The following is a 72,089-nucleotide window of genomic DNA, read 5'->3' as shown; positions in this document are numbered from 1 at the left end:
GTGATTCCCGCAGATGTTTTCTTGTTGTTGAAGATGGATTTTGCCATTCTGGGTCTTTTGTTATTCCAGATGAAATTGCACATTGATCATTCCAACTCAATGAAGAACTTGGTTGGAAATTTGATGAGGATTGCATTGAATCTGTAGATTGCTTTTGGTAGGATGGCCATTTTTAAAATGTTGATCTTTCCAATCCATGATCATGGGAGATCTTTCCATTTTCTGAGATCTTCCTCAATTTCCTTTTTTAGAGGTTTGAAGTTCTTGTCATAGAGGTTCTTCACTTGCTTAGTTAGAGTCATACCAAGGTATTTCATAGTTTTTGTGACTATTGTGAAGGGTATATTTTCCATAATTTCTTTCTCCACATGTTTGTCCTTTGAATATAGAAAGCATACTGATTTGTTTGAGTTAATTTTTTATCCAGCCACTTTGCTGAAGTTGTTTATCAGTTGTAGGAGTTCTCTGGTGAAATTTGTGGGGTCACTTAAGTACACTATCATGTCTTCTGCAAAGAGTGATGTTTTTAACTCTTCCTTTCCTATTTATATCCTCTTGATCTCCTTTTGCTGTATAATTGCTCCAGCCAGGACTTCTAGTACTATGTTGAATAGGTAGGGGGAGAGTGGGTAGCCTTGTCGAGTACCTGATTTTAGTGGGATCCCTTCAAGTTTCCCACCATTAAGTTTGATGTTGGCTGTTGGTTTGCTGTATATTGCTTTTATTATGTTTAGGTATAGACCTGTTCTTTCCAGGAATTTTAACATGAAGGGTTGTTGAATTTAGTCAAATGCTTTCTCACCATTCAGTGAGATGACCATGTGCTTTTGTTCTTTGAATTTGTTTATATGGTGGATTACATTGATGGATTTCCTTATATTAAAGTATCCCTGCATCCCAGGGATGAAGCCTATTTGTTCATGGTGAATGATCGTTTTGATGTGTTCTTAGATTCAGTTTGCAAGGATTTTGTTGAGTATTTTTACATCATTGTTCATAAGTGATATTGGTCTGAAGTTCTCTTTTGTAGGGTCTTTGTGTAGTTTAGGAAGGAGGGTTATTGTCGTCTCAAAAAATGATTTAGGTAGTATTGCATCTGATTATGTTGTCTTCTGCCGCCGAGATTCTCTCTTCCATCTCTTGTAGTCCATTGGAAATGCTTGCTTCTGTGAATCCTGATTTCTTTTTTAGGTGTTCTAACTCTAAGGTTATCTCTTTTAGTGTTTTCTTTATTGTGTCAATTTCCATTTTAAATTCCTTCTTCCATTCCTTCATCTCTTTGGTTCTATTTTCCTCTAGTTCTTTGAGTTCTTTTAGTGTTTTTCTTGTTTCCTCTTTAAAAGCTTCTGATTCTTTTTGCTTTTCCTCCCGTTCTTGTTTAAGGATCTCTAACAGCATCTTGAGGTATGATTTTAGGTCTGTGTCTTCTTTTTCTGGAGTGTTTGGCATTCCAATGTTTGCTGTGATGGGAGAGCTGGATACTGGTGTTGCCAGGTTGTCTTGGTTTCCTTGGGATATACTCTGTTTTCCTCCTTCCTTCTTGTTGTCAGTGATATGTTCTTGCCTTTCCCTTGTACCTGGTCTGTGTCCCGGGATCTCCACTGGTGCAGGTGGCGGATGGTCCGAGCCCTGTTCTGTGTCCCAAAGCCATAGGGTGGGAACAGATGTCCCAATGCTCGGTTCCTGGTCCCTGGATCAGGCAGGGCTGGGGCGCGCTTTTCTTGCGCACTCGGCAGAGATCTCTCTGCTCCCTCTCTGCTCAGATCCCCTTCTCACCAGTCTTTAAACCTTTGGGAACTGCTGTGATTTCCCTTTTCATTTATTCACTTAAATCTATTGACAGTGTCCTACAAATACTAATAATGAAATATCCTCTAAATTCTTCATTTCTCTGTATTTCTATACTCTCGGTTAACCGTTTCTTATCTGTTATCTACATTATTGTGAGAATTTTTTTATATTATGTTTTGAGTTTAAGAGGGGTAGGAGTGATAGGTGGATATATTGAGGGCAGAGAGAGAGAGTGACAGAGAGACAGAGAGAGAGACATAGAGGCAGAGTGAAAGAGAGAGAGAGAGAGAGAGAGAGAGAGAGAGAGAGAGAGAGAGAGAGAGAGAGAAAGAGAAAGAGAGAAACAGACAGAGACAGAGACTGACAGGGTATGTGTTCCACTTTGTATTATTGAGGTTTTGATGCAGAGGCTCTATTACTTCTCTTGTACATAATGTTCTAGGCTAGTTAGTTTGTACACTTCCACTCATTAGGTTCTGTTGTGTCCACTTCCTATCCTGTTACAGAATTCTTGGAAAAGAAAATTACAAGCTAGTACGATAAGGTGTTGTTGTTGTTGTTGTTGTTGTTTAATGTTGGTTTTCTGAAACAAATTTTGTTTCCCATGCTTAAATGGAAAGACATCTTTCCAGCCTTCATTCTGAAATGTTTTAACTAAATTTTCTGCCATACTTGCTTCTCTCTCCTAATGGAATCTGTGTTTCATTTCCTCCCTTGATTCCTCAAACCAAGCAGGAAATGTTTGAAATCAAATCTAATACTTTCTTGGAGTCCTTCAAAGAACCTCTCTTTACTCATTTCAAGGTACAGCTCTTAAGAAACCATAGCTGTATTCCACTTCTGGGCATATACCCCAGAGACACTTTAATACACAACAAAGATATAAAAACCACAATGTTCATAGCGGCTCTATTTATAATAGCCAGAAGCTGGAAAGAACCCAGATGTCCTTCAGAAGATGAATGGATACAAAAATTGTGGTACATTTACACAATGGAATACTACTCAGCCACCAGAAACAATGACTAAACCAAATTCTTAAGAAAATGGCTGCATCTAGAGAATATCATCCTGAGTGAGATAACCCAGTCACAAAAGAACAGACATAATATGCAGTCACTGAGAGTGGGATGCTAACCCCAGAGGCTTGCACTCCCCCAGAAACAACTCACAGATTGTATGAAGTCCAAGAAATAAAGAAAACAAAACAAAACAAAGAAAAATTTACAAAACAAGAAAACTTTGACTATTTCCACGTTACATTTTGTTTTACATGTACTTTACGCTCATTGTAACTATTAAGTTTTCAATGCATACTATCAAACCTATAAAAAAATCAAGTACTGACTAAAAATATATTCATATAGTTTTATGTAAAAATCATTTTAAAATCTGAAAGAAAGTACTGACAAAAATGTATAATTTTAAGCAAAAAGTGTTTAAAATCTGTACATTTATCTTTGTTTTGTAAAATAAAGTTGTCTAAAATAAAAAAAAATTAAATTTGTATGTATACATATTTAGGTACATATATACATATATAATAAAATTTTAAATTAATTTTTATATGCAAAAAAGAACCATAGCTGGGGGAGGGGTTCTGATGAGATGGCTCAGTGGGTAAGAGGTCTGACTATGCTTCCAGAGGTCCTGAGTTTAATTCCCAGCAACTACATGGTGGCTCACAAGCATCTATAATGGGATCTAATGCCCTCTTCTGGTGTGTCTAAAGACAACTGCAGTGTACTCATATACATTAAATAAATAATATTTTAAAAAAGAAACTATAGCTGGAGTATAATTAAGCAACACACTTAACCTCTTGGCTAAATCACATGATATTGAAAACCATACAACTCATTTATTATCATCTTCTTAGAGTATATTATATTACCCTCTGTTTCCCATGTCTTATTTGATCATCATTCACACAGTTAAAGCAATAACAACTGTGGATCATTTATGTGGATAACAGCAACTTAATACATGAATAGAGACCACAACATTTAGAACACACAGTAATCTTGCTGATGTTTTATTTTCCCTCTTTTTTTACAGTGAAACCCAGCCTTGTCACTACCATTGCAATTTGTATTCTTTACATGGCGATGCTTTTGTGAAAGGCATGGTTTGAATGACAAATGTTCCCTATTAACTTTATCCACGATGCTCCATTACCTCACAAATTAAGAACTCATTTTCTAATGTAGCATTCAAGGTCTTCCACAAGTCATCAAGCTTGTCATTACTCACACACTCTGTATTTGCTCCAGACAGAATGCACTTCATTTAGTTCTAAAAAAAGATATCTGTACCTTCTGAACTGTACACACTTATTAATATCCATTATCCCCTCTTTAATGCCTCCTCAATATTCACAAGTAAAGATTAACCTTAGATAAAACTGCTTTTAAAGTTCTTTCTTACTTTTAAAAATGCAATTAATTATGTTGAACGTCATTAAAACATGTTTTGTACATCGGTGACATTAGTTCATAGGATTAGTAGTTTTGGAATCAAACATGAAGACTTCACAAACACTCAGCTTGTGCAAAGGTTCACTCATGATCTTCATTCAGAAGTAAAATTGAGGTAGCTCTTGGGATTTCTCTGAAGTTTCCACTATCAGTGAAAAGTAACTATATTATGCCCAAGCATTGTCCAGATATAATTCAGTATTTTATAAGTTGTTAAAGATGTTAAAGTACATTTACAGAATGTTTTCTATAAGTATTTATATTTTTATTTGGCGATATATTAAGCGATATGCTAAAGATTTTGAATTCTAGGTGAAGAATATGTAGATTACACTTTTTGTCTGCAATGTGTTCAAAATGCAAGCAAAGTCTTAGAAATATTTAGCAGTGAAAAGGTAATATGAAGAAGAAATGGAAAGAAACAGATTGGTTAGTGTCCTCAGAACTCAAGGGATGAAGCAATGTTTCAATTGTAATTTTTATCATTTTTATTCCACTGGACTAAGTGATAGAGATACCTCCAGCCCCCTCATACCCCCAAACATACAAAACAATGTCCGGTTTCTTCAAATAAAACAAGAAAAGATGAAATTCCACCTTTATTATTATTTTTTTACAGTTCAGTCATTGTCCCAGTCTCAGTACACCCTCCCAGAGTTCCTTATCCCATTCCTCCTCCCTCTGTCTACAACAGAATGCCCCTGCCAGGCCTACTCACTCCATGAGGCCTAAAGTTTCTCCAGGACTGGTTTTCTTTCACTGAGGCAAGACCAGACAATCCTCTGCTGTTTATGTGTCAGTGGTCTCAAAAAAACTAATGTAGACTGCCTGGTTAGGGGCTCAGTGTCTGAGATATCTCAGGGGTCCATGTTGAGACCATTAGTCTTCCTATGAAAAGACCTATGGGGTTGCCTAGGAAGGTTAGATGTAAGTATCTGCTTCTGTCTCAGTAATCTGCCTTTGGGACTTCTAGGACAGTCCAGCTTGTCTCCAGTCTGTAAGCACCTCACAGCATCAGTAATAGTGGCAGGTCTTGGAGCCTTCCCTTCAGACGGTTCTCAATTTGAGCCTTTCACTGGACCTCCTCTCCCTCAATCTCAACTCCATTTTTGTCATTCCAGTACTTTTTGACATAAACAATTCTGGGTCATAATTTTTGATGGATGGGATGGCAACCCCATTTCTAACCTTGTTACTCTTTCTTTATACTGGAAGTGAACTTTATATAAATTTCCTTTCCCTGCTGTTGGGCATTTCATCTAAGATTCCTCCCATTGAGTCCTGAGAGTCTCTCACCTCCAAGGTCTCTGATGCTTTCTAGAGGTTGCCCCTAACTTCCATTACCGCCCACAAGATTGCATATTCCCATTCATTATGCTGGCTCTTAGTCAGGGCTTCACTCTTGTCTCCCTTACTCATACCTAATCCTGTTCCCCTTTTCCCCTCTCTGTCTGCTATCCCACCTATGTTCCTCCCTCCGTCTGACTCCCATGATTGCTTTTTTTTTTTTCTCCATCACAAGTGGGATCAAACATCTCACTTGGGTCATTCTACTTGTTAACCTTCTTGAGTTCTGTGGATTCTGTGAGTTCCAAGTATTCTGTACTTTTTTGGCCAATATCAACTTATTAGTGAGTGCATACCATGCATATCCTTTTGATTCTGAGGTTCCTCACTCAGGCTGTTTTCTATTCCATCCATTTGCCTGTAAAACTCATGACGTTCTTGTTCTTAATAACTGAATAAGTGAACCACATCTGATGCATCCATTCTTACATTGTGGAACATATATGTTATTTCTAGATTCTTGCTATCACAGATAAGGTCACTGTGAACATAGTGGAGCATGTACCCTGTGATCTGGTGGAGCATCATTTGGGTATAAGCCCAAGAATAGAATTGCTGCGTCTTCAGATAGATCTATTTCCAATTTCCTGTGGAAATTTCAGATTGATTTGCAGAGTGGTTGTACCAGTTGGCAATTCAATCATGAATGAAGGAGTTATTCTCTTTGTTCACATCCTCACCAACACGTGCTGTTACCTCAGTTTTTTATTCTAGCCATTCTGATTGATGTAAGGTCATTTTGATCTGCATTTCCCTGCGGACTAGGGACTTTAGACATTTCTTCATGTGCTTCTTGGCCACTTGAGATTACTCTGTTGTTAATTCTCTGTTTAGATCTATACCCCTTTTTAAATTTGGTTGTCAGTGTTTTTGGAGATTAACTTTTTAAGATATTTACATATTTTGAATATTAGCCTTCTATCGGAAGTGGGGTTAGTAAAGTTTTCTCAATCTTTAGGTTGCTAATTTGTCCTATTCACAATGTCCTTTGTCTTATAAAAACTTTTCATTTTCATGAGGTCCCAATTATCAATACTTGATCTTCAATTCTGAGTCCTAGATGTTCTTCTTAGAAAAAATTTCCACCATGCAAATATGTTCAAAGCTCTTTCTTTTATTTATCTTTCTTTTATTATTAAGTTCTTTTATTGTTAAGAATTATTTTCACTATCCTAGGATTTTTTGTTTTCCCACATAAAATTGAGAATTTCTCTTTCCATGTTTATGAGGAATGCTGTTAGAATTTTGATGGGGATTGCATTGAATATGTAGATTGCTTTTGGAAAAATGGTCATTTTTATTATGGTAATCCTATAAATCCATGGGAATGGGATATAACTCCATTTCAGGAGGACTTCTCAATTTCTTTCTTTTTTTTTTTAAACGACTTTATTTTGCAAAACAAAGATAAATGTAAAGATTTTAAACATTTTTTGCTTAAAATTATACATTTTTGTCAGTACTGTTTTATCAGACATTAAAATAAATTTTACATGAAACCATGTGAATATGTTTTTTAGTCAGTACTTGATTTTTTTCAAGGGCTTGACAGTATGCATTGAAAACGTACTAGTTGCAATAAGCGTAAAGTACATGCAAAACAAAATGCAACATGGAAATAGTCAAAGTCTTCTTGTTTTGTGAGTATATGTATATTTTTTGTTTTCTTTATTTCTTGTACTTCATACAGTCTGTGAGTTGTTTCTGGGGGAGTGCAAGTCTCTGGGGTTAGCATCCCACTATCAGTGACTGCATATTATGTCTGTTCTTTTGTGACTCGGTTGTTATCTCACTCAGGATAATCTTCTCTAGATGCAGCCATTTTCTTAAGAATTTGGTTAAGTCATTGTTTCTGGTGGCTGAGTAGTATTCCATTGTGTATATGTACCACAATTTTTGTATCCATTTGTCTTCTGAAGGACATCTGGGTTCCTTCCAGCTTCTGGCTATTATAAATAGAGCCGCTATGAACATTGTGGTGCATATATCTTTGTTGTGTATTAAAGTGTCTCTGGGGTATATGCCCAGAAGTGGAATAGCTGGGTCTTCAGGTAGTACTATATCCAATTTTCTGAGGTATCGCCAGACAGATTTCCAGAGTGGTTGTATTAGCTTGCAACCCCACCAACAGTGGAGAAGTGTTCCTATTTCTCCGCAGCCTCGCCAGCATCTGCTCTCATCTGAGTTTTGGATCTTGGCCAATCTGACTGGTGTGAGGTGGAATCTTAGGGTTCTTTTGATTTGCATTTCCCTGATGGCTAAGGATGTCAAGCACTTCCTCAGATGTTTCTCGGCCATTCGGTGTTCCTCAACTGAAAAAGATTTGTTTAGCTCTGTACCCCAATTTTTAATAGGGTTATTTGATTCTCTGGTGTCTAGCTTTTTGAGTTCCTTGTACACCTTGGATATTAGGCCTCTATCTGATGTGGTGTTGGTAAAGATCTTTTCCCATTCTGTTGGTTGCCGTTTTGTTTTCTTGACGATGTCCTTAGCCTTACAGAAACTTTGCAATCTCATTAAGTCCCATTTGTTAATCTTTGACCTTAGAGCATGAGCCATTGGTGTTTTGTTCAGGAAATTTTCTCCTGTGCCTATGTGTTCTAAGGTTTTCCCTACTTTCTCATCTAATAGTTCCAGTGTATCTGGTTTAATGTGGAAATCTTTAATGCACTTACACTTGAGCTTTGTACAAGGAGATAAGAACTGGTCTATTATCATTCTTTTGCATGTTGAGTGCCAGTTGGACCAGCACCATTTGTTGAATAGGCTGTCCTTTTTCCACTGAATGTTTACTGCTCCTTTGTCAAAAATCAGGTGACCATATACATGAGGGCTCATTTCTGGATCTTCTATTCTATTCCATTGATCCACTTGCCTATTTCTGTACCAGTACCATGCAGTTTTCAGCACAATTGCCTTGTAATATAGCTTGAGGTCAGGGATAGTGATTCCCGCAGATGTTTTTTTGTTGTTGAGGATGGATTTCGCTATTCTAGGTCTTTAGTTATTCCATATGAAAATGCACATTGATCTTTCCAATTCCATGAAGAACTGGGTTGGAATTTTGATGGGGATGGCATTGAATCTGTAGATTACTTTTGGTAGGATGGCCATTTTTAAGATGTTGATCTTTCCAATCCATGAGCATGGGAGATCTTTCCATTTTCTGAGATCCTCCTCAATTTCTTTCTTTAGAGGTTTGAAGTTCTTGTCATACAGGTCCTTCACTTCCTTAGTTAGAGTCACACCAAGGTATTTCATAGTTTTTGTAACTATTGTGAAGGGTATGTTTTCCCTAATTTCTTTCTCCACATGTTTGTCCTTTGAGTATAGGAAGGCTACTGATTTGTTTGAGTTAATTTTGTATCGGGCCACTTTGCTGAACTTGTTTATCAGCTGTAGGAGTTCTCTGGTAGAATTTTTGGGGTCACTCAAGTACACTATCATGTCATCGGCAAAGAGTGATGTTTTTATCTGTTCCTCTCCGAATTGTATCCCCTTGATCTCCTTTTGCTATCTAATTGCTCCAGCCAGGACGTCCAGTACTATGTTGAATAGGTAGGGAGAGAGTGGGCAGCCTTGTCGAGTCCCTGATTTTAGTGGGATTGCTTCAATTTTCTCGCCATTAAGTTTGATGTTGGCTGTTGGTTTGCTGTATATTGCTTTTATTATGTTTAAATATAGGCCTTGGATTCCTGTTCTTTCCAGGACTTTTAACATGAAGGGGTCTTGGATTTTGTCGAATGCTTTCTCAGGGTCTAGTGAGATGACCATGTGATTTTGGTCTTTAAGTTTGTTTATATGGTGGATTACATTGATGGATTTCCTTATGTTAAACCATCCCTGCATCCCAGGAATGAAGCCTACTTGGTCATGATGAATGATGGTTTGGATGTGTTCTTGGATTCGGTTTGCAAGAATTTTGTTGAGTATTTTTGCATCAATGTTCATAAGTGAGATTGGTCTGAAGTTCTCTTTCCTTGTAGGGTCTTTGTGTGGCTTAGGTACGAGGGTTATTGTAGCCTCAAAAAATGAGTTGGGTAATATTCCATCTGATTCTATCTTTTGGAATAGTTTGGTGAATATTGTTGTTATATCCCCAATAAATGTCTGATAAAATTCTGCACTGAACCCGTCTGGACCTGGGCTTTTTTTGGTTGGGAGGCATTTGATGACTTCTTCTATTTCTTTAGGTGTTATAGGGTTATTTAGATGGTTTATTTGGTCCTGGTTAAACTTTGGGACCTTGTATCTGTCTAGGAATTCGTCCATTTCCTCCAGATTTTCCAATTTTGTGGAGTATAAGTTTTTGTAGTAGGATCTGATGATTTCTTGAATATCCTTAGTTTCAGTTGTTATGTCACCACTATCCTTTCTGATTTTGTTAATTTGGATACTCTCTCTTTGCCCTTTAGTTAGTCTGGCTAGGGGTTTATCAATCTTGTTGATTTTCTCAAAGAACCAACTCTTTGTTTTGTTGATTTTTTCAATGGTTTTTTTTTTGTTTGTTTGTTTCTATTTGGTCTATTTCTGCCCTAATTTTGATTATTTCTTGACGTCTACTCTTTTTGGGTATATCTGCTTCCTTTTGTTCTAGGGCTTTTAGCTGTGCTGTCAGGTTGCTGATGTGAGCTCTCCCCAGTTTCTTCTTGGAAGCACTTAGGGCTATGAGTTTTCCTCTCAATACTGCTTTCATTGCATCCCATAGGTTTGGGTATGTTGTGTTATCATTTTCGTTGAAATCTAGAAAGTCCTTAATTTCTTTCTTTATTTCTTCTTTGACCCTGCTATCCTTTAACAGAGCGTTGTTTAGTTTCCATGTGTATGTGGGCATTTTGTTGTCTTTGTTGTTGTTAAAGACCAGCCGTAGACCATGGTGATCTTAGAGGATGCATGGGAGTATTTCAATCTTCTTATATCGATGAAGGCTCATTCTATGTCCAATTATGTGGTCAATTTTCGAGAAGGTGCCATGGGGTGGTGAGAAGAAGGTGTATTCTTTTACTTTAGGATAGTATGTTCTGTATATATCTATTAATTCTAGTTGGTTCAAAGTCTCTGCTAGTTTTGCAGTGTGCTTGTTCAGTTTCTGTTTCCCTGATCTGTCCATTGGTGAGAGTGGGGTGTTAAAGTCTCCCACTATTATTGTGTGGGGTGAAATGTATTTTTTGAGCTTTAGTAGAGTTTCTTTTATGAATGTGGGTGATTTTTTATTTGGAGCATATATGTTAAGGATTGAGAGTTCCTCCTGACAGATTTCCCCGGTAATGAGTAAAAAGTGTCCTTCTTTATCTTTTTTGATAACTTTTGTATGGAAATTTACTTTATTCGATATTAGAATAGCCACTCCAGCTTGCTTCTTGGAGCTGTTTGCTTGGAAGTTTTTTTCCCACCCTTTTACTCTGAGATAGTGTCTGTCTCTGTCTCTGAGATGAGTTTCCTGTATGCAGCAAAAGGCTGGATTTTGTTTATGTATCCAGTCTGATAGGCTATGTATCTTTATTGGGGAGTTGAGACCATTTATGTTAATAGATATCAAGGAATAATTGTTTCTGTTTTCTGCCATTTTTGCTTTTTTGGGCTGAGTTGTGTCTGTGTTTTTTTCTTCTTTTAGTTTTCTTGTTTAGGAGTTTTCTTGTTTTTACTAGGCTGTATTTTCCCTCCTTGTATTGAGTTTTCCACCTATAATTGGTTGTAGTGCTGGGTTTGTGGTCAGATATTGTGTGAATTTTGATTTGTCTTGAAATATCTTTGTCTCTCCATCGATGGTGATTGATAGTTTTGCTGGGTATAGCAGCTTGGGCTGGCACTTGTGCTCTCTTAAGGAGTGCATGATGTTTGTCCAGGCTCTTCTAGCTTTCATAGTCTCTGTTGAGAAATCGGGTGTGAGTCTGATTGGTCTGCCTTTATATGTTACCTGACCTTTTTCCCTTACTGCTTTTAGTATTCTTTCTTTACTTTGGGCACTTGATGTTTTTAGTATTATGTGTCGGGAGGTATTTCTTTTCTGGTCCAACCTATTTGGAGTTCTGAAGGCTTCTTTTATGCTCGTGGTCATCTCATTCTTGAGGGTAGGGAAGTTTTCTTCTATGATTTTGTTGAAGATATTTACTGTGCCTCTTAGTTGATACTCTTCTCCCTTTTCTATTCCTATTATCCTTAGGTTCGGTCTTCTCATTGTGTCTTGTATTTCCTGGACATTTTGGGTTAGGAGCTTTTTGTTTTTTGCATCTTCTCTGGCTATTTTGTCTATGTTTGCAATGTTGTCTTCTGCCCCCGAGATTCTCTCCTCGATCTCTTGTAATCTGTTGGAAATGCTTGCTTCTGTGACTCCTGATTTCTTTTTTTCGTGTTCTGACTCTAGTGTTATCTCTTTTAGTGCTTTCTTTATTGTGTCAATTTCTGTTTTAATTTCCCTCTTCCATTCCTTTATTTCTTTGCTTCTGTTTTCCTCTAGTTCTTTGGGTTCTTTGAGTGTTTTTCTTGTTTCTTCTTTAAAAGCTTCTAAATCTTTTTGCTTTTCCTCCCTTTCTTGTTTAAGTAACTCTATCAGCGTCTTGAGGCATGATTTCAGGTCTGTGTCTTCTTTCTCTGGAGTGTTTGGAATTCCGATGTTTGCTACTATCGGAGAGCTGGGTTCTGGTGTTGCTAGATTGTCTTGGTTTCCTTGGGATATACTCTTTCTCTTTCCTCTTGCCATTTTGTTGTCAGTGATATGTTCTTGCCTTTCTCTTGTATCTGGTCTGTGTCCCTGGTACAATTTCCGTGTGCACTCCGCAGAGATCTCTCTATTCACCGGCAGCCCAGGTTCCGGGTGGCAGTGGGCCAGGCTCTGCTCTGCGTACTTAAGTCGCCTCCGGGTGGGAACAGACGTTCCAAGATCTGTTCCTGGTCACAGATTCTCAGCCTCTCCGAGCCACCTTTCCGGCTGGCAGGTGGGCCAGGCTCTGCTCTGTGTCCTGAAGTCGTCTCCGGGTTGGAACAGAAGTTCCTAAGATCTGTTCCCGGTCACTGGATCGGGGAGGACCGGGCAGGTCAGGGCAGGGGGTGCCCTTTCCGTGTGCACTCCGCAGAGATCCCTCTGCTCCCCCGCAGCCTAGGTCTCCCACTCACCAGTTGCTCAGCCTGTTCGAGCCGCCTTTCCGGCTGGCAGTTGAGCCAGGCTCCGCTCTGCGTCCTGAAGTCGTCTCCGGGTGGGAACAGAAGTTCCTAAGATCTGTTCCAGGTCACAGTTGCTCAGCCTGTACGAGCCGCCTTTCCGGCTGGCTGTTGGGCCAGGCTCTGCTCTCCTCAATTTCTTTCTTAAGAAACTTGAATGTCTCGTATTTTTCATGTGTTGGTAAGAGTTACAACAAGGTATTTTACATTATTTGTGAATATTGTGAAGTCTCCTTTCCCTATTTTTTCTCATCCATTTTATTATTTCTACAAGTGAAGGCTACTGATTTTTTAATTCATAATTATATTTAATTAAATTATACTTAGCCACTTTGCTGAAGTTATTTATCAGCTGTTGACATTTTTTGGTAGATTTTGTTGCGTCGAGTCACTTATGTATTCTATAAAATTATCTGCACATTGTGATCCTTTACTTCTTCTTTTTCAATTCATATCCTCTTGATTTCCTTTTGTTGTCTTCTTGCTCCAGCTAGAATTTCAAATACTGTATTGAATAAATCGAGTATGTACAATTGTGTCTTGTTCCTGATTTTAGTGGAATTACTTAAAGTATTACTCCATTTAATCAAAATTGGCTGTTGGTTTGCTCTATGTTCCTTCTATTGTGATTAGATTGGGCCATAAATTCTTGATCCCTCCAATACCTTTAACATGAAGGGCGTTGTATTTTGCCAAATGCATTTTCAGCATATAATGCGATGATCATGGATAGTTTATTAGACAGATAACATGTGTCAAAGTTAAATCAAGATCAAGTAAAATATCTAAATAGCCCATATCCCCTAAAAAAATAGAAGTCATTAAAAACATCCCAAAAAATAAAGGAACAGGGCCATATGGTTACAGAGCAAAATTTTATCTGACCTTCAAGAAGAGCTAATGCCAATGATCTTCAAACTATCTCATAAAATATAAAGAGAATGAACGCTGCCTAATTAATTCCACGAAGCCACAATTACTCTGATACCTAGACCACACAAAGACCCAACCCCCCCAAAAAAAACTGATGACTTCAGACCAATTTTACCTATAAATATAGATGCAAAAATATTCAATAAAATTCTAGCATCCCTAATCCAAGAACACAATAAAACTGGTATTCACCACAGTCAAGTCAGCTTCATCCCAGGGATGCAAGGTTGGTTCAATACATAAAAATCCATTAATGTATTCCACTATATAAACAAACTCAAAGAAACTAAATCACAGGGTCATCTCATAAGATGCTGAATCTCCACCTTCATAAGCTATTCTGACCACCACTCTTCACCTGTTCTTGCTCTCAATTTTCCCCTTACAGTGGACAAGTCTTAAGACTTCTGTGTCATATGCCATAATCTGATGGCAAGGAATCTTGACTACCAAGAGCAGGGTGACTACCACGACCCTGTGGCAGCTATAATTCACAAACCAGCATAGCAAATGCTGAGTTCAATTTCCAGCCGATGTTCCCCCCACCAAAAGCTTTCACTACAACATACAACTCTGAAAATCATCTTCTGTAGCATAAGGTGAAGTGATCAAGATCCAAGCAGTACTAGAAAAACAACAACAACAAATTCACATCATTGTGCAGGATACAGGTAAATGAAACCTGACCAGAACTAAGGGCCAACATCACACCAAAATTTCCATACTCGGTAAAATCAAGGTAACCTCAAGCTAAAATAAAAGATTATGTATGGTAAGCAGATTTGGGGAGAAGGGAAACTGTCTTAATTCTTATTGTTAGGGAACAGAGTACTGAAAATTTAAGAATTTAGATGAGGCTTCAACCTGTCTACTATCTTGATTATAATCTTGAGGGAGACCATAAATCTTAGCGCTACATTAAATTATGAAGACAATCCTAGTCAGTCAAAACTGAAATAGTAAATAAATTGTTTAAATAATATTTTATTCAATCTCATAAAATTCACATAATGTATTTTAATTATATTAATTCATTTCTACCTCACTCTGCCACCTAAAAATGGCTCACACCATTAGCCATCCCCAGTCATGTCCTCAGCTGTGTTATTGGTCTTTATATACTTTGGATTCACAATAGTACTCCACATCTTTGTAGAAGTGTGCAGCCATCTATTGAAGCATAGGCAACTGACAAACAGTAGAATTTCTAAAAGACAGTGAATCTCCCTTCTTCAGCCGCCATCACCTGTTAGTAGAGTCTCCGTTAGGATTGTTAATTTAAGGGTTGTACTTTATAATCTTTGTCAGCATTGTAAAGGAAATATCTCAATTCTTTTATAGCAGCTTCAATTTCTTTTTTTTTTTTTAACGATTTTATTTTTCAAAACAAAGATAGATGTAAAGATTTTAAACATTTTTTGCTTAAAATTATACATTTTTGTCAGTACTGTTTTTTCAGACATTAAAATAAATTTTACATAAAACCATGTGAATATGTTTTTTAGTCGGTACTTGATTTTTTTCAAGGGCTTGACAGTATGCATTGAAAACGTACTAGTTGCAATAAGCGTAAAGTACATGCAAAACAAAACGCAACATGGAAATAGTCAAAGTCTTCTTGTTTTGTGAATATATGTATAGTTTTTGTTTTCTTTATTTCTTGGACTTCATACACTCTGTGAGTTGTTTCTGGGGGAGTGCAAGCCTCTGGGGTTAGCATCCCACTATCAGTGACTGCATATTATGTCTGTTCTTTTGTGACTGGGTTATCTCACTCAGGATGATCTTCTCTAGATGCAGCCATTTTCTTAAGAATTTGGTTAAGTCATTGTTTCTGGTGGCTGAGTAGTATTCCATTGTGTATATGTACCACAATTTTTGTATCCATTCGTCTTCTGAAGGACATCTGGGTTCCTTCCAGCTTCTGGCTATTATAAATAGAGCCGCTATGAACATTGTGGTGCATATATCTTTGTTGTGTATTAAAGTGTCTCTGGGGTATATGCCCAGAAGTGGAATAGCTGGGTCTTCAGGTAGTACTATATCCAATTTTCTGAGGTATCGCCAGACAGATTTCCAGAGTGGTTGTATTAGCTTGCAACCCCACCAACAGTGGAGAAGTGTTCCTATTTCTCCGCAGCCTCGCCAGCATCTGCTCTCATCTGAGTTTTGGATCTTGGCCAATCTGACTGGTGTGAGGTGGAATCTTAGGGTTCTTTTGATTTGCATTTCCCTGATGGCTAAGGATGTCAAGCACTTCCTCAGATGTTTTTCGGCCATTCGGAGTTCCTCAACTGAAAAAGATTTGTTTAGCTCTGTACCCCAATTTTTAATAGGGTTATTTGATTCTCTGGTGTCGAGCTTTTTGAGTTCCTTGTACACCTTAGATATTAGGCCTCTATCTGATGTGGTGTTGGTAAAGATCTTTTCCCATTCTGTTGGTTGCCGTTTTGTTTTCTTGAAGATGTCCTTAGCCTTACAGAAACTTTGCAATCTCATTAAGTCCCATTTGTTAATCTTTGACCTTAGAGCTTGAGCCATTGGTGTTTTGTTTAGGAAATTTTCTCCTGTGCCTATGTGTTCTAAGGTGTTCCCTACTTTCTCATCTAATAATTCCAGTGTATCAGGTTTAATGTGGAGATCTTTAATCCACTTACACTTGAGCTTTGTACAAGGAGATAAGAACGGGTCTATTTTCATTCTTTTGCATGTTGAGTGCCAGTTGGACCAGCACCATTTGTTGAATAGGTTGTCCTTTTTCCACTGAATGTTTACTGCTCCTTTGTCAAAAATCAGGTGACCATATACATGAGGGCTCATTTCTGAATCTTCTTTCTATTCCATTGATCCACTTGCCTATTTCTGTACCAGTACCATGCAGTTTTCAGCACAATTGCCTTGTAATATAGCTTGAGGTCAGGGATAGTGATTCCTGCTGATGTTTTTTTGTTGTTGAGGATGGTTTTCGCTATTCTAGGTCTTTTGTTATTCCAGATGAAATTGCACATTGATCTTTCCAATTCCATGAAGAACTGGGTTGGAATTTTGATGGGGATTGCATTGAATCTGTAGATTGCTTTTGGTAGGATGGCCATTTTTAAGATGTTGATCTTTCCAATCCATGAGCATGGGAGATCTTTCCATTTTCTGAGATCCTCCTCAATTTCTTTCTTCAGAGGGTTGAAGTTCTTGTCATACAGGTCCTTCACTTCCTTAGTTAGAGTCACACCAAGGTATTTCATAGTTTTTGTAACTATTGTGAAGGGTACCTTTTCCCCAATTTCTTTCTCCACATGTTTGTTTTTTGAGTATAGGAATGCTACTGATTTGTTTGAGTTAATTTTGTATCCGGCCACTTTGCTGAACTTGTTTATCAGCTGTAGGAGTTCTCTGGTGGAATTTTTGGGGTCACTCAAGTACACTATCATGTCACCGGCAAAGAGTGATCTTTTTATCTCTTCCTTTCCGATTTGTATCCCCTTGATCTCCTTTTGCTGTCTAATTGCTCCAGCCAGGACTTCCAGTACTATGTTGAATAGGTAGGGAGAGAGTGGGCAGCCTTGTCGAGTCCCTGATTTTAGTGGGATTGCTTCAAGTTTCTCGCCATTAAGTTTGATGTTGGCTGTTGGTTTGCTGTATATTGCTTTTATTATGTTTAAATATGGGCCTTGGATTCCTGTTCTTTCCAGGACTTTTAACATGAAGGGGTGTTGGATTTTGTCGAATGCTTTCTCAGCGTCTAGTGAGATGACCATGTGATTTTGGTCTTTAAGTTTGTTTATATGGTGGATTACATTGATGGATTTCCTTATGTTAAACCATCCCTGCATCCCAGGGATGAAGCCTAATTGGTCATGATGGATGATGATTTTGATGTGTTCTTGGATTCGGTTTGCAAGGATTTTGTTGAGTATTTTTGCATCAATGTTCATAAGTGAGATTGGTCTGAAGTTCTCTTTCCTTGTAGGGTCTTTGTGTGGCTTAGGTACGAGGGTTATTGTAGCCTCAAAAAATGAGTTGGGTAATATTCCATCTGATTCTATCTTTTGGAATAGCTTGGTGAATATTGGTGTTATATCCCCAATAAATGTCTGATAAAATTCTGCACTGAACCCGTCTGGACCTGGGCTTTTTTTGGTTGGGAGGCTTTTGATGACTTCTTCTATTTCTTTGGGTGTTATAGGGTTATTTAGATGGTTTACTTGGTCCTGGTTCAACTTTGGTACCTTGTATCTGTCTAGGAATTCGTCCATTTCCTCCAGATTTTACAATTTTGTGGAGTATAAGTTTTTGTAGTAGGATCTGATGATTTCTTGAATTTCCTTAGTTTCAGTTGTTATGTCACCACTTTCCTTTCTGATTTTGTTAATTTGGATACTCTCTCTTTGCCCTTTAGTTAGTCTGGCTAGGGGTTTATCAATCTTGTTGATTTTCTCAAAGAACCAACTCTTTGTTTTGTTGATTTTTTCAATGGTTTTTTTTTGTTTCTATTTGGTCTATTTCTGCCCTAATTTTGATTATTTCTTGCCGTCTACTCTTTTTGGGTAAATCTGCTTCCTTTTGTTCTAGGGCTTTTAGCTGTGCTGTCAGGTTGCTGATGTGAGCTCTCTCCAGCTTCTTCTTGGAAGCACTTAGAGCAATGAGTTTTCCTCTCAATACTGCTTTCATTGTATCCCATAGGTTTGGGTATGTTGTGTTTTCGTTTTCGTTGAATTCTAGAAAATCCTTAATTTCTTTCTTTATTTCTTCTTTGACCCTGCTATCCTTTAGCAGAGTGTTGTTTAGTTTCCATGTGTATGTGGGCATTTTGTTGTCTTTGTTGTTGTTAAAGACCAGCCGTAGACCATGGTGATCTGAGAGGATGTCTTTGACCCTGCTATCCTTTAGCAGAGTGTTGTTTAGTTTCCATGTGTATGTGGGCATTTTGTTGTCTTTGTTGTTGTTAAAGACCAGCCGTAGACCATGGTGATCTGAGAGGATGCATGGGAGTATTTCAATCTTCTTATATTGATGAAGGCTCGTTCTGTGTCCAATTATGTGGTCAATTTTCAAGAAGGTGCCATGGGGTGGTGAGAAGAAGGTGTATTCTTTTACTTTAGGATAGTATGTTCTGTATATATCTATTAATTCTAGTTGGTTCAAAGTCTCTGCTAGTTTTGCAGTGTCCTTGTTCAGTTTTTGTTTCCCTGATCTGTCCATTGGTGAGAGTGGGGTGTTAAAGTCTCCCACTATTATTGTGTGGGGTGAAATGTATTTCTTGAGCTTTAGTAGAGTCTCTTTTATGAATGTGGGTGATTTTTTATTTGGAGCATATATGTTAAGGATTGAGAGTTCCTCCTGACAGATTTCCCCGGTAATGAGTAAAAAGTGTCCTTCTTTATCTTTTTTGATAACTTTTGGTTGGAAATTTACTTTATTCGGTATTAGAATAGCCACTCCAGCTTGCTTCTTGGAGCTGTTTGCTTGGAAGTTTTTTTCCCACCCTTTTACTGTGAGATAGTGTCTGTCTCTGTCTCTGAGATGAGTTTCTTGTATGCAGCAAAGGGCTGGATTTTGTTTATGTATCCAGTCTGATATTCTGTGTCTCTTTATTGGGGAGTTGAGCCCATTTATGTTAATAGATATCAAGGAATAATTGTTTCTGTATCCTGCCATTTTTGCTTTTTTGGGTTGAGTTGTGTCCGTGTTTTTTTTCTTTTTTTAGTTTTCTTGTTTAGGAGTTTTCTTGTTTTTACTAGGCTGTATTTTCCCTCCTTGTTTTGGGTTTTCCACCTGTAATTCGTTGTAGTGCTGGGTTTGTGGTCATATATTGTTTGAATTTTGATTTGTCTTGAAATATCTTTGTCTCTCCATCGATGGTGATTGATAGTTTTGCTGGGTATAGCAGCTTGGGCTGGCACTTGTGCTCTCTTAAGGAGTGCATGATGTCTGTCCAGGCTCTTCTAGCTTTCATAGTCTCTGCTGAGAAATCGGGTGTGAGTCTGATTGGTCTGCCTTTATATGTTACCTGACCTTTTTCCCTTACTGCTTTTAGTATTCTTTCTTTATTTTGGGCACTTGATGTTTTTACTATTATGTGTCGGGAGGTATTTCTTTTCTGGTCCAACCTATTTGGAGTTCTGAAGGCTTCTTTTCTGCTCGTGGTCATCTCATTCTTGAGGGTAGGGAAGTTTTCTTCTATGATTTTGTTGAAGATATTTACTGTGCCTCTTAGTTGATACTCTTCTCCCTCTTCTATTCCTATTATCCTTAGGTTCGGTCTTCTCATTGTGTCTTGTATTTCCTGGACATTTTGGGTTAGGAGCTTTTTGTTTTTTGCATCTTCTCTGGCTATTTTGTCTATGTTTGCAATGTTGTCTTCTGCCCCCGAGATTCTCTCCTCGATCTCTTGTAATCTGTTGGAAATGCTTGCTTCTGTGACTCCTGATTTCTTTTTTTGGTGTTCTGACTCTAGGGTTATCTCTTTTAGCGCTTTTTTTATTGTGTCATTTTCTGTTTTAATTTCCCTCTTCCATTCCTTTATTTCCTTGGTTCTGTTTTCGTCTCGTTCTTTGAGTTCTTTGAGTGTTTTTCTTGTTTCTTCTTTAAAAGCTTCTGAATCTTTTTGCTTTTCCTTCCTTTCTTGTTTAAGTAACTCTATCAGCGTCTTGAGGCATGTTTTCAGGTCTGTGTCTTCTTTCTCTGGAGTGTTTGGAATTCCTATGTTTGCTACTATCGGAGAGCTGGGTTCTGGTGTTGCTAGATTGTCTTGGTTTCCTTGGGATATACTCTTTCTCTTTCCTCTTGCCATTTTGTTGTCAGTGATATGTTCTTGCCTTTCCCTATATCTGGTCTGTGTCCCTGGTACACTTTCCGTGTGCACTCCTCAGAGATCTCTCTACTCCCCAGCAGCCCAGGTTCCGGGTGGCAGCTGGGCCAGGCTCTGCTCTGCGTACTGAAGTCACCTCCGGGTGGGAACAGATATTCCTAAGATTTGTTCCTGGTCACAGTAGCTCAGCCTGTACGAGCCGCCTTTCCGGTGTGGTTGGGCCAGGCTCTGCTCTGCGACCTGAAGTTGTCTCCGGGTGGGAACAGAAGTTCCTAAGATCTGTTCACGGTTACAGTTGCTCAGCCTGTACGAGCCGCCTTTCTGGCTGGAGCCGCCTTTCTGGCTGGTGGTTGGGCCAGGCTCTGCTCTGCGACCTGAAGTTCTCTCCGGGTGGGAACAGAAGTTCCTAAGATCTGTTCCAGGTCTCAGTAGCTCAGCCTGTACAAGCCGCCTTTCTGGCTGGAGCCGCCTTTCCGGCTGGTGGTTGGGCCAGGCTCTGCTCTGCGACCTGAAGTCCTCTCCGGGTGGGAACAGAAGTTCCTAAGATCTGTTCCAGGTCTCAGTAGCTCAGCCTGTACGAGCCGCCTTTCTGGCTGGAGCCGCCTTTCCGGCTGGTGGTTGGGCCAGGCTCTGCAGCTTCAATTTCTTTTCATTTTTACTCTGAAATTCATTTTTAGTAATAGTTTAAGTTTTGAAATTATATTATTTTTTCTGGTTTACCTTTCCCTCTCTAATCCTCTTCATGCCAACACTGGCTCTCAAGCCATGGTTTCTTCTTTTTATTTTATGTCATATATAATATATAGAGATACAGATATATTATATATGTATGTAAAATATATATTGTGTGTGTAAATATTAATATATATTTCCAATTCATATATTTAAATGTAAATATATTTATATATAAATTCATATAATTATATTTAATATCTATTTCCCCACAAATACTTGATATAACTTTTGTAGTATATAAAATGTCTATATACTTTTTATGCTTTCTCATGTCTGATCTTTTTATATTAGAGAGCAAATTGGAAGTACTTTCCTGGTAAATAACATTTCTATTCCTCTCAGAATTCCCTAATTGACCATAGTTATTGGTCTAGGGTTGAAATCCTACAAGCTCTCCTCCTTCCATTTTAGCATGCCAATTGGCACCACCATACCACTATCATTTAGTTCTTCATTAGGTAACTGTATTGATAGAACTTTCTACAAGACTCAATCTTGTAGCAAACTCTTTGGTCTTTGACACACATTCTTTCTTATCTCTCTTCTACAATGATCACTGAACATTTGCTGTAGGAGTATATAACCAATAGTAACTGCAGAAATAAAGAAAGCAAAAGGAGACTGTTTGGACAGATAATAGAAAGAGAACTAGCATTGTAAAAGTTATCTTAAAGAAAGAGTTGTAAAATAGGATAACATCAGTTATGGAGCAAAGAAGGAAATTAGTATAAAGGAATAAGATGTTTGAATTGTTGTCAGAATTTTTCAAGAAACTTCCAAAATACCATTATAAGCTATTGGTTTTGCCCTTGGTTGCCTCTCTAGTATCAGCCACATTATTGGTAAGTTCCTTTCACTGAAGACACCTTGCACTTTCCACATAGCAACCAAAAACACTGAGCTTGGTATGACCTGAAAACCTCTGTCAGGGCTCACTGCCCATGGTCCCAGAAACTACATACTATCAAATCTTGTAAGTGAGGGAAGCATTCAAGGTAATACCCAGTTGTGATACCTATAAAACACAATGGCAAACATGTCACAACAACCCTAATAGGGAAGAAGAAATAAGTAGATCTCTAATGAAACCTAATCCTGCTCAACAAGAGTGAAGCCATGCCTGCCTCTGAAAACCTAGCAAACTACTGGAGAATAGGTAGCTACCAATCATGAGTAAGTATAGCTCTCACCTTACTACGTCAACACAAGTACTAACTACAGTCTAAATATTTATTATTATATCTACCAATACATGTAGTTCTTACCCTTTATGAAATCCTTATTTTCAGTTATTGTTTCAGAATGTTATACATGTATTTTAAACAGAATCAGTTCATTTTTCTCATCTATTACTTCTAGATTTCTTCTTCCAAACCTCGTGTCCTCGCTCCCTCCCTCTCTCAATTCTTCTCTTCTTCCTTCTTCTCCTCCTTCTCCCTCCTCTCTCTCTCTCTCTCTCTCTCTCTCTCTCTCTCTCTCTCTCTCTCTCTCTTTTTCTCTCTGATTATGTAACTGAGTTGAGTATAGTGATCCCCAAACTTATGTTCATTTGTTAAAATAATTCTCGTAATTCTCTCCTAGAGCCTATAACCTCATAGCCACATTCCCAGTCAATACTACCAGGAATGAGTTCTTTTCTGTGAAGTAGCCTTTATAATCAATAAGAAAGCTATTGTTTAGCCCCATGTAAATACTTATTCTTTGGGGACAATTTGCCAGGAAAATCAAACTGTAGCTTTCAGAATTCATAAATAGGTAAGACCTCAACTTCTTTTTAAAAATCAGTAGACTATCTTTTTTTGTTGTTGTTTTTCAAAGCAGGGCTTCTCTGTGTAATACGCTCCTTTAAGCCCACCACTTAGGAGGGGCAAAGACAAGATAATCTCAGATTTCAAGGCTAGCTTGGTCTATAGAGTGAGTTCTTAGACACACAGAGCTACACAGAGAATCCCTGTGTCAAAAAAACAAAAGCGTTAACTGGTTAACTAGTTGAAACCCAAATGCTATTGTCACTTTACATTTCTGCCAAATGCCATTTGTAGTATGGATTTAACTTAGGAGTTCCTAGAAACTTTTTCTTCCTTAACCCTCAAGGCAGATGGCTTTGTATATAATAAGATAAAGCATAAAGTATAAGAGTATTAGATGTTATCAAGTTGCTTGGTGATAATGGCTCATGCCTTTAATACCAGCACTCAGGAAACCAGCAGACAGATCTATGTGAGAGCCAGCCTGGTCTATAAAAGAATTCCAGGAATCCCAAGGCTAAACAGAAAAACACTGTCTCAAACGAACAAAAAGTCTTAAAATCTATAGGGTTCCCTGTATTAAATCTGCAAACATTCAGATATTGCATAAATTGTCTTATTAATCTCTGTTTGGAAATCCCCAAATGATACAAAGTTGGTATACCTTAAATTCACATGGTAGAATCCTTTCTTAGCATAATAAATTCTATTTGTTACAAATATTCATTATTGTCTAACATAGAGCTTCCCAGAAGCTAAGAGTATTTTCTGATGCTTTCCTAGAGACAGAAATTCTATTCCTCATGTAACTCTGCTGTACACAACTGACGATGTGTTCACCTACATGTCTGGAAACTTCAAGGGGATTATGTGAGAATTAGTAATTCAAAAATATAGCAGTATCTTGTAGTTTCTGATAGTACAACTATAAAAATTCTATAAAATATAAATAGGTAATATAAAGTAAATCACCATTTTGTATTTATTCAAAAACTTTGCTTCTAACATTTTGTCTGTTATTCCCTTTTTCCTTTCTTTATTTCTTCCTTCCTTCCTTTATTTCTTCTCTTCTATTCTTTCGTTTTAATATTGGAGCTTGATATACAGAGCAATATATAGAGAACCTCAGAATTCATCCTATGCCTGCAGTCTCTCAAGTACTGGGCATAAAGGTAGAGACTACAAAATCAAGATATAACTGTCTCTCTAAAGAGCTATGAAACCTATTTCATAATTGTTTCTGTTAAGTAACATTCTTAAATAGCTGATTCTGTATATAATAACTATAATATCAAATGCTGTATTACCTCAGTTTAAGTGTCCCAAACTTGTTTTACTATACAACATTACTATAATTTTTTTTAAGTTGTGCCTTTTATTCTTTATTGGATATTTTCTTTACTTACATTTCAAATGGAATACCCTCTCCCTGTTTCCCCTCTGGAATTTCCTTATCCCATCTCTTTTCTCCCTGCCTTTATGAGAGTGTTCCTCTACCCACACACTCTCGCCCAGAGAAGAACTGAGACATCCAAATCCTGGCTTTCCTTTGTTTTGAGCTTTATAAGTTTTGTGTATTGTTGTATGTGTATTCCAAGGTCTTTCAGCTAGTATTTGCTTATCAGTGAGTGTATACCACGTGTATTGTTTGATGACTGGGTTACCTCACTCAGGATGATATGTTCTAGTTCCATCTATTTGCCTAAAAATTTTATGAAGTCATTGTTTTTAATAGCTGAGTAATACTCCATTGTGCAAATGTACCATAACTTCTGTGTCCATTTCTCTAGTGAAGGACATCTGGGTTCTATCCAGCTTCAGGCTATTAAAAATAAGGCTGCTATGAACATGGTGGAGCATGTGTCCTTCTTAGGGTTGGAACATCCTTTGGGAATATGCCCATTATATATGGGTATAGCTGGGTCCTCATGTAGTATGTCCAGTTCCCTGAGGAACTACCAGACTGATTTCCAAAGTAGTTGTACTAGCTTGCAATCCCACCAACAATCACAGAGTGTTCCTCTTTCTCCACGTCATTGCCAGCATCTGCTGTTACTTGAGTTTTTTATCTTAGCCATTTTGACTAGTAGGAAGTAGAATCCCAGGATGTTTTGATTTGCATTTCCCTGATAACTAGGGATGTTGAACACTTATTTAAGTGCTTCTCAGGATTTAGTATTCCATGGTTGAGAATTCTTTATTTAGCTCTGTCCCTCATTTTGTCATATGATTATTTGATTCTCTAGAGTCTAACTTCTTGAGTTCTTTGTATATATTGAAGAAGATCTCAGAAGATAAAAAGATCTCCCATGCTCATGGATTAGAAGGATCAACATAGTAAAAATGGCCATCTTACCAAAAGCAATCTACAATCAAAAGTAATCAATGCAATCCCCAACAAATTCCAGTTCAAATCTTCATAGAGTTAGAAAGAGCAATTTTCAAATTTATTTGGAATAATAAAAAGCCCAGGATAGCAAAAACCATTCTCAATAATTAAAGAATTCTGAGAGAATCATCATTTGTGACCTCAAACTGCATTACAGATCAATCATGATAAAAACTGAATGGTATTAGTACAGAGACAGGCAGATGGATCAAGAGAATAGAATTTCAGTCCAAGAAATGAACCAACACACCTATGGTTACTAGATTTTTGACAAAGAAGCTAAAAACATTCAATGGAAAAAGGACATCCTCTTCAACAAATGATGCTGGTTCAACTGGCAATGAGCATGCAGAAGAATGCAAATCTAACTTTTCTTATCTCCTTGTGCAAAGCTTAAGTTCAAATGGATCAAAGATCTCCACATAAAAGCAGGTACACTGAATCTAATAGAAGAGAAAGTAGGGAAGAGCTTAGATCACATAGACACAGGGAAACATGGCTTATGCTCTAAGTTCAAGAATTGAGAAATGGGACTTCATAAAATTTCAAAACTTCTGTCAGGCAAAGGACACTGTCAATATGACAAAATAGCAACCAACAGATAGGGAAAATATCTTTACCAATCCTACATCTGATAGAGGGCTAATATCCAATATGTACAAAGAACTCACTGTGAATTTTTTATGTCCATAAGTAATAGAGGACATATTTGTGCCACTTCAATGCACTAAATCATTGTAATTTTAAGAGTAGCAATCTGAAACAAATTCATGGCATATTAAGTGGAAGAGATGTATGGGTCACATTTTACAGGCAAAGGACATAAGAGTTCACTTCTTTTGTTACATGCAGGTGGTTGTTGTTATTGTTTGTTTGTTTGTTTGTTTCTTATACTCAAAGGGAAAAAAAGAAGAAATAAAATGTCGACTAAGAGTATAAAATATAAACAATGACTGAAATACCCAGTCCCAGCTAGGACCCAGAAAACACCCAGTCACCTGGTCCCCTATGGTTTGTACCTCTACAATGAACAAATATGTAATGGGAATGGGGAAGACACTAAAGCAGAGAGGTAGACCAAGATATTCAAAGGAAACTGTGTTGCTACTGAGGGGAGTGAAGTGAGGTGCAGTCTGGTACCAGTGGTGACATGGGCATGGAAAACCTTGGCTACCCTCATTGTATAGATATAGGAGAACTGCCCTAACTCATAAATAAGCACAGTTCCAAGATTTGACCCTGCACCTCACTAGTTACTGAAAAATAAGAGAATGGCACTGTTTAAGTCCTACTTCTCACCAGGGTAGGATGAAAGAGTTGCTCTTGATGCTGTGAGTGTGGAAGACAGACTTGGCCACCTTAACTTGGAAAGAGAGAGAGAGAGAGAGAGGGAGGGAGAAAGGGAGGGAGGGAGGGAGGAAGAGAGAGAGAGAAAGAGAGAGAGAGAGAGAGAGAGAGAGAGAGAGAGAGAGAGAGATGAAGAAGGAGAGGGAGAAGGAGAAGGGGAGGGAGGCAGGGAAAGAGGAAGAGGCAGAGAAAGAGAGAGACAGAGAACCTGGTTGACCATCTCAGTTAATATCCAGACCCAGATCCAGGTCCTTGACTTGGCCCAACCTGACATCTACCAGCTGCTAGAGCCTATGAAGTGAAACATCCTGCAAACCATAGCAACAGAATCTTCCTGACTCAAAGATGACAACAGGATAACCAAAAGGAGATTTAGTGACAATTCAGTATTGATGGTGTAGCAGACTCCAGGAGCCTTGAACCAGATTAACATCTCTTGCAATATAATGAATTGGCATTCATAGGCAAAGGTATATACTGCCTAACACACCATAGCTTTCAATGTCACTGTCACTAATAAGTATGTGATGCAGAGATGGGAAAGATGGGGGGATAAAATGGTAAAGTATGTTGGAATTGTAGACACAACAGCTGTGGTATGAGAGAAGGAGGCTATTGAGAGATGAGCAGGGGTCGGCAAGATAACTATATTACAAAGATTTATTTTAAAAATGTATTTTTGTTTGGAGGGCAATAAGAATGATGGTTGATAAATATGGGAGGATTTGGAAGAGAGTGAAATATAAAATTCTCAGAATCAATATAATTTATGTTTAAAAATACAAAGACCATCTGAAAGATACTTAGTACATATTTGTAGTTTGTAGGGGGTGAAACAGCAATATTCATAAAGAAAACCTGGAAAAACTATAATGATATTGTTATAATATTATATACAATATTTAATTCAATAATTTATATTAAGTTTAAAGGTCAGATTATATTAGGCATAAATCCACATTATGAGAGTTAAGACAAAGCCTTATACCCTCAATGTACTGAGAAACATTCATTCTCATCTGTCACAACATTTATATAATTTTGCATCTGATTTGATCATATAGTTTGTCTTCAGCCTAGCTGTTATAGATCATGGTAATATATACCTAAGTATCTAACGTACTCTGCATACCTATTTTCTTTGTTGATATCATCTTATTTTTTATGTTAATACATTGCTATTGCCAATATACAAAAATTTTATTCAGGATCTGTTGGCCTATTATAGTTTGTCTCTTTGTGTTTCTGATAAAACTCTGTGGCCAATACCAGCTTGGATAGGAAAACTGTTGTTTGGCTTTCAATACACTGTCTAGAAGACCAGGGAGAAAAACTGAAGCAAATTCCATATAGGTATTTGGTTTACTGGCTTCCTTTCCTGGGATTGCTCCAGTTTTTGTATAAAGTTCAGAACCACCTGTCTGCAGATGGTACTAACAAAAGGGGCTGGACCTTCCTACATAAATAACCAAGCAAGAAGACCCTGAAGACATGGTTACAAGCCAATTTGATCAAGGTGATTTTTTCAGCTAAGTTTCCCTTTATGCTGGCATACCAGATCGACAGTTAAAACTAGTCATCCCCGTGTCCAAGTTTGAGATTTGGAGTTGTATGTTCATGTGTACAATTGTTATTGCTTACTTTTATGGACAATATGATATTAGCACCATAAAATTAGGAAATGTCGTTCTATTTTCTAGCAGTGAGAAATCACTGCTCATTCTTCAAGTGGTTAGTCCACAATAAGCCATCTGTGCTGCAGAATTTTAAAGAGAGTTTTAATTACAGCTTCAACTTCTGTCATAGCTATGAAGCAATTGTGATTACTTGAGATTGTTTTTGTTTTGGTAGCTTTTAAGAAATCAGCTCATAGTTTCTTAGTTAAAGAATCTATAATGGTGAAGCTGTTTATAGCAATCCATGCTCTCCTATTCTCAGACAATATCATTATTTTAAAGGCAGCTTTATTTGGATGTAATTTATATTCTGTGATATTAATTTACTTAAAAGTACAATTCAATTATTTTTATACATGTTCAGAAATTTTAAACTATTAATACAGTCAAATTTTCCTCACTATATAAAGCCCTATCTAAACTCCAGACCAAATAATTATTAATCTATTTCCTATTTAAATATTTGTTTAATATACATATTTCACTCATGTGGAACTTGAGAACATGTGTCTCTAGTCTTTTGTAACAAATTTATCTCATATAACCTGTTTCAAAGATTTACAATGGTATGATATAATACTCAATTGCTCATTTATTTTTAAAAAATATATATTTGTGGTCACTGATTAGAGACTTCAATACATGGATACTTAGCCCAGAACTATTGTGTTGCGGGAAAATTTCACAATAAGAAACTCACAATGGAACAAAGGTGCTATCTTCATGGAGGTCAGAGAGAGCTAGAGAGAAACTTTCCTGGAAAAAAAAATATATCATTATAAAACACCCTCAATGATTTATTTTCGACAAATAAGATCTACTTCTTAATAGTTCACTATATCTTTACTACACAAATTTGAAGGACTATAGATATCTAAACAACACTTGAGCTAATTCCCCATTCAAGTCTAGTTAATAGAATTTCAAAGTTGGCTATGTTCTACTTTGTTTAATCATTTTTTGATAAAATTTTTCTTTCATATTAAATCACCTGATTTCCATAGCATGGGAGGTTTATATCCTGCTTTGTATAGAATATTAAGATATTTATGTAAAAGGAATTTTTCTCTCAATATTTCATTGTGGTGTTATATTTTAAAACTAGTTGTCATTAGATAAATAGGTTCCTTCTGTAATTTCCAATTTTATTGTTAATATATCCAATCTCCTGGTACCACTATCATTGCAAGTGTTTTTAGCAATCCCTAAAACAGAAATTATCTTAAGAATTATTTCTTTTATAAGAGTCTTGGTCTCTTGTAATTTCTTTTGAATTTAATAATATGTTGATTAATCTTTAGAAAGAAATGGCTCTGCTTCTCATACTGATAATAGATAAATTTGAGGGATATTGCTATTTTAGTAACTATATTTTATGATCCATGAATACGGAACATTTCACCCATATATTTAGAAACTCTTATTTCTCTCAGCACTGTTTAGTAGTTTTTAAAGTAAAAATTGTACTCTCTAAATATTTAGAAGAAAGAAAAAAAAGTTTCCAAAATAACCAGAACACAATAAATAACCAAATACAGGGCTGAAATCAATAAAATAAAAACAAAAACACAGTAAGAAAAAGATCACCAATGAGTTGGCTTTTGGAGAGATTAATATCATTAACAAACTTTTAGCCAAATTAACTGGAAGGTAAAATGAGGAGTTCCATATTAACTAAGCAAGAGATGAAAGGTGGAGACTAACAATAGAAATGCTAAGGAAACCGTATGAATCATAAGGATTTACATTAATATCTTGCAGTACACAAAAATTAAAAAAGCTGAAGGAAATGGAGAGTTCACTTAATGTAGACCACTTACCAAACTTAAATCAGTAAGAGATAAATTATTTAAAGAGACTTATGAACCCTAGAAGAACAAACAAACAAAATAAAAGTGAACCTATAAAAAGCCAAGTACAGGAAAGTTTTATAATAGAGAATTCCATGTCACTTTTAAAAAAGATTTAATCCCAATATCTCTCAAATTATTCCACAAAAGTCAAACAAAGAAATAACATTTAACAATTAATCATATAAAGTTACAGTTACTCAGATACCTAAACCATGGTGTGTGTGGGGGGGGTAGTAAGAAGGAGATATAGAGTCCAATGAAACTTATAAACATAGACACAAAAATATCTGGATAAAAATGATTGCAAATGGAATCCAATAATTTATAAATTATCATCAAGTTCAGCTTCATTCAAGAAATGAAGAAATGGTTCAAAATACATAAGTTTATATATGCATTACCCCTTACAAATATATTCAAAACAAACACCACAGTGTTGTCTTCTTCAATGAAAAGGCCTTTGACAATAATCTACTACCTCTTCATGATAAAAGACTACAGGAAACTATGGATATGAGGAATATATCTTAAATAACAGAGACGTTTGACAGCAAGAATATAGGATTTACCAAACTAAATAGAGACAATTTCAAAAATGTTTCACTAAAATCATAAATAACACAATATTGGGGATGGAATGCCTTTCATATCTCTGACAGCAAGATAGGCATATCCTTAGTACATGCCTTTACTTTCAAACAATGATGATAAAGTTAGTTTGTTGAAAGAAGCAGCTATGATTTAAAGTAATGTCTAATTGACAGACAGACAAAGTGTTAATCAGAAAAAGATTTGGCAGAGTATATTATAGACAGGATACATCAAACTCCTTTGTCACACGCCCCACTTCCTGCTGGTAGGAAAAGGCATGCAACCACAGGATTCTTCTGCGAACAACCATCAGGCTATTGTTGGACCTTTAAGCCAAACAGAGGGAGAGGTGCCCATTTCGAGTGCAGCAAGAGCTTGTGCTATGACCACTTTGTCACGTTATTGTTGAGTACGGAGTTTGCATACCATCTAGAGCAGAAACACAGTCTCTCTGCACAAAAGCATGTCAAAAATTACTTGATAAAGCAAGAGTTCTATAATCCCCAAACCCTGCTTATCTCCGTGTTTAAGGGCAAGTACAGTACCTCAAAGGTTTTAATGGTGTCAAACAAACAAGAAAATAGTTTTGCATTAAGGCAAAGGGGCATCGGTTTTGAAAACACCAACAGAATCGCCCATCTCGCCTCTCCTCTGACTCTCTGGTTCCAAAGCATCAGGAGCAGGGCTGTCATCACCCCAAACTATCTAGCCCATCCCCTAATATAGGAATCTGTCCTCACCTTGGACGTGGAGCCCCCTGATTGGTTGAAACTCATCAGGCCCTATGATGCCACGGGAGAGGCAGAGCTCAAGGAGTGGAAAGTTACCCAGCACATGCGCACATGACTTGTTTACTGCTAACTCCAGCCGGATGTCAGCGCCATCTTGTAATGGAGAATGTGCAGGCAGCGCCCCACATCTCCCCCTATCTTTTATTCTTTAAGCAAAGTAGGACACCCATATTAGGAGGGCGGAGATAGAAGTCAAATCCTCATTAAGGTGTATAAAAACTATGTACAGGAGTAACCGCTAGACTTTTTGTAGCCCGTAGTACTCTTGACCTGTCACTCTGCCGTTTTTCTGAGGGAGGGACACTGGGGCAGGCAACCCTCATGCAAAATGACATACCTCCCAGAGATATCCCGAGACAAGGGGCTCTCAGTGCGATGCTTTGCTCGGCATCCCTCATGGGCTGCTCAAACCAGACACTCTAATCCTGTGCAATGAACTGAAGTTCTAGGAGTGCAAGAGCTGTCTGGCCGGCAACCTACTGCTTAAGCATAGACAACCAGATATCGGCTGATGCTCCATGTTCTAGAGCGACAAGCGCTTGGGCAATAACCACCTTGTCTCTTTTTGTTTGGGCCTTGAGCTTACAAACCAGCCAGAGAAGCAACGCAAGTCCGCATCAAAGGATTGCTCCAAGTTGATATCGGTGGTGAAAAACTTAGGGAAGACTGTAGCATCATGTTCCACTGGAATTGGTTTTGGAAACACCGGGTAGCACTCGACCTGTTAGACATTCTGGGATCCAAATCGGGCTTTTTTCTTCCTGTGGAAAAACACAAATAGCTCCCCTGGATCGTATTAAGATAGGATCCGGGCCTTTTCAATTATCAGTGAGGACATCTTTCCATTTTACTAACTCTTTAGGTGGCACAGGCCATTGTCCATGGTGCTCGGCAGCTGAATGGCCATGAGCATCCAAATTTAAAAAATTTAAGGTAAGAAGTATAGTAGAAATTTTGGGTGTGGGGGGCACCTCTTCAATTCCCCCTTTGCTTGTTTAAATAAACCTTTAGGGTGCAATGAGCACGTTCAATGATGCCGTGACCCTGAGGATTATAAGGCAATCCCTGTCAGGATTGAAACTCCCATGTGATAGCAAAATTCAAGCAATTTTGCTGTGGTATATTCAGGACCAATGTCTGTTTTTAACACTTTAGGAATGCCCCATGCACTCCACGCTTTAAGAGAATGAGTAATAACATGAGAAGCCTTTTCTCCTGATAAAGGAGAAGCAAAAATAATTCCTGAGCAAGTATCAATAGACACATGTACATATTTTAATTTTCCGAAGGAGAGAACATGGGTGACATCCATTTGCCAATGCCTCTTTTGGAGATATACCCCATATTAATCATTATCTCTTGTGCAGGCAGGGAATAATTGTTCATAAGTTTAAGACCTAGTTCTGTTAAAATGTCTCTTCCCCATAGATTAACAGGTAGTGGAAGGACATATGGTGTAAAAGTTCGTTTTTGTCCCTCAGGAGCTTTCCATTTTAATAATTTAGAACTAATAGCAGGACTGGCTTCATAGCCAAGGCCTAGTAAAGAATGAGAAGATTGATTAACTGGCCACTTAGCAGGCCACCACCTAGTAGATATGATGCTTTTGTTTGCCCCAGAGTCCAAAAGTCCTTTAAAAAGTTTTCTTTTAATCTTCAAATTAAGGTTGGCCTAGTATTTAAATCTACTAATAGATATGCTAAGTCAGTTCCTGAAGAACTGAAGCCTTGTTCCCTCTTCTCCCTTTGTTCTCCCTTCTCACCCAGTTTGATGCAAATTGGGCAGGACTATTGGGGAGGATGAGCAATTGAGATGGGAAACAAACCCCTAGGGGAGGAGCACATGATCTTTAGTTGGCCTTTATAATTTTGATCAATTACCCCAGGTTGTACTACCAAACCCTTTAAGGGTGGCAAATAACCTTTCCAAAAGCAGCCCTATTGTATTAGCCGATAATGGCCCATTAAAGTCACAAGGGATAGGCTGAACTCCCATTTGTGGGGTCAGGACAATTCTGGTGGTGGCATGGAGGTCCAATCCCGCAGAACCTGGAGTGGCTCTCTGCGGGGGTTCTCCTGCTCCCAGACTACTGGGGAGCTGGTTGCCCCATATATTTGAGGGCCCTTAACTGCCCAACGTACACCTTGAGATTGACAGCCAATCCAATAATACAGGGATGAATCTCTTCTTCCTGTACAGAAAGGTGACCACTTAGGTTGGGCTGGTATAAACAAATTACCCTTTGGCTGGAAAATTGGCCAGCGACTGGCAATCCAGGTGGCATTAGCCTATCCAGGTTTTTTGTATAATTAGCAGTGACTCTATAAGTTTGGACTGACTTTGCCAACTCTTTAACTTGCTTATGTTCGAGGCAGTGATCATCCTCAAACAAGGGAAACATTTGCCTGATGGTATGGCATGTCTCCGGAGTACAAAAGAACTCGCACTTCTTCTCTGGGTAAAGTGGAAGAGCAGAGACGGCAGCTGCTTTAAGAGCTTCCGGTTGTGTTACAGGAGTCCTCTGTCTGGGCTGAAACCGCTCCACCTCACATTCTGCTGCCTCCTCCTCTAAATCTTCCTCCACAGATTCAAATAATTCATCCTCTAATTTTTCTTCTGCCAGCTCTAAGGCCTTTTGTTCCTTTAGCGGATACAAAGCATTGTCTCCGGGAAACTTGTACTTGTACTCTGTTTCCCCGGATGAGATCCTCTCTTTTCCCGGCGGTTTTTCTGCTGCCACCTCTCTGTTTCTGACTTGTTTTGAACATGTCTCTCGGAGACTACCTTTTAAGCTTCTTTCTTGCACGCTCCCTTTTCACCCACCCTCTCGGTGCTGCCTGATAACTTTCTGTCTAGATAACTTCCACAACAGTAATGTTACAACAGTTACCACAAATGCAAGCAATAACCCTTCTACTTCCAGAGAAAGTCCAAGAAGAGTCATGCCTAAGTTTTTGGCACGCTCTTTTGGCACCCCGTAAAATCCAAAGAGAGACATGTCTCTCGGAGCTTACCATTTACTTTTCGCAGTTCTGAATCCACTTCAGCAAACTGAAGGGTACCCTCGGCGCTCCCAGGATTTTTGGCACCACTTGTCGCGCGCCCCACTTCCCGCTGGTAGGAAAAGGCGTGCAACCACAGGATTCTTCTGCGAACAACCTTTATTGTACAATACTCTGAGCAGGGGATCTTCCTGAGCAGGGGACTTCTCCTTTGAGCAGGGGACTTCTCCACGTGGGAGAGAAAAGCATTGCTTATATATGCCCAGGAGACTCGTGTCGCTACCTGATTGGTGCGCCCTCCAGTAACTCAAAAGTATGCCCCGAGAGAGGGCTATGACGTATGTGGCGCATGCGCATTAAGTCTCTTGGCTGGGCAACAGCTCTGTTTGCTGAGTTCTTGGCGGGAAGCCGGCGCCATGTTTGGGTGTGGCACAAACGGCTCCCTACACTCCTTCCTATGAGAACAGACACAAAAAACAAATGACTTGAGAGAGCAGTTCAGAAGGGGGTGGGGGAATAAAGACAGAGAGAGACAGAGACAAATAGAAACAGACTGAAACTGAAGAGAAGAAGGGGGGAGAGAGGAGGAAGTATTACCAAGACAGTTGGTAGAGAAAAATTGCAGGTGAAGACAAAATGAGGCAAAGTATAAGAATGATCCAGAAGATGAGAACAGAGTTAGTTTAATGACAAGTAGAGCAATTTAGACAGAAGCCTAGAAAAGCCAGTTTGATACAGTCATGTTGGAGAGGCGTTTGTGCCAGAATAGCTAAGTTGCACTAGGCAGCCAGAATTCAGAACTAGAAAGGGCTAGTTTATTAAGTAGTAAGCTTCCACCATGATATTTATATCTGATGAATAAAAGTTACACTTACAACTGTCCACTCTGTCTATATCCTTCAGTAGAGTACTAGAAGTCTAAGTTAGGACATTGAGGCACCCAAATGAGATCAAGAAGATGCAAATAGGAAGAGAAATCACAGTATTTGGAGTTGTAGAAGACACAATTCTATACTTAAGTTAAATCTGAAAACTCCATTTATACCTCATAAACTCTTTCATAAAATAGTGGACTACAAAATAAATACTCATATATTAGTAGGTTTTCTATATAAAAACAAAAAATGAACTTAGAAAAATTAGGAAAACAATACTTTTCACAAGATCCTAAAAATGAAATTTAAAAAAATCTAGGTTAACTCTAACCAAGCAAATGGAAGACATGTATATTTAAGGCAATGAAGAAAGAAATTAAAGATGTTATAAGATAATGGAAAGATCTCCAATGCTCATGGGTCAGTAAGATTAATATAGTATAAATGGCTATACTACTGAAAGAAACCCACATATTTAATGTAATTTTCAACAGAATTCCAACACAGTTATCCACAGAATTTGTAAAGACAATTTTCAATTGCTTATGGAAGCAGAAACAAAAGGTACAATAATCTTGAACAATAGAAGAACGTGTCTGATATCAAATTGTACTGCAGAGTCATAGTAATAAAAACTACATGCTATTGACACAAAAGCAGACATACTGAGCAATCAAATAAAATTGACGTTTCAGTTATAAGTCCGCATACCTATGGACACTTGATTTTTTGATAGAGAGGCCAGAAATACAAACTGGAAAAAAAATAGAATCTACAATAAATGGTGCTGGTTAAATTAGATGTCTGTATGAAGAAGAAAGCAAAACATCCATACTGATTATGCTGTCCAGATCTCAACTTTCTGTGGATCAAGAACCTTAGCATAAAGCCACTTACGCTGAATCTGATAGATGAGAAAGTAAAAAATAATCTGAAATGCACTAGCACAGGAAAAACTTTCTGAACAGAACCTTTATAGGAAAAGAAAAAACACTAAGAACAACATTTATTAAATGAGACCTTGTAAAACTGAGACCCTCATTTGGACAAAATTGCAGGATAAAAAAATAGATACTTTTTTCAATTGCATATTAAATATAGGACTAATTTGTGGAGAGCAGGTGTGGTGGCAGTCCCAAAATGATGCTTGGGACTCCGGCCTGGTCTTGTGACTAGCACCTGACTTCCTCCTGCCCCTCTGCGCTCCCCCCTCCCCCCGGAGATTAACCACTCCCACTGTGTGAGCTGCACAGGTGCACCTATGACTAGAGATCAGGACAATAGGACTGCTCTTGGAGGCAGAGAAAATGAGAAAGAGAAACTGAAAGGGAAAGAGAAAGAGAAAGTGAAACTAGGAGGGAGATGGAAAGAGAGACAGAGAGGGGACAGAAAGATTTTCATGAGCATGCTGTAAGGTTCCTGAATAAACCATTTTGAGAAGAATGCTGTGTTGTTGCTCTTTTTCTTCTTGTCATAGACGGAAGCGACACTAATTATAAACTTTATTAAGAACTCAAAAATCTAGATGTTGTGCTGGTGAGATGGCTCAGGGGTTAATGCTCTTTCTGAGTTTAATTTCCAGCAACCACGTGGTCACTCACAACCATCTGTCATGGGGTCTTGTGTCCTCTTCTGGTGTGTCTGAAAACAGCTAGAGTGTATATATATATATACAATTTGTTTTTTTTAACTAGATATAAAGTAAACAACACAATTAAAAAAAGGTAGAGATCTGAACAAAAATTCTCAAAAGAGGAAGCACAAATGTCTGGAATGAACTTAAAAAATATTTAAAAACCTTATTCAACAGGTAAAAACCAAACATATACTGAGATTTCATCCTACAGCAGTCAAAATAGCAACAAACAATAAAACAAATGCAATTCATGCTGGCAATGGTATGGAGTAAAAACAGTCATCTGTTGCTGTTAGAATTGCAAACTTGTGCAGTGGTTCCTTGAAGAACTGGGATAAATGTACCTCAGGATATAGCTAAACTATTCTTGAGGGTATATCCAGCAGTTACTTCATCCTAATCCAAAGGAATTCTCTGAACCATATTCAATATTGCTTTAGTCATAATAGTTATAAATTAGAAACAACATAGATATATCATTATAGGTGGATAGATAAAGAAAATGTGGCATGTTTAAACAATGCAATATTACTAAACTGTATAAGAAATGAAATCTTGAAATGTGAAGATAATTGGTGGAGCTAGAAAGGTCACCCTGAGTGAAGCTAAGAAGACCCAGAAAGGCAAATATAATATATATTTACTTCTTTGTGTAGGATAGGTGTTATGTATAAGAAATCTATAATTTCTATGATTACATGTTAGGTGTACACTAAGGGATTGGAAAGTAGGGGAATCACCCTAGAAAGAAGACATAGAATAAGATATTTATGAACAAATGTGGAAGTGGGGAAAGAAGATGAGAAGGAGGATCAAATGGGGTGGCACAGAGAGAGGGGTAATAGAAGGAACACAGAGAAGCACAGGTAAAACTAAGGTACATTTGAGGGGGGTCATATAAAATTCTTATAAGGTAGAAAGTTCCTTTACATATATGAAGACAATCTGACTGTGCTGTGAGTAACCAAAGCACAGAGAGGGCTAGGCGGAGCATGTGGAAAATGTGACTCTCTGATTCAGCAGAGAAGAGACCTTGGGTGCAGACCAAATGCTTAGGCGCCTTGGCACCTTAAACAGAGGAGATGCAGAAACACAGGCCTAGTGATGCTGCCTTGTGAGTAACCAAAGCGCAGAGAGGGCTAAGGGGAGCACATGGAAAACATGGCCTTCCAGTTCACTGGAGTCGGAACTCTGGCATAGGGACTCAGGAATCGCCCAAAAGCCCTAGCTTAAAGTCTAGACACACAGGCCCACAGTAAGGCACAGGCCCTTGTCAATGGGAGCCTGGGTTTTTCCAGGAAAGGCAATGATTGAAGTTCAACACTATAGCACCTCTTACTCCTGGACAAGAGTGGAGTCTGACACATAGGCCCAGGGAAAGCACAACAGGAGTCCTGAGAGAGCAGAATGTGCCTTGCCATAGAGAAAATTGTGTCCATTGTGACCTAGCAAAAGAGCCAAGTCCCTGCCAGTAGTACTCAGGACCTGTGGGCACAGGGCTGAGTTACCAGAACAGCCTCACAAGAGCTTCCACATCTGAGCCAAAAAATACAGACCTGAGACACTGCTTCCAGAACTCACTGATAGACCACTAAAAGTCAAACACTCAGATGTCGTTTTCTTCTTGAAACCTAAAGTAGAATTTAAACCAAAAGTTATCAAAAAAGATAAGGAAGGACCACAGGAGAAAAGGGTACCAATCACTGACAACAAGACCACATATAATCACAGACAACAAGATGGCAAGAGGAAAACAAAAGAACTTAAGCAATGGAAAGTAAGACATCCCAGCAACATCAGAACCCAGCTCTCCCACAGCAGCAAGCACTGGATTGCCAAACACTCCAGAATAAGAAGACTCAGAACTGAAATCATACCTCAAGATGATGATGGATATCTTTGAGAACAGCATGAATAACTACCTTTAAACAAGTACTGGAGGAAAACCATAAACAGATGGAAGGTTTTAAAGGGGAAAATGAAAAACACTTAAAGAAATCAAAGAACTACAGGAAAACACAAACAAAGACATAAAGGAATTGTAAATGGAAAAAGAAATAATAAAGAAAACACAAAAAGCAACAATTCTGAAGGTGGAAAACTTAAAAAAGAAATCAGGAGTCACAGATGCAAGCATCTCCAACAGACTACAAGAAATGGAAGACAGAATCTCAGGGGCCAAAGACAACATTGAAACCATAAACCAAACATTTAGAGAAGATGCAAAAACTAAAAAATTCCTAACCCAAAATGTCCAGGAGATCCAGGACACAATGAGAATACAAAATATACGGATAATAGAATTAAAGAGAGTGAAGAATATCAACTAAGATGCACAGTAAATATGATCAACAAAATCATAGCAGAAAACTTCCCTACCCTTAAGAATGAGATGACCACGAGCATAAAAGAGGCCTACAGAACTCCAAATGGACTGGACCAGAAAAGAAATTCCTCACAACATTTAATAATCAAAATGCCAAGCATTCAAAACAAAGAAAGAATACTAAAAGCAGTAAGACTAAAAGGTCATGTAATATATTAAGGCAGACTAATCAGAATTACACCCGCTTTGTCAACAGAGACTATGAAAACTAGAAGATTCAGTACAGAAATCATGCAGACCCTAAGAGAACACAATGTCAGCCCAGACTGCTATACCCAGCAAAACTCTCAATCACCATAGATGGAGAGACCAAGATAGTCCATGAGAAAAGTATATTTACACAATATCTGACCACAAATTCAGGCCTACAAAGGATAATAGATGGGAAACCCAACACAAGGAGGGAAATTACATCCTAGAAAAGAAAAAAAAAAAAAAAACATGAAATACCAGGAAACAACAACCACTGTTCCTTAATATCTGTTAACATAAAAGGACTCAATTCCCCAATAAAGAGACATAGGCTATCAGACTGGATACATAAACAGAATCCAGCATTTTGCTGCATACAGGAAACTCATCTCAGAGACAAAGACAGATACTATCTCAGAGTAAAAGGCTGGGAAAAAAAGCTTTCAAGCAATCAGCACTAAGAAACAAGCTGGAATAGTCATGCTAATATTGAATAAAGTAGATTTTTAACCAAAAGTTATCAAAAATGATAAGTAAGGACACTTTTTACTCATCACAGAGAAAATTTATCAGGAGAAACTCTCAATCCTTAAAATATATGTTCCAAATACAAGAGCACCTATATTCATAAAGAAATACTACTAAAGCTCAAAAATATATTGCACCACACAATAATAGTAGGAGACTTTGACACCCCACTGTCATCAATGGACAGATCCGGGAAGCAGAATCTGGACAAGGATGCAGTGAAACTATCAGAGGTTATAAACCTATTGAAATTAATATACATCTACAGGATAAATCAGCCTAAAACAAAAGAATACATCTTCTCAGCACCTTATGGCACCTTCTCCAAAACAGACCATATAGTCAATCACAAAAGAAGCCTCAGTAGATATAAGGTGATTGAAATACTCCCATGCTTCCTATTAGATCACTATAAACTAAGGTTGGTCTTTAGTAACAACAAAGACAACAAAAAGTCCATATACACATGGAAGCTAACCAATGCTCTACTAAAAAATAGCATGGTCAAAGAAGAAATAAAGAAGGGCTTTCTAGAATTTAATGAAAATTAAAGCACAACATACCCAAACCTACAGGATTCAATGAAAGCAGCGCTAAGAGGAAAAACTCGTAGCTCAGAGAGCCTATAAAAAGGAACTGGAGAGAGCATACACTAGCAATTTGACAGCACAGTTGAAAGCTCTAGAACAAAACACAGCAGATACACCCAAGAGGAGTAGACAGCAAGAAATAATCAAACTCAGAGCAGAAATTGACCAAATAGAAACAAAAAGAACCATTCAAAGAATCAACAAAACCAAGAGCTGGTTCTCTAAGAAAAAGAACAAGATTGATAAACTTAGCCAGAATAATGAGAGAGCAAAGAACAGAGTATCCAAATTAACAAAATCAAAAAGGAAAGTGGAGACATAACTACCGAAACTGAGGAAAGTCAAAAAATCATTAAATTCTACTAAAAATAGCCTATACTCAACAAAGCTGGAAAATCTTGAGGAAATGGATGAATTCCTATGCAGATACCAGATAATAATGTCAAACCAGAACCAGGTAAACTATCTAAGTAATACAATAACACCTAAAGAGATAGAAGCAGTCATCAAAAGCCTCCCAACCAAAAAAAAAAAAAAAAAAAAGCCCAGGACCACATGAGTTCAGTACAGAATTCTATCAGACATTTATTGACCACCTGATACCAATACTCTCCAAACTCCACAAAATAGAGCCAAATGGAACACTACTCAAATTATTTTTCTAGGCCACAATTACCCTCATTCCTAAACCACATAAAGATTCTACAAGGAAAGCAACTTCAGAACAATCTCCCTTATGAACACTGATGTAAAAATACGCAACAAAATTCTTGCAAATCGAATCCAAGAACACACCAAAACAATCATTCACCATGATTAAGTAGGCTTAATCTCTGGGATGCAGGGATGGTTTAATATAAGGAAATCCATTGATGTAATCCACCATATAAACAAACTCAAAGAAAAAAACCATATGGTCATCTCACTAGATGCTGAGAAAGCATTTAACAAAATTCAACACTCCTTCATATTAAAAGTCTTGGAAAAAACAGGAATCCAAGTCTTATACCTAAACATAATAAAAGAAATATACAGCAAACCAATAGTCAACATCAAACTTAACGGTGAGAAACTTGAAGCAATCCCACTAAAATCCGGCACAAGGCTGCCCACTCTCCCAATACCAATTCAAGATAGTATTGGAAGTCCTGGCCAGAGCAATTAGAGAGCAAAAGGAAATCAAATGATACAAATCAGAAAGGAAGAAGTAAAAATATCACTATTTGCAGATTACATGATAGTGTATGTAAGTGACTCCAAAAATTCCACCAGAGAACTTTACAGCTGATTGATCTGTCTTTATATGTTACATGACATTTTTTCCTTACTGCTTTTAGTATTTTTTCTTTGGGCACTTGGCATTTTTACTATTATTTGTCTGGAGGAATTTCTTTTCTAGTACACTCTATTTGGAGTTCTGTAGGCTTCTTTTATGCTCATGGTCATCTCATGCTTAAGGGTAGGGTTGTTTTCTTCTACGATTTTGTTGAAAATAATTACTGTGCCTCTTAGTTGATATTCTTCACCCTCTTCTGTTCCTATTATCCTTAGGTTTGGTTTTCATTGTGTCCTGGATCTCCTGAACATTTTGGGTTAGGAGCTTTTTGGCTTTTCCATCTTCTCTGACTGCTTTGTCTATATTTTCAATGTTGCCTTCAGACCCAGAGATTCTCTCTTTCATCTCTTGTAGTCTGTTCGAGATGCTTACACCTGTGACTCCTGATTTCTTTTTTAGGTTTCTACCTCTAACCTTGTCTCTTTTAATGTTTTCTTTATTGTTTCCATTTACATTTTCAATTCCTTCTGCAATTCCTTCATCTCTTTAGCTCTGTTTTCCTCTAGTTCTTTAATATCTTTGAGTGTTTTTCTTTTTTCCTCTTTAAAAGCTTCTATTTCTTTTTTATTCTCCTCCCATTCTTGTTTGTGGATTTCTATCATCATCTTGAGGTATGATTTTGGGTCTGAGTCTTCTTTTTCTGAAGTGTTTGGCATTCTGCTGTTTGCGGTGATGGGAGAGCTGGGTTCTGGTGTTGGCAGGTTGTCTTGGTTTCCCTGGGGTATGTTCTTTTGCTTTCCTCTTGGCATCTTGTTGTCTTTGATTTGTTCTTATCTCTCCTGTATACCTGGCCTATGTCCCTGGATCTCTGCTCTTCCTGGTGGCAGATGCCCTGAGCACTTGTTTGGCAAGCATAGGACCTCTGTTTGTAAAACAAGATCCTAAAGCAGAGTTTCTGCTCCCTTGAACCACTACTGGTGGGTACTTTCCGGGAGCTTGACCCAGACTTCCCTGCACCCAGGCAACTTACAACCCAGTCTCACCAGGCCTGTGTCCAGGGATCTCTGTTGCTCCTGGTGGCAGATGGCCTGAGCGCCTGTTCTGCATGCACTGGCCCACTGGGTGGAAACCGAGACCCTAGAGCAGGATTCCTGCTCCCCTGAAAGAATCAGGGAGGCAAACATTCCAAGCCCTCAGCACAGACCTCTCTGCTCCCTGGCTACTTGCTATGCAGTCTAATCAGGCCTGTGTCCCTCCTATCAGAAATTTATTGATAACCTAATAACAATACTCTTTAAACTATTCCACAAAATAGAGTCAGATGGAAAACTACCCAACTAATTTTTTGAAGTTACAATAACCCTCATTCCTAAACAACAGAAAGACCCTACAAGGAAAAGAAGCTTCAGACCAATCTCACTTGTGAATATTGATGCAAAAATACTCAACAAAACCCATGTAAATTGAACCCAAGAACACATCAAAATGATCATTCACCATGAACAAGTAGGCTTCATCCCTGGCATGCAGAGATGGTTTAATATACAGAAATTCATCAACATAATACACCATATCAACAAAGTCAAAGAAAAAATCCACATGTAAATCTGACTAAATGCTGAGTAAGCATTTGACAATATTCAACACCCCTTCATGTTAAAAGTCTTAAGAAGAACAGGAATCTGAGGTCCATACATAAACATAATAAAAGCAATATACAGGAAAGCAATAGCCAACCTCAAACTTAATGGTGATAAACTTGAAGCAATCACACTAAAATCAGGGACTACGCAAGGCTGCCCACTCTCCCCCTACCTATTCAACATAGTACAGGAAGTCATGACCAGTACAATTAGACAGCAATGAGAAATAAAAGGAATACAAATTACAAAGAAAGAAGTATAAATATCACTATTTGCATACTACATGATAGTATACGTAAGTGACACCAAAAATTCCACCAGAGAACTTCTACAGCTGATAAACAACATAAGCAAAGTGTCTGCATATAAAATTAACTCAAGAAAATCAGTAGCCTTCTTCTACTCAAAGGACAAACATTTGGAAAAAGAAATTAGGGAAAAGATACCCTTCACAATAGTCACAAACAATATGAAATACATTAGTGTGACTTTAACTAAGCAAGTGAAGGACCTGTATGACCAGAACTTCAAATCTCTGAAAAGAGGAATTGAAGAAGATCTCAGAAGATGGAAAGATCTCCCATACTCATGGATTGGAAGGTTCAACATTGTAAAAATTGCCATCATAACAAAAAGCAATCTACAGATTCAATGTAATCCCCATCAAAAATCCAACACAATTCTTTATCAAGTTGGAAAGAGAAATTTGCAAATTCATGTGGAATAACAAAAAAACCTAGAATATAGAAATCCATCCTCAATAACAAGAAAACATCTGCAGTAATAACCATACCTTACCTCAAGCTATATTAGAAGGCAATTGTGTTAAAAACTGCATGGTACTGGCCCAGAGATAGGCAGGCTGAACAGTGGAACAGAAGATCCAGAAATGAACCCTCACATGTATGGTCACTTGATCTTTGGCAAATGAGCAGAAAACATTCAATGTAAAAAAGAGAGCCTCTTTAACAAATGGTGTTGGCTCAACCTGCAGTCATCATGCAAAAGAATGAAAATAGATACTTAACTCATTGTACAAAACTTAAGTGCAAGTGGATCAAAAATTTTCACATTAAACCAGGTACACTGAAACTATTACAAGAGAACATAGGGAAAACCTTAGAACACATAGGTACAGGGTAAATTTTCCTGAACATAACACCAATGGCTTGTGCTTTAAGACCAAGGATAGAGAACTGGGACTTTGTGAGATTACAAGGTTTTAGTAAGGCTAATGATACTGTCAAGAAAACAAAATGGCAGCCAATAGATTGGGAAAGATCTTTACCAACCCCACATCTGGAACAGGTCTAATATCCAATATATACAAAGAACTCAAGAAGTTAGATACCAGAGAATCAATCAATCCTATTAAAAACCAAGGTTCAGAACTATACAAAAAATTCTCAATTGAAGAATATCGAACTGGTGTGAAGTATCTAAAGATGTGTTCCACCCCCATAGTCATCAGAGAAATACAAATCAAAACAACCCTGAGATTCCACCTCATACTAGTCAGAATGGCTAAGATCAAAAACTCAGATAACAGCAGATGCTGACGAGGATGCAGTGAAAGAGTAACACTCCTCCACTGTTTATGGGGTTGTAAGATCGTACAATCACTCTGGAAATCAGTCTGGTGGTTTCTCAGAAAATTGGACATAGTACTACCTGAAGACCCAGTTATTCCACTCTTGGGCATACACCCTAGAGATTCTCTAATATACAATAAAGATACATGCACCACAATGTTCATAGCAGTTCTATTTATAATAGCCAGAAGCTGGAAAGAATCTAGTTGTCCTTCAGTAGATGAATGGATACAAAAATTGTGGTATATTTACACATTGGAGTACTTTTTTTATTGAAAAACTTTATTTTAAAAAACAATAAATGTACAAATTTTCAGCATTTTTGCATAAAAGCATACAAATAGAGTTTTTTAAGGTTGTAATTAAGTATTTGTGGGTACATATACATACACATATGTATGTATGTAACAATAATATAGGAAAAAAGGTTATTAATTTGAGGGGGTAGGAGAGAAACTGGGAGGGGCTATAGGGAGGAAAGGGGGATATGATACAGTTCTATTTCAATTAAAATATATTCTTTTTTTTATTCCTTGAACTTCACACAGTCTGTGAGTTGTTTCTGGAGTGTTCAGTGCTTTCTGGGGTTAGTATCCCATTATCAGTGACTGCATGTTATGTCTGTTCTTTTGTGACTGGGTTATCTCACTCAGGATGATATTTTCTAGATGCATCCATTTTCTTAATAATTTTGTTAAGTCATTGTTTCTGATAGCTGCATAGTACTCCATTGTGTAAATGTACCACAATTTTTGTATCCATTCATCTACTGAAGAACATCTGTGTTCTTTCCAGCTTCTGGCTGTTATAAATAGAGCTGCAATGAATGTTGTGGTGCATGTATCTTTGTTGTATGTTGGAGCATCTCTTGGGTAAATACCTAGAAGTGGAATAACTGGGTCTTCAGGTAGTACTATGTCCATTTTTCTGAGGAACCGCCAGACTGATTTACAGAGTGGTTGTATCAGTTTACAACCCCATCAACAGTGGAGAAGTGTTCCTCTTTCTCCACATCCTTGCCAGCATCTGTTGTCATCTGAGTTTTGGATCTTGGCCAATCTGACTGATGTGAATTGGAATCTCAGGGTTGTTTGATTTGCATTTTCTTGATGGCTAAGGATGTTGAGCACTTCCTTAGAATACTTCTTAGATATTAAAACAATGACTTTGTGAAATTCCTGGGAAAATGGCTGCATCTAGAGCATATCATCCTGAGTGAGATAACCCAGTCACAAAAGAACAGACATAATATGCAGTCACTGATAATGGGATATTAACCCCAGAAAGCCCTGAACACCCCAGAAACAACTCACAGGCCATATGAAGCTCTAGAAAACAAAGTCTAAAAATTAAAGCCTCAGACCTCCTTAGAAAAATAATAAGTGTATAGCACAGTCTCAGAGTATGGTACACCTGAACCTTAAATCATTAAAAATCCAAGAGCTAAGAATATTGCCTTGTGGCAATTTTTGGTACTCAAAAATTATTATGCTTAATCTAAACACACCAAGAAAACTCTGACTGTTTCCATGTTAAATTATGTTCTACATGTACTTTATACTTATGGTAAATAGTAACATTTCAATGCCTGCTATCAAACCTGTAAAATATTTAAGTACTGAAAAAAATATATTCATAAATTGTTATGCCAAAATTCCGTTCAGAATCTGTACATATATTTCTTTAAAAAATAAATTTGTAAAAAAAAAGTTTTAAATGTTCATTTTCTGTATGATTTTTAGATTTGTTTAATTAAGTGGCTTCGGTTAAATTCTCTAGTACAGTATAAAGCGTAAGTGGGGATAGCTCTGATCCTAAGGATGAGACAGTCTTCTTTTTACTGAAAGTTAGATCTCAGATTTGACTATAATATAGGTGCTTTCCATTTTTGGATTAAATGACTTCTATCAAATGTATGGGGCAGGATTAGATTCCCATTCATGTATGGGTCTTTGGTTGGTGTTTCAGTCTCTGAGAGCCCCCAAAGGTCCAGGTTAATTGACTCTGTTGGTCCTCCTATGGAGTTCCTTTCCATTGTGGGGGCTCCAATCCTTCTCCCAACTCTTCCATTAAAGTCCCCAAGCTCCTTCCAATGTTTGGCCATGGGTCTCTGCATCTGCTTTGGTCAGCTCATTGATAGGATGTGCTAGGGTCCTTACTAAGAGCATAACACAGTATCAATAATAATGTCATGGATTGGTACTCACCCATGAGATATGTCTCTAGCCGGGCCCACTCATTTTTCAAATTTAATGATTTTTCATTTCTGTGTTAGACTTTGTGCATGATTTTCAGTATAGTGTAGTTCCTTTGACTGCCTAATATTTTTTAAATTTTTATTAGATATTATCTACATTTACATTCCAAATGTTATTCCCTTTTTCCCTACTTCTATACCCCTTCCCTTGTTTCAATGAAAGTGTTCCCTCTCCCAACAGCTCTCTCCACTTCAGCACCTTGAAAATTCTCCTACACTGGATAATTGTGCCTTCACTGGAACAAAGCCTCTTCTCGCATTGATGCCAGAAAATGCTATCTTCTGCTACATATGCAACTGGAGCCATGGGACTCTCCATGCATGCTCAACGGTTGGTGTTTTAGTCCCTGGGAGTTCGGTACATTTTAGTTGGTTGATAATTTTGTTCTTTATATGAGGTTGTAGACACTTTCAGCTTCTTCAGTCCTTTCTCTAGCTCCTTCATTGGGGACCCCGTGTTAGGTCCAATGGTTAGTTTCAAGCATCCTCGACTATATCTGTATGAATTTAGCAAATGCTCTAAGAAGGCATCCATATCTGGCTCCTTCAAGTAAGCACTTCTTTGCATCAGCATTAGTACTTGGGTTTGATGGCTGCATATGGGGAGGATCCCCAGGTGAGGCAGTCTCTCAATAATCTTTTCTTCAATCCCTGCTCTTCTATTTTTTCTTGTATTTCCTCCTATGAGTGCTTTATTCTTCCTTCTAAGAAGGAATGAGGCATCCACATTATGGCCTTCCTTCTTTTTGAACTACTTTGAAACCATTTGGGTAAATTAATAATATTAGGCTAAGTGATTGACTTGCATACTGAATTTTTAAAATTTTACACATATTGTGCAACTCATTCTACAAACTAAATTTTCTCCCTTCTCCTTGTGTTTATGTATTCATACATACTCATACACAAACTTACACACAATATACACACATGTTTACATATACATTATATATAATGTGTATCTATACTCTAATGATCTTAATGTTGTCATGCTAATAAAAATTTCCAAGCTTATATCTACTCATCAATTTGAAAAGATATTACAATGTTTCTTTCTTAAAGTGATTGAGATGCAGAAATTGATCATTTGCTATTGAATTAATTTCTCTTATTAAGAGAGAGAGTAATATAAAGAAATACATGTAAAGGTGAGGCTCTCCCTCTTCCATGTGAGAACCCTGAGTTAACTTCATACTTTTGAGTCTGCATGTGTATTCTAATTGGATTCTCCCTCTATCTCTTCTTTAAAGTTGGCTTCCAAACTATAGACAAGTAAGCTATACTGTCTATTTGATATGACATGATATGATATGATATGATATGATATGATATGATATGATATGATATGATACATACAGAAAAGAGGTAAGCATAATTTACTAGAACAATATGGATTAAAAATTGGAAAGATGTGTAGATTGATGTTAAGGTAATACATGATTAGATAGTGAAGAGGAGGGGAAAGGTAAGAAAACAGAAAAGGGGACAGAGAGAAAGAGAAAAATCGAGATATAACTAGAGAATGCTGACCTAGATCCTTGTGGCCATATTGACATATAGAATAATATTATTCTCTATTTTCTTATTCTGACTGAGAAATTGGTGCCTATATTTTAATGGACTCAACTTTCATTTCAAGTTCTCTACATCTATTCTGAGAAATGTTACTGATTTAGTTTTTTGAAAATCATTTAAAAGATTTTCTAAAATACAATTATTCTGTTACTTTAAAGAATGTAAAATAAATAGTACCTACATAATTACTTTCCATGAAATACAGGATATCATTTTCATAGTGAATAACAGCATTAATTACATATCATAGTCAAGATTTATGAATAACTATATTTATTAAAGCCAGTGCTTTGTCTACAGATTCAATGTAATCCCCATCAAAATTCCAACCCAGTTCTTCACTGAGTTGGAAAGAGCAATGTGAAATTTCATCTGGAATAACTAAAAATTCTAAAATATAAAAAACCATCCTCAACAACAAGAAAATTTCTGCAGGAATCATCATCCCTAACCTCGAGCTAAAACACAAGGCAACTGTGTTAAAAACCGCATGGTACTGGTACAGAGATAGGCAGGTTGATCAATGGAACAGAATAGAAGATCCAGATGAGCTCTCATACATATGGTCACTTGATTTTTAACAAAGGAGCTGAAAACATTCAATGGAAAAAGGAGAGCCTCTTCAACAAATGGTTTTGGTCCAACTAGCACTCAGCATGCAGAAGAATGAAAATAGCTCAAGTGCAAGTGGATCAAAGATCTCCACATTAAACCAGATACACTGAAACTATTAGAAGAGAAAATAAGGAAAACCTTAAAACACATAGGCACAGGGGAAAGTTTCCTGAACAGAACGCCAATGGCTTTGGCTTATGCTCTAACACCAAAGATCGTTAATGGGACTTAATAAGATTGCAAAGTTTCTGTAAGGTTAAGGAGACTGTTAAGCCAGCCAACAAAATTGGAAAAGATCTTTACCAACACCATATCTGATAGAGATCTAATATCCAATATAAACAAAAACTCAAGAAGTTAGACTCCAGAGAATCAAACAATCCTATTAAAAATGGGGTATAGAGCTAAAGAAAAAATTCTCAATTGAGGAACATCGAATGGCTGAGAAGCATCTAAGGAAGTGCCCAACATCACTAGTCATTAGGGAAATACAAATCAAATCAACCCTGAGATTTCTCCTCACACCTGTCAGAATGGCTGAGTTTAAAAACTCAAATGACAACAGATTCTGGGAAGGATGCAGAGAAAGAGGAACACTCCTCCTCTGTTTGTGGGGTTGTAAGATGGTAAAACCACTCTGGAAATCAGTCTGGTGGTTCCTCAGAAAATTGGACATTTTCCTACATGAAGACCCAGTTATTCCACTTCTGAGCATATACCCCAGAGATGCTCCAACATACAGTAAGAACATATGCACCACAATGTTCATAGCAGCCCTATTTATAATAGCCAGAAGCTGGAAAGAACCCAGATGTCCTTCAGTAGATGAATGGATACAAAAAGTGTGTTATATCTACACTACTCAGCTATTAGAAACAATGAATTTATGGAATTCCTAGGAAAATGGATGCATCTAGAGAATATCATCTTGAGTGTGGTAACCCAGTCACAAAAGAACAGACATATTACCACAATGGACTCCTTGACCACTATAAACTTTTAGCCATAACATAATGCATTTAGTCTAAGTTCAAAAGTCCCCACAGTCTGTTACAGTCTCAACAAAGTTTAAAAGTCTGAAGGTCAAAGTCTCCTCTGAGATTCATTGAATCTATTAATAGTAATGCCTCAGAAAATCAAAATCAAAAACCACATTGCATACTTCCAAGACATAGGGAAGGAAGCATAGTGAGGCAAGACTGGATTAAAGCAAGACCAAAACCAGCTGGACAAACTCCAAATTCTGCATTTCCATGTCTGATGTCCAACTCATTCCAGCTTTGTTGATTGCAATACACTTCTTTCCCTTGGGCTGTTTCCACTCCCTGTTATCAGCTTTCCTTGGCAGGTATCCCATGGCTCTGGCATCACTAACCCTTAGGGCCTCCAGGCTTCACCTTCATAGATCTATGCAATGTCTTCCTTGGGTCTTCATACAACGACATCCTTGTCACACACCTGGATTAGCATTTTCCCTTACTCACATAGAGATCCCATAACTCCTTTCTTTTCTCCTTCACATGAAAGAATCATGTGGCTGAAGCTGCCATACTCTGCTGCTTGCTGGGGCTGACAGTGACCCTCTCTTTCAATTATGCCTTCACTGGCTTTCTGTTTTCAATTGTTTCTTTCACTGCCTAAGCTTGGCTGTCCTGAAACTTTCTCTGTATCTTGAACTCAGAGATCTGCATTCCTCTGTCTCCTGAGAGCCAGGATTCATGGTGTGTAACCCCATACCTGTACCTAAGCTATTTTTTAATTCTTTTCCCAAAAATGGAAATTTAGCTGTGAGGGACCCACCCTGAGGTGACCATTCCCTGTATACTTTTTCTTAATCTGTTTATCTCTTTGAACACAGTATTTGGCTCCAATGCATCTGGTGCTCCTTTTCTCCTTGAACCAAATGTTTTATATTTTTGCTTGTTCATTTTACTCCTTTTCATCAAAACATTCTTCGCCGATGTTAGCAAAAGTAACCACATATCAGAGTATATATTAGGCTTTTTTAAGATTTCCTTTGTTGGTGCTATTATTCCAAAACTATTTACTTTAGTTTTAGGCAAATATTTTGAACAAGGGCAAAAGCAGCCAAGTTCTTATCCAAAATGTCACAAGAACAGTTTCTAGGCCAGATACTAACCTTCTCTGAAACCTCTTTAGCTAGGTCTTCACAGATCAAACCACACTCAAAAGCACGGTCTTTCATATTTCTACTAAGAAGGCCTATTAAGTCCTACTTAAAGCATTCAACTTCTTTTCTAATACAAAGTTCCAAAATCCACATTTCTAGAAACAAAAGCATGGACAGGTCTATCACATAATAGCCAATCCTGGTACAAATTTCTGTTTTAATTGGGGTTTTCTTGCTAGGAAAATAGACAAAAATTAGGGCAACATTTATAAAGAAAAACATTTCTTTAGGGCTGGTTAACAATTCCAGAGGGTTAGTCCATTATCATCACAGCAGGAAGCATGGCAGCATGCAGGCAGACATGATACAGGGAAGGAGCTGAGAGTTCCACTCCTTCTTCTTCCAGCCTGGTCACATTGTTCTCTGGAGGTTTGTTCTACACATAGAAGTCTCTCATTCTTATAACATAGAATGTTCTTTTCTGGCTCCTCTTTGTTCCTAAGTTTTAAAAAGTCACTTAAATAAAAAATTCATACTAGCAATGATCATAAGAATGGCCCCATAAATTTATGTGTTTAAATGCTTGGCCCATAAGGATTACCACTAGTACGAGGTATGGTTTTATTGGAAGAAGAATGCCAATTTGTGGTCACAATTTGTGGTCATGTTTTTTGGTCTCCTCTTCTCACACTCCACCCAGTATAGTGTGATCATGCTAAGAGAATATGGGCAGGTGACATAGGTCTCTCATCTAAAGGAGTTGCTTCATTTATGTCTCTAGGATTTGCACTTGATTTTATAACAAGCTTTGTATTAACTCACAGGGATACAAGTTTCTCAGGATGAACTCTACCTATAGTCACACTTGAAATTATTTTATCGATGTTGAGTACTTCCCTAGATGTTTCTAAGCCATTCGATATTCCTCGATTGACAAATTTTGGTTTAAGTCTGCACCCCATTTTTTAATAGGGTTGTTTGATTCTTTGGTATCTCGCTTTTTGAGTTCTTTGTATACCTTGGATATTAGGCTTCTATCAAATGTGGGGTTGGTAAATATCTTTTCCCACTCTGTTGGCTGCCATTTTGTTTTCATGATAGTGTCTTTAGCCTTACAGAAACTTTGCAATCTCATTAAGTCCCATTTGTCAATCTTTCACATTAGAGCTCAAGCTATTGGTGTTCTGTTTAGGAAATTTTCTCCTGTGCATATGAGGTCTAAGGTTTTCCCTACTTTCTCCTCTAATAGTTTCAGTGTGCCTGGTTTAATGTGGAGATCTTTGATCCACTTACACTTGAGCTTTATACAAGGAGATAAGAAAGGGTCTATTTTCATTCTTCTGCATGCTGAGTGCCAGTTGGACCAACACCATTTGTTGAAGAGGCTCTCCTTTTTCCATTGAATGTTTACAGCTCCTTTGCTAAAAACAAAACAAAAAAAAAAAAAAGGTGACCATATATGTGAGGGCTCATTTCTGGATCTTCTATTCTATTCCATTGATCCACATGCCTATTTCTTTACCAGTACCATGCAGTTTTCAGCACAATTGCCTTGTAATATAGATTGAGGTCAGGGATAGTGATTCCTGCAGATGTTTTCTTGTTGAGGATGGATTTCACTATTCTAGGCCTTTTGTTATTCCAAATGAAATCTCACATTGCTTTTTCCAACTCAGTGAAGAACTGGGTTGGAATTTTGATGGGGATTGCATTGAATCTGTAGATTGCTTTTGGTAAGATGGCCATTTTTAAAATGTTGATCTTTCCAATCCATGAGCATGGGAGATCTTTCCATTTTCTGAGATCTTCCACAATTTCCTTCTTTAGAGGTTTGAAGTTCTTGTTGTAGAGTTCCTTCACTTGCTTAGTTAGAGTCACACCAAGGTATTTCATAGTTTTTGTGACTACTATGAAGGGTATCTTTTCCTTAATTTCTTTCTCCACATTTGTCCTTTGAATATAGGAAGGCTACTGATTTGTTTGAGTTAATTTTATATCCAGCAACTTTGCTGATCATGTTTACCACCTGTAGGAGTTCTCTGGTGGAATTTGTGGGGTTGCATAAGTACACTATCATGTCATCTGCAAATAGTGATGTATTTACTTCTTCCTTTCCAATTTGTATCCCTTTGATTTTCTTTTGCTGTGGAATTGCTCCAGCCAGGACTTCCAGTATTATGTTGAATAGGTAGGGGGAAAGTGGGCAGCCTTGTTGAGTCCCTAATTTTAGTGGGATTGCTTCAAGTTTCCCAATGTTAAGTTTGATGTGGGCTCTTGGTTTACTGTATATTTTTTTATTATGTTTAGGTATGGGCCTTGGAATCCTGTACTTTTCAAGTCTTTTAACATGAAAGGGTGTTGAATTTTGTCAAATGCTTTCTCAGCATCTAGTGAGATGACAATGTGGTTTTTTTCCTTGGGTTTGTTTAAATGGTGGATTACACTGATGGATTTCCATATGTTAAAACATTTCCCCATACCAGGGATGAAGCCACTTGAACATTGTGAATGATCGTTTTGATGTGTTCTTGGATTCGGTTTGCAAGGATTTTGTTGAGTATTTTTGCAACAATGTCCATAAATGAGATTGGTCTGAAGTTCTCTTTCCTTGTAGGGTCTCTGTGTGATTTAGGAATGAGGGTTATTGTAGCCTCAAAAAAAAATGAGTTAGGTAGTTTTCAATCTGATTCTATTTTGTGAAGTAGTTTGGAGAGTATTGGCTTGTGTCATAAATAAATGTCTGAAAAAATTCTGCACTAAACCCATCTGGACCTGGGCTTTTTTTTTGTTTGGGAGGCTTTTGATGACTGCTTCTATTTCTTTAGGTGTTGTGGGATTATTTAGATGGTTTACTTGGTCCTGATTTAACTTTAGTACCTTGTATCTTTTTAGGAATTCATCCATTTCCTCCAGATTTTCCAGCTTTGCTGAGTATAGGCTTTTGTAGTATGATCTGATGATTTCTTGAATTTCCTCAGTTTCAGTTGTTATGTCTCCACTTTCCTTTCTGATTTTGTTAATTTGGATACTCTCTCTTTGCCCTCTAGTTAGTCTGGTTAAGGGTTTATCAATATTGTTGACTTTCTCAACGAAATGGCTCTTGATTTTGTTGATTCTTTCAATGGTTCTTTTTGCTTCTATTTGGTCGATTTCTGCCCTAAGTTTGATTATTTCTTGCCGTCTACTCTTCTTGGGTGTGTCTGCTTCCTTTTGTTCTAGAGCTTTCAGCTGTGCTGTCAAGTTGCTGATGTATGCTCTCTCCAGTTTCTTTTTGGAAGCACTCAGAGTTATGAGTTTTCCTCTCAGTATTGCTTTCATTGCATCTCATAGGTTTGGATATGTTGTGTTTTTGTTTTCATTGAATTCTAGAAAATCCTTGATTTCTTTCTTTATTTCTTCTCTGACCCTGCTATCGTTTATCAGAGCGTTGTTTAGTTTCCATGTGTATGTGGGCTTTTTGTTGTCTTTGTTGTTGTTAAAGACCAGTCGTAGACCATAACTTTTGGTTAAAGATCTACTTTATTTGATATTAGAATGGCCACTCCAACTTGCTTCTTAGGGCCATTTGCTTGGAAGATTTTTTCACAACCTTTTACTCTGAGATAGTGTCTCTTTTTGTCTCTGAGTTGAGTTTCTTGTATGCAGCAAATTGTTGGGTTTTGTTTATGTATCAAGTCCAATAGCCTATGTCTTTTTATTGGGGAATTGATTCCATTTATGTTAACAGGAAAATGCAAATCAAAAGAACCCTGAGATTCCACCTCACACCAGTCAAATTGTCAAGATCCATAAGTCAGATGACAATAGAAGCTGGCAAGGATGTGGAGAAAGAGGAACACTTCTCCACTGCTGGTGGGGTTTAAACTGATACAACCACTCTGGAAATCAGTTTGGCGGTTCCTCAGAAAAATGGACATAGTACTACCTGAAGACCCAGTTATTCCACTTCTAGGCATTTACCCAAGAGATGCTCCAACATACAACAAAGATACATGCACCACAACATTCATTGCAGCTCTATTTAAAACAGCCAGAAGCTGGAAAGAACCCAGATGTTCTTCAGTAGATGAATGGACTCAAAAATTGTGGTACATTTACACAATGGAGTACTACTCAGCTATCAGAAACAATGGCCTAACAAAATTCTCAAGAAAATGGATGCATCTAGAGAATACCATCCTGAGTGAGATAACCCAGTCACAAAAGAACAGACATAATATGCAGTCACTGGTAATGGGATACTAACCCCAGAAAGCGCTGAACACCCCAGAAACAACCCACAGACTGTGAAGTTCAAGAAAAAAAGAACAAAAAAGAATATATTTTAATTAAAATAGAGCTCTATCACATCCCCCTTTTCTTCACAGCCCCTCCCAGTTTCTCTCCTATTTTCTCAAATTAAAAATTTCTTTTCCTATATTATTGGTACATATATACATATGTATATGTATATGTACCCACAAATACATAATTACAACCTTATAAAAATGTATTTGTATACTTTTATGCAAAAATTCTTAAAACTCTATACATTTATCTTTTTCTTTTAAAATAAATTTACAAAAAAAAAAAAAAAAAAAAGAGGGCATTGGATCCCATTACAGAGGGTTGTGAGCCACCATAAAAAAAATTGTTTTAACAAGCTCAACATGTTCACACTTTAATATACATGCACAGAAGACAGGATATCACACTTTCAAAGACTATTAACAAATGAATTTATATAATGATTATCATAGATGACATCATGTCCCAAGGCCTGACACTATTACTGAGTGTATGGAGTGCTCACTTAAAGGGGCCTATCATGACATTCAGATATAAAACCGGTTTCAGTTGAAGAGATTCCTTTCTGAAGTATCTGAAATCACTAAGAAAACATGTGCTGCTCAGGGTGAGAATTTAAATTTGTCATTCTGACAATGGCTATGCTCACCTGGTAAGTGGCTAATTAGCACTCACATATGAAGAAAAGTGTTCCAGTATTTGTAGTCATATACTATAAAGAGGTACCATTATCCTAGCCAAGGTCAAAGTTTGTTTTAAAACCAACCCTTATATTGGGATACACCACTATGTTTCAAGGTATTTTATTTAGATGTTTGGGGGAGAAACACAACAGGGACTAAGCCATGGTTGGTCACATGTAGGACATCAAACTTGTGTCTAAATCATAGACCTCTTGGATTAATATCATAAATAAAATAGTATATTAATGGGGACAGAAAGACTGTAGCCATTAAACACTATGTTAATGAGGATGAAGTCTGGTTTCTAAAGAGTGAAAGAGTTGATTATTGTTTTAGAATAAATACTGTTATTGGGTGTTTGATTAAAATATATGTGAAATTGTTATACTTATAAAAAATTTTTGAAACTTTTTTATTAATTTATTAAAGTTATAAATCAAATATTGTGATAATTTAAAAACTCATTGCCCTAGTTATAATTCCAGAAAAATTCCATTAATTAAATTATTCACTCTACACATCAGACCCCCATCTCTGTTCTTTTTAAATATTTTAAACAGCAACTATATATTTACATGCTTGATATTTTCATGTCATTTGACAATTTGAATAAAAAACAAGAGAGAGAGAGAGAGAGAGAGAGAGAGAGAGAGAGAGAGAGAGAAACATGGAGGCAGAGAGAAACATAAGAGATTTATTCTGTCAGTTATTTTTCTCTATTGAATAGTGACTAATACAAATTATGATATTAAATAAATTGAATACAAGATGGGTCTGGGTGATTTTGAGGTAGTAATGATGCTATAGTCCCTTTGTAGAAGCATTGAGAGGGGTGAGCCAAAGGCACAGGTTGAGTTTCAGTAATAGTACTAGTACTATTAGTAATACTCAGGTGATTGTAGCACAGATTCTTGTGGAAGCTACAGCAAAGAATTTCAAGATAAACTAGGCTGAAGCTTTGTCAGATAATTTGCTAAGAGGAGATTTTAACTTAGATTTAAGCACAGGGCTGATAGAAATAAGGACATTTCAAAGATGTTGTACATCAATTTGGGAGGGTAGATGTCTGTAAATAATGCTTCTTATAAATGCATTAAGGTCAGCCACCTATATAATTTTGGTGACATTTCGTACATTCTACAAGAATCTTGTCTACACCTTTTCCTATCTCTTCCCTAGCAAATAAGATCATAGAATCGTATCTGGGGTTCTCAGACAGGGTTACAAACACATAGTGTAACGCTGTATTTCACAATGGATGCAAAGTGGTAAACATTTACTTGACTACCAACAAGAATCTGCAACTTCTAAAAGTCTCACTGAAATTATAGAAAAGCCTATCACAGTGTCTGGTGACTTCAACAGACTTTTAATGACTGCCAATTATGTTTAGATATTTTTTCTGAAAGGAAGACAAAGCATGCCCTTGACTGTTGGATAATGTATTTAAGTTGTTCTAAATGCTGAGTCTGAGGACCCAAGTGCAAGTCATCTGAAAATGGAGGGATGGTGAATGAGTAAGAGAGAAGAGAGAAAGATTAACAGTGTGTGGTTTGCAAGCCTGTTATTATTAAAAGCAACAAGAGGTCATCGCTCCAGTGAGAGAAGTTTAGGAAGTCATGGACAGTGCCAGTTTCTGTGTTATCTCGCTTTAGAGGGCATTGACTGACAGAAGTTCTGCGATGTGAAAGACAGGCATTAGGAATGGGGAATTAAACACTTGTACTTTTGGCAAAGCAAACATGATGCTGGATTGTCTGTGGTGTCACTGTTTGGAAGGCAGCGGTGTGCAAACGATTTGCTTTTGTTTAATCTGGCCCCTCAGTTTGCAGCACACACAAAAAAAAATAGAAATGTAATATAAATAAGTATAAGTATAAGGATCTGATGAATTGATGGTATATGTTGCTATTGATTGGGTATATTACAATCCATAAAAGCCTGTAAACACAAGCTTAGGTGGTACAGGATCTGGCCATCAAGTGTTAAGGAATGTTCCTTTGCGTAGGGAGGGAAAAAATGTTGACTTGATCAAATGGATACCAGCGAAAATAGCAAGGAGTGGAGAAAACCCATGCTCTCAGCTCCAAGAGGTCAGCCTCTGTGGGACATGCCCTGGTATTTGTACCAGTGGGAGATGACAGAAGACTTTAACTGCCATGAAAAAAGAAGGCTCTGGGAGTTTAATCTTAAGGGAGTGAATACGTGGGAGGATCTCAGACTGAAACATGAGGTTGAATATATAAAGAATACCTTCTTAAAGATAGGCCCAAAGAAATACTTCATGAATGTCCACAAACACTGAAGTAATGTGTCAATTTCCCTGCATGTGTGAATTTTTCATAGACATACTTAGAGGTTTTATTCAGTAGTCTAGCATGGCACAACCCTTCACAGGATAGACATTTTATTTATCACAATAAAATAAAATAAAATAAAATAAACCACAGACAAAACTGGAGGATATAATAAATTAAAACATCCAAATACCACATATTGTTCCAAAACCCTTATATCAAGCCTATTATTATGAAGAAGATAAGTTGAAAGAATGAGACATGAGATTTGCATTGATACACAGTATAATCATGGTTAATGCAATTCCAACCCCAGTGCTTTTCTGACTTCAAGGCATATGCCATCTGATCACCTAATTTAAACTTATTTTATTTCAAACTTTTATGCTGTAACATGGAGAACGAGGTAGAGCCAGACAGCAGGGACCTAGAGTGAGACCCACGAAGGTGTAGCCTCTCAATAATAGTAAGAGTCAGATGGGCTTTGCAGATGCCGTTGTCACGTTTTGCTTTTTGCTGCAGCCATGGTCAACCCTACCATGCTGTTCGGCATCATGGCCGATGGGATCCTTTGGGCTACATCCCTTTCGAGCTGTTTGCACACAAAGTTCCAAAGACAGCAGAAAACTTTCGTGCTCTGAGCACGGGAGAGAAAGGATTTGGCTATAAGGGTTCCTCCTTTCACAGAATTATTCCAGGATTCGTGTGCCAGGATGGGGAATTCACACGCCATAATGGCACTGGCGGCAGGTCCATCTATGGAGAGGAATTTGAGGATGAGAACTTCATCCTGAAGCACACAGGTCCTGGCATCTTGTCCATGGCAAATGCTGGACCAAACACAAATGGTTCCCAGGTTTTATCTGCACTGCCGAGACGGAGTCTCTCGATGGCTGCGTGTGGTCTTTGGGAAGGTGAAAGAAGGCAGGAACATTGTGGAAGCCGTGGAGCGTTCTGGGCCCAGAAATGGCAAGACCAAGAAGATCACAATTCCCAACTGCGGACAACTCTCATTTCCTTTGACTTGCGGGCATTTTACCCATCAAACTATTCCATCTGTAGCTCAGGAGAGCACTCCCACCCCACCTGCTCGCAATATCCTGGAATCTCAGCTCTCAATGAAGTTCTTTGGGTTCTGCATTTTCCTCATTCCCCTTCAAGTCTAGCTGAATTGCAAAGTTTATGATTACAAATAAAAACCAAATAAGAAAAAAGAGTCAGATGCAAGAAGGAATGTCACTTTTCAGAGACAAAACTGAATCAAATGACACATTGTGAAGAACAGAGTTCCAGGAAGTACCATCCCCAGCCTCAGAGCTTCGGTGACTTATGAGCCTGCACTTGGCCTGGTCCACACTGCCATTAACGTTCTTCATTACCATGGAGAAAGAAGGATGTCAAGTCCATTCCCCAGGCAATTAAATGAACCTCATTTCATAACAAATTATTCAAGTTAAAATTAACAACTTCCAAAAATTAACAACATACAGTGGTTTTTGTATTTAAAGAAAAGTTCATTTCAGTGATGGAGGAGGTTTTAAGATTTCTAAATTGTTCCGTGGTAAGCTTAGGGAGCCTCTTTCCTTGAAATTATGCTTCCTGTGTCTCTGCCCCCGAACGTTCTCCAAGAGAGACACTGGAGAAATCCCACTGCCAAATCTAATATTTCATGTTCTAAATAATTTAACTATTTTCTCTATAGTAAAAGATTACATTTTCATTGTGAGCAATTTAGAAAGCACAGACCAAATGAAAAACACACAAATTGCACAAAATCCCAGCTCATAAAATATTAAACAATGAATCATTTGGCATGTAGTGTATTTTATAATGAGATGACAGACAAACATATGTATTTTTAATAAATATGACAGAGATCGGGATATCCATGTATGGAGGACATGTTTCCCTCCATCAAAATGGTACTGTATATAACTGGAGAATTTACAAAAAGAGACAAGTTAGAGAACCTAAAATTCAGAATGATTTCCACCAGAAATAGCAGAGAAGTAGGGAGAGAGTAGACTGAGTATTCGAAACTAAAAAAGAAATAGAAAATGGGTCAATGGGTCAATCTGTAAGGAGTTTCAAAGTAAGGGCAGAAGTAAATGAGACTTTGCTTTTGCTTAATTTTAAAAATTATTTCTTACATTTTTTGAGATAATGTCACCTCTTCCTTTACTTCTCTAAAAACCCTCGAATATAGCCCTCCTTGCTATACTACATATGTATGCATATGCACTATATACATATCATATATATATATAAATATACAAACACATACACAGTGTACCTATATACTTGTATCTTCTCCTCCTTCTCCCTCCTCTCTCTCTCTCTCTCTCTCTCTCTCTCTCTCTCTCTCTCTCTCTCTCTCTCTCTCACACACACACACATACACATAAACACACACACTCCAAAAGGAATAAAAATCATATACACAGTCTATATAATGTTACTCATGTGTGTCTACACGTTTTTTTTTTCAGGGATGACAATTTACTATTGGATAAAATATTGGTGGGTTATTTTTTGAGAACTATTTCTTAGCATTGCTTTGTTGCCTATAGTTTTTCTGTGTAGCGTTGAGGCCTCCTAAATTCTTAATCAATTACTTTATCGTCTTTATTGTTCTTGTCCTTCTGTAGCTCATACCTACACAGTCTGTTGGTGAGACTTTATGATGTAGTTTCAGACATTTCCTAGGAAAAACAATCTCACAATTTCCTAATTTTTTTATCTAACAATCTTCCACCCCTTCGTACTGGAGTTTTATTTTAAGTGTGTCCCTGAATGATTGATTGGTCATGGTTTTCTATAATGACTCCCTCTGTTTCCAAGAGAAGTTTTGTTCATGATGATTAAGAATAGAAATCTTCAGTGTATTTAAGGACATGTTTAAATTGCTGTTTAGTAAAGTGGTGGTTGTAGGTTCTCCTCCAAGATCCATGACTTCACTAACTCTGAGTATTTAGCTAGGTCTCCAGTTCAGACATGATTTTTCTCTTGTTGAATGTAAGTCCAATTAGAGAGTTCTTTTTTACTGCCAAGGAATGCAGGAATTGTGTGTGTGTGTGTGTGTGTGTGTGTGTGTGTGTAGAGAGAGAGAGAGATTGATGCATATATAGATATAAATACATATATAATTTCTTTTTTAAATTATTTTATTGGATATTCTCTGTATCCCCTTTCCCTACTCCCCTGTTCCCACCCTCCCCCCCCACTTGTTTCCATGAATGTGTTTCCTCTCCCAATCATCTTCTCCTCCTCAGTGCCTTGGCATTCCCCTACACTGGAAAAAACCGCCTTCTCTGAACCAGAGACCACTTCTCTCATTAATTCCAGATAATCCTATCCTCTGCTACATGTGTAACTTGAGCCATGGGTCTAGCCACGTTTGCTTAATGGTTGGTGGTTTAGACCATGGGAGTTCTAGAGGGTTTGGTTGGTTGATCATGTTGTTCTTCCCATGAGGTTGCAAACCCTTTTAGCTCTTTCAGTCCTTTCTCTAGTTCCTTCATTGGGGTCCTTGGGTTCAGTCCGATGGCTAGCTGCAAGCATCCTCAGCTATATCTGAATGACTCTGGCAGAGCTTCTAAGGAGGCATCCATATCTGATTTCTGCCAGTAAGAACTTATTAGCATCAGCAATAGTGCTTGGGGTTGGTGGCTGCATATGGGGTGGGTGCCCAGGTTAGGCAGTCTCTGAATGATCTTTTCCTCAATTCCCTACTCTTTTATTTGACCTTTTATTTCCTCCTGTGAGTGTTTTGTTCTACCTTCTAAGAAGGACTGAGGCATCCACATTCTGGCCTTCCTTCTTCTTGAGCTTCATAAGGTCTATGAATTGTTTTCTGGGTATTCAGAGCTTTGGGGGGCTAGTATCCACTTATTGTTGAGTGCATACCGTGAGTGTTCTTTTGTGACTGGGCTACCTCACTCAGGTTGATAGTTTCTAGTTGCCTAGTAATTTCTTAATTACAGTTTCTCTTCTGGAGTTTCAGTTACCTTGTGTCAATCTTAGTATAAAAACATTCATCAATAAATTCCAATAGTTTAAAATTGCTACATTTTAAACCTTTCATTATTATGAGCCATGAGATGCAATCCCTCATTTTTCTTCTTCCTGACTTGGACTGACTCATCCCTCTATCACCATAAACCCTTAGAACATGTTATTCCCCACTGATCACACAGAAGCCCTCAGTTACTACATCCACTGCCACACAGTATTAGAGTGCTGTTGACCAAATGACACTTGGTTTACATAAAAATGGGTCCACATCAAATATTAGTGATTTTTGACATTTTATGCCAAAGAGATGATGTAAAGTTATGTGAAAAGTCAAAGTTCAAAACTTAATACAGACAAAAACAATACGGTGAACTTTCCAGGATGTATGTTAAACTGTTTATTGATTTTAATTTACTAATAAAGTTTTATCATAGGTATATATAGGAAAAATATATATGAAGTTTGTTAGCAATCACTAATAATCTGAAGCATGCTTTATGAAGAAGAGAATACAGTACTTCCATCAAATATAATCCCAATCTGTTAACAATACTATCTGTTGAAAAAGGAATTACAAAATCTATGTTCAGGATCCCTTTGTACCTTTAAAAGTCTTGTAGGCAAACCAAAAGCACTTACAAGGATATTTGCTATATTCCCTGATAAACCTAGATCGTGTCACAGGGACGGTTACACTCACAGAATGACTGCTAAGATGCTCATCAGCAGTCAGAATCATCATGAAAAGCAGAAATCTATCAAAGAAAAATGACAAGAGAGACTAGAAAATGTCTCCATCAAAATGGACACAATGACATGCAGATGATTTTTCCTATGGTAGAGGGGCCTAAAGAAAACTGAACTTAAGGCTGTTCTCTTACACCTCCCATATATTAGTTTCTTTCCCACCGCCTTCTCTCGTTCTCTCTCTCTCTCTCTCTCTCTCTCTCTCTCTCTCTCTCTCCCTCCCTCCCTCCCTCCCTCCCTTCCTCCCCACCCCTCTCTCTCTCACACACACACACACATAAACACACTTTAGTTACTCTTCTCATATAAAAGCTTACCAGCAAGCAATCTTACCTGCTGACTCTTGCCGACTCCCAAGTAGTCATTCCCAAAATATATCTACATATATATACATATATATATATGTGTGTGTGTGTGTGTATATATATATATACATATACATATATATGTTGAAGTGTAATTGTGTATAAAAAAGACAAAATGGGAAGTTAGAAAAGGACAAATTATAGCAAATGAAAAAGGACTAGAAAGAGTTCAACATCAGATTCAATGGGAAAAATGCAAGGCAAGCAAGGAAAGAGAGAGGGACTGAGTGGAAGAAGGAAGGAAAATGTGAAGCATGCTCCTAGAGAGACAGTGGGCTCTGAGGATTTTGTGGGAAACCTCAGCATAATAAACCACCACCCTCAGGAACACTAAGTCTATTATAGCTTGAACTCAACTTCCCATGCCAGATATCTGATTCTATGAGTTTGTCAAAGAAAAATATTTCTTCCATGTGAGACCTTTGTTTTGTAATCAGAATACAAATTCCTACTATTCAGAGGCTTTTCATAATTATTAACCATATACTTAAAAGTACATAAGCCTAGGCATATATATCAAAATGTAATGAAAGCTGTTAAACTGTTGATAAGCTAATATACTTACTAATAATTTTCCTTCATTGCATATTTCTGATTCTTTACCTGTAGTAATTTGCTGACTACTTATTGCTTCCCAGTTGTCTACTTTTCTTACTGTTTTTTTTTTATATATATACAAATGTACTCACATCATTTTGCCAAATATCTTAAGTGGCTTGCCTCAGATGACAAAACTCAAAGCCAACTTTATTAAAAATCATTATTAATGAAGGGAGAAGAGAAGCAACAAATTCAGAAAAAAATAGGTTTTCAAGCTGCAAAGCAACGGGTTTGACACCTAGAATATGTTATAGTCTACATGGGATATATTAATAATTAGAAACTGAGAGCTGAGGAAAGAGTATTATCCAAATGCAAGCAGAAAATAACCACAAGAGGATTCCTTGCTAAGCACCATGTATGAGTATTTGGAAACGATGAGCAAGCACATTTGTGGCCATCACTCTGGCACGATTTCACATATTCACATAAAGGGAATTACACTCTGTATACTAAAACTTGTCATTTGGATAATATCTGTTTAATTATTCAAAAGCAGTTCCCTCTGATGCAACTCTTGTATCTATTAGCTTTCCTGCCTAGAGCTCATTCTGCATTTCTGCAGACGGAATTAATTTATAACTGAAAGACGCAAATAATACGAACCTTCATCCTAAAAAATAATTATTAAAACTCTTGCCATAGCTGGGGGGGGGGACTTAAAACTAAAGTGTTATTTTGTAAAGCTTACTTATGTCCTACTGGGAAAAAAAGGTGTGAGAAAACACACATTGAAGGAAAGAATACCAAAGGGAGCATTGGCCAAGCTAGGCATGCTTTTCCGCAATGTGTAGCTTACCGCAGACAGAAACCATGTCTTGTTTTGAAGTGTATCAGCATTTTAGAGAAAAAGTAGGAGGAACAGACAGATCAACCTTCTCAGGAAATGTCCATGAGCGAGGACTTAGATCAGTGACTTCACTCCCTTCCATTTGAATAAGGCATTTGATGCTGGATATTTTTGAATCTAGTTACCCAACAGCATCTTTGTTTGTTTGTGTTGTTCCCTGATTACGCAAGTCTTGACTTGAATATAAGGTTCTTCACTGACCTTCAGTTTACTGACCTTACGTAGTGCTAAAAGTATTTTTTAGAATAATATTAGTCACTTTAGTGATTTAGATGGCAGCAGTCCTGAGGGTAGTAAGTCTTTTCTAAGCATAAGCAGATGTACATGTCTCTACCATAGGAAATAGAATTAGGCAAAAATTAATTTCAACCACATTGCGTTACCGGCTTCACGTCAACGATGCAATTGTCATCCTTCAACAAGTCACACACAGCCACCGTGAGCCGAGGAGTCTTCAGTCCTAGTCATTCTGACTTAAAGGACACACTCTAAGGTCCAGAGCAGTGTTAAGATTTAAAAGATGCCAGTGAATCTGGCTTAGAAACCTTGAGACTGCACAGTGATTGAGGACAGCAAATGTGCACAAGTTCACCTCTAGAAGTGGGTACTAAGAACAGAAAACTCAGCCACTTGATGCCACTAGACACATGAGTTTGGAAACGCTTCCCACACTTTTAGAATGATTCAATTTAAAACAAAACCCAAAATCCTCTGTCTTTAGATATGCCACTATCACAATGTCTGGTGGGATGGCTGCTTCTTCCCGTGTTTTCAACACAGAGGTTTCCTGCAAACCTTTGATGTTCAAGTCCAGGATCAAGTAACAACCAGAGACTATTTTTCCGCAAGGGGAGAAAATAGCACTTGGCTCAATATCCAAATTCCACTTCATTGTTCATTTACAAAAACTAAAATTATAATAAAAACAAGATTATGGACTTTATATAGGCCTATAAAATAACTCTGGAAACTAGATACAAAAAAAAATACTAATCAAAAACTTCTATATTGGCTGCAAAGCTCTCTAAAAAATGCAAGATATATTGTAATAAAGAACAGAGGTAGAGTTTGGCTCTGGATGGAGTTGCCCACCTGCAAGTTATTTTTAGGAGTCCCCAAGATAGAAAGGAAAACATTTTTTAAAAGTTTCCACAAGTCCCCATAAAGCATGTTCTGTGGTTGGATCTTCACTCTCTCTCTGCACGAACTTTCAATAAACTGAAATGGGGAAATAAACCAAAGATGATAAAAGGGAATGTGAAATGCGTCCTCGTGAGAAAGGAAGAAATAAAAGCATTTCAGCTAATTAGTCCAAAGCTGTTATTTTTTTCCGCCTTCTCTTTAGCACTCATACTCAAAGATTCTTACACTCACTGTGCAGAACAAGTGAAACAGACAACTTTAGGGAAAAACCTTTATAAGTACTTTTTCCTTCCGGTGCCCAGAATGCATCACGGCTAGAAAACAGAAATGTGTTTTTCAGGTTAAACGACTGGGGGTCTGAGAACAATAGCAGAATAACAGGTTGACGAATACACATTGTTTCATGAGACATGTACCTTTGATCAGGGACCAGTCTGTCAGTCAACAGAGGGTGAGGTCCGGGAATTTACAATCAGCCTCCTTCTTCTACCGGAAGGATGGCAAACCGTTGATGTATACAGCAGTCACAGGCTAGAGCTGGCAGTACACTGGCTGAGCTGTAAGTAAGTTGGTGGACACGTGCCTGGCAAACAAAGAGCCCTGGACTCAGTCTCCAGCTCCTCCGGGACTGAGTATAGACCCTCATTCTTCTAGCCCTACGTCTCAGAGCGTGAAGGCAGGAAGACCAACCAGTTCCATTGTGGGTTATATAGCAAACGGGAGGACAGCCTGAGCTACCTGCGGCACAAGACCCTGAACCAAACAAACCAACAAAACTAAGACAATAAACATCAGGATCTCAGAATCTCGGGATCAGACTTTCTGTTATTTTTTTTTTCCTTTGGTGGGGAGGGGGGTATTTGCTTGTTGTCTTCCATTAAATTATAAATCCTGCATTTGAAAATTCATCATGATGTATCCATGCCTCCACCTGACTCACCTCCATATTTTTACTGGATATTCTCTATATTTACATTTCAAACGTTATCTCCTCTTCCATCCCCCCTCTTCCTCCACTTGGTTCTATGAAGATGCTCCCTCTCCAAACCACCCTCTCCCACCTCAGCACCTTGGCATTCCCCTACACGGGGAAAACGAGCCTTCACTGGACCCAAGGCCTCTCCTCCCACTGATGCCAGGCAATGCTGTCCCCTGCCACGTACAGAGCCACCAAACCTTCCATTCTTTTTATTTCTTTTACCTTGTGAAGAATGGTAAGCAGAGTAATTCCAGAAAGTGCAAACCTGACTCTGGCTCTGCAGCATGCAGGTTCTGACAATCTAAGCTGGTTCTATCCAGTTTTCTCCATTCTGGCTTCCATTACCACCTATAAAACCTTTTTGGAATGTCACTGCCATACTATCCTTTGTCAAACACTGGGGATATTTTCTCTGGTTACTTCTTCTGCCCTGTTCTCAGTACTTTGGGGGGTGAGTCTCTCTCCATAGAATGTGGTGTTGCTTTGTCTGGTTTCCTCCTTCAGTTGTAGCTGTTGTTCCTCCATCACTGTTCTTTTTGCTGACTTCGTGCTCTTGTGCTCTGTATAGGGTGTACGGCTGACTTCAGCCTTGGACCCAGCTGATTCCTCTACTCCACTTCACAGTTCCGGGGCACTCACTACTTTAGTGACCCAATGATCACTCTAGCTTTATTCTCCTATAGTTCAGAATCTCCTTGATTTCTCTATCTCGGTAGCTACTACTCACTTAAAACTTCATGTAGTATGGAAAAAAAGGAAATTCCTTTTGTCTTTGCCTCTTTTTTGTTCTTTCCCATATGTTTGCAACAACATTAACAGCACAATAACCGATCTTTAGTGACTTCAAGATTAGAAGGTGTTCTTAAATTTTTTTTTCCATCCAATCCATGATTAATTCCTTAAATTGTATCATCAAATCATGACTCAGGTGTATTTGCCTTTTTTCTCCCTCTATATTGCTAACAAGTTGGTCTGGGGGCCTCTTTTCCTATACCTGGATTATAGCAGCTGACTCTTCACTCTCTTCACCATCCCTATGGCTCTCATAAAGATCAGAGTCATTTTTGAAATGTAAATTATAAGGCAATTGAACATGTATACACTTCTCATTTACTTAAAATAATTAATAGCTTTCCATAAAAAATTTAAACGTCTCAACATGATCTGGAATGCCTAACCTCATTTTTCCCTTCTCCAGTATGGATACCATATGCCAGTCACATCAACAGCATGTCGTCTGGTCATCAATAAAACAAAGCTCTTGACTGCCCCATGACCTTTGTCTGTGTTATCCTATCACCTGAGTGTATGACCTGCTTCTCCTCACTCATTGTCCTAATATTTGTTCTTTCTCATCTTTCAACTTTCATTCTCTTCTTGTTTATCCAACACCATTCTCTTTTGTATCACAGTTTATTGCCTTCAGAACTTTTGTTATTGAAGTGACACTGACCATTTTCTTGTTAATAGTCTGGCTCCATTACATCTGGCACAAAACTATTTCACCATTGCACCTCAAATGTCTGGCAGACTGATTGGTGCACAAAGTATGTTTGTATGAAGAAACAAATGGGTTCTTCGGCAAATAGATGAATGAATGGCAATTAACAGAACAAGTATGCATCTAATGCAATATATCCAATGATATTTCAATCCCCAGAGGGTGATGTAGGTGATATCAACTATAATGCATCACCATAAGCTCTGGGAAAACACTCATAGGATGAGAGGTGCACATAGACATTCTATCATCTACCATACAGGATATAACCAGAGGTGATATCTCAGGCCTACACTTTCTTGTAATTTTAGAGGCATCATCTCTGCACCATTCTATGTTAGCTGCACAGATCTTCTTCTGACACTGGTCTCTTTGGCTAAGACACATATTAACAGAAACCAGCACCTCTCTATAGTGAACACAGATACCATGCAGGAGAGTTAGGACAAGGAAGAATTGCAGCTAGTCCTAAAGGACTGACCCAGAGGGAAGAATCTGAACAGGTCTTAGCCTTGGGTGCAGAGGTTTGGAAGGAGACTTAAAGGCTTGATATCCAAAATATCACATGTATATAAAAATGGAAGAAACCTTTGGGAAACAGAGAGCAATAGGAATGGGAGATTCTTGGCTGTTTCTCCTGTAGCCCTGTCATTCTCAAAAAAGCAATGTGTAACCCTGTCATTCCAAGAGAATGTGATAAACGGGATGAACATGTCACTGTCTCTTGTGTTTTATTCTGTGACCCTGTTTGAAGCTACAATAACATCTTAGCTCTTGAATGTACTTCTCCCTACACCACGAAACCTCCCTTAGAGAGTCTATTATCTTATTTGGGTATAAAGCATGCAAAGCAGTGAATCACATCTTTTTTTTACAAAGATGTCTCTCTGTAATTCTACAAGAGAAGATGTGGAAAGGTGTGGATTGGTATCTGAGGGGGACCTCTAGCTTCTCAGAGTTGAAGTGGGGGCAAGGGCCAGATGATGAGCAGACAGGCAGGAAGGGGGCTGCAGTAAGGATATAAATGAAATATATAAATAAATTAGTGAGGAAAAAGGAGAAAGAAGGGAAATTAAAGCACTGTACATCTCTTGTCCTCTGAGATTACTTTGTATATGATTAACAGTGCTCTTCTTGGGCCATTATAGATATCTATTGTGACCTAAAACATAAGTAATGATATCTATTTTATATGCACTAGCCATCCCAGAATTTCATAACAAAACACAATAAATTAGATGACTTAGTCTGAGTCCTGGATACTGAAATCTGGGATCATAAAACAGCCCATCTTCTAACTAGTCACCTGAGGTTCTATACTTAGCTTACATAGGGTTTCTCGTCTGCTATATCCAACAACAAAAAGTCCCAAATTATCTCCTCTTTCTCCTTTCCCCTCTTCTCCTTTTCTCTCTCCTCTCCCTCCTTCAGTTCAAAGTTTAGTAAAGGTAAAATTTATCATCATGAAGCTATTTAAATTTGGTTACTTCTTTATGAATTATTTCTAAATACAGTTACATTTTGGATGAGTATTGAAACATTGGACTTTGAGAGGAGATCACATAGTTCATTACATAACTGGTAGTCATAGCATTAGGATTGTCTTCTTTTTCCGTTTGTCTCTGAGGATCAAATTCTATGAAGCAAAATTTCATTGAAAGAATGGCTTTGTAAATGAATGAAAAAAGATTCTACTGTGTGGGTTATATATTTACTTAGGCTGCAATTATAATTTTATTAGTGTATATAGTTCTATAGAATTATAGAAAAACAAGAGAAGTAGTAGCATATATAGAAAACTGCAAGCATGTAAGGGCCCTAAAACCAAGAAGATGTGGCTGAGCTTATGACCTCACCTGGTCCATTGTGCATTTCTTACATTAGAGACACACTGTCACATTTCAATCCCCTAAGTCGTTTGAATTTTATGTGCTGTGCCTTGCATGCATTTCTAGTATAAAAAGTCATAAACAGTTTGAATGCTTAAAAAGCAACTTTTCTTATTTCCAAATACTTCATTTTATTTACCCTTGTCATGACATTTGCCCCAGAGCCCATAAACTCCATAATGGTATTCATGAACCCTGTCATCTTCACCTGGTCCTTTTCTGAAGTATTATTTCACTATCTTAAGTTCTTCTTTTGAGAATACTCTGATATTTTTAAAAGGTGAAAAATAATGCTTGATTTTATAGTATCAACCCAAGAATTAACCCATCATATTTATAAACATAAATAGCTTCTGAAATTCCATTGCCTCCATCATCCTAGGAACCATGGAAAGCACAGAACACATCAATGCCCTCAAGCTGACACACACCCAGGTAATAAAATGAAAATAACCATGGTTATTGTTTTATGTCTCTCCATAACTACTATTTATAATCACAACTGCAGGTCATTTAAACTTATTTACCTTCCTCTGGGGGGGTGCTTATAAAGACTCAAGTATTGCTAAATATGCACCTTCTGTATGTCTACACTTAATATCTATCTTTAAAACATGATCAGTTTTATATACATGTTATTAGAGTCTCTTCTTACATATTGGGCAGTTTTCATTCCCCAGTCATGCTCTATTCTTCCTTCCTTCCTTCTTCCTCTCTCTCTCTCTCTCTCTCTCTCTCTCTCTCTCTCTCTCTCTCTCTCTCTCTTCCTTTCTTCCTCTTTCTTTCTTTCTT

General features: G+C 37.7%; 1 pseudogene across 1 annotated transcript; it reads left to right on the top strand.

Annotated features, from left to right (window-relative positions):
• The first annotated feature begins 59,733 nt into the window (after nucleotides 1–59,733).
• On the top strand, nucleotides 59,734–60,375 carry LOC308438838 (peptidyl-prolyl cis-trans isomerase A-like; annotated as a pseudogene). The gene has a single exon. The product of its transcript is annotated as a peptidyl-prolyl cis-trans isomerase A-like (transcript).
• Nucleotides 60,376–72,089: the final 11,714 nt, after the last annotated feature.

Source organism: Micromys minutus (assembly GCF_963924665.1).
Source record: "Micromys minutus genome assembly, chromosome: 1".
Lineage (NCBI taxonomy): Eukaryota > Metazoa > Chordata > Mammalia > Rodentia > Muridae > Micromys > Micromys minutus.
The sequence above is the reverse complement of the archived record's forward strand: the minus strand, read 5'-3'. Positions and strand labels throughout refer to the sequence as shown.